Source organism: Camellia sinensis, chromosome 4 (assembly GCF_055761805.1).
Source record: "Camellia sinensis isolate YWXY chromosome 4, ASM5576180v1, whole genome shotgun sequence".
NCBI classification, from domain to species: domain Eukaryota; kingdom Viridiplantae; phylum Streptophyta; class Magnoliopsida; order Ericales; family Theaceae; genus Camellia; species Camellia sinensis.
In genome coordinates, this window is record NC_138964.1 from 179,597,362 (window position 1) to 179,659,874 (window position 62,513).

A 62,513-nucleotide genomic window follows, 5' to 3' on the forward strand; every position below is an offset into this window, starting at 1 on the left:
GCATTGAGCCAAAAATCTATTGGGAATCTATCATGTTTACTCACCGGTCAGAGAGAATTACTATGTGACTTGGAGAAGAATGAGATTGAAATTGTGTTACGTGAATAGGGTGGAATCTCGCTATCACTTCTGCTCAACCGGCAATCATTGAAGAAATTAGGGAGAAACAACTTGAAAATGAATTCCTGAAGAGAGTTGTTGATGAAATTAACTCAAAATCGAGACCGGGATTTGTGATTGAAAATGGTGTGCTGAAATTTCAGAATAGACTTTGTGTACCAGATTGTTTTGATTTGAGGAAATGTGTTATGACTGAAGCTCGCAATTCTAAGTTTGCTATGTATCCGAAGAATACAAAGATGTACCCTGACTTGAAACAAATTTTCTAGTGGATGAGAATAAGGAAAAACATTGCTGATTTTGTGGCAAGATGTTTACATTGCCAACAAGTTAAAGCTGAACATCAACGATCTACTGGATTGCTACAGCCGCTTCCAATATCGGAATGGAAATGAGAGCACATTACTATGGACTTCATTGTGGGATTGCCTCGTTTTTCTCGAGGTATGGATTCTATTTGGGTCATAGTTGATCGTTTGACTAAACCTGCTCGTTTCCTACCTGTGAAAGATTTTTATAATTGTCACGACCCAAACCCGCCCCTATGCGTTTAGCACCGTAACTGGCCAGTAATCCGTGATTACTAAAGGCCTATGTAACAGTAGAGACAGTAATACAGAGTAAGGGGCTGGCGGAAGCCAAAATAGTAAATAAAAGGTGTCCAATGAGCTGTGACATTCTGAATGCAAAAAGACTTTTCTGAACATATTCACATTCAAAACTAAAACAGTATATACATACGTCATATATACAAACATTCAGGTTAGGGACCAAATCCCTACCACAACCGTACAGTGCAAGTCTTAACATTTATTACAGAACAAAGGCAAAAGGGGAAATCTAAAACACCCCAAACCAGCCTTGGCTTGAAATGACTTGGAACCTCGCAGTGAGGCACAACGGTTGGCTTGACAAAACGAGAGCTAACCCGACGCTCCTAGCTCCGGTCTGGTGCCTGGACACCTACATATATATATATATATATATATAAACAGTGAGCTAAAGCCCAGTGAATAACAGTTGTATAAAGAGGTTAAGAATGAATGTCATTTCAGTAATTAAACAGTCATATCAGTCATTTAAAAACCATAGCAGTCATATGTGGTACATCCAATAGCAAAACAGTACAGTAGGTCTTAACAGACCGAACAGTCAGTTGATGGCCATCATAACAGTAACAGTAGTGGTTCCAAACTTGGAAACCGACAGAGATCTCTGTGACAGTAGCAGTAACAGTACAGTAACAGTAAGTTGCTAAGGATGCCACGAATACAGTTTACAAATAGGACAAACATTCGTTCATTAAACAATAGCGTTTTAGTAAACAGAATAGTTGATCATTCAAAAAATATTCATAATTGAACAAATCTTTACAACATTGTTACTCACAGAGCACTAGACTATAAGCAGCTAATGAGCGTCCTTGGATGCCAACCCTACACAGTTACAGAACGAACACACACCAAGTTACACACTTGGGAATCAACAACTTAGTCCCTATCTTGACTCGATGTGGTTCTACATCAATATCCTCGTTAAGATGCCTTAAACATGGCCTAGGAATGCCTAGGATAGAAAGAGGATGCAAAGATGCACTTTAAAACACTTTTCAAAATTTTCAGAAAACAGGGGTCTCGCTCGAGCATGGCTTTCTAGGCTCGAGCGGACATGCAGACAAAGGATCTCCGCTCGAGCGTGACTTCCTTTGCTCGAGCGGACTGTAAACTTCATGAAAAGTACTGGATGCATGCAATTCACGCTCGATGGACGCTCGACCTCCGCTCGAGCATGAGACTCAAGTCCTCGCTCGAGCGTGAACTCTCTCGCTCGAGCGAACTGTAAAACACAAGAACTTCTGGGTACATGCATTTCACGCTCAAGCGTAACTTTCCACGCTCGAGCGGAAGTGCACAACTCAAAGGGTACGCTCGAGCGTGAAGTCCTATGCTCGAGCGTGGGTCCAAAATCTGGAATTTCCAGATTCATCCCCAAGCACAAAACTCAAGCATTTAAGCCTCAAACTCGATCATTTTGGCCTAATTTTCTAGAAAAACACTTTAAACCCATAATATAACATGTTTCAAAGATCAATTTGAGAAATCAAAGCCCAATGATAAGTCAATTGAACACCATTTTCAAATAAACTTCAAGAATAAAGTTCAAACACAACATGCATGTATTCAATTGAATTCAAAGCTTCAAATACATGGTCAAATAAATCAATCCTTCCAAAAACATGATGAATTCTTGAACTATAATCAAAATATGAACATGCATGTAGCAAATTTCATGGAAAAGACCTCAAAACTTAAGAATGTGCACATGCATGCATGAATTACTACTCAATTCAACATATTAAGCTAATTCTTGCCTTAAATCACTAATCTTTCCATGAATCATGCAAGAAACAACTTAAATTCACAATCAAGAAGATGAATCTTTACCTTAGGTCTAGAATTCAAGGTATACAAGCTCAATTATGCAATCTCTTTTCAATTTCTTCTAGTTCCCAAGCTAAATTTAATGAACTCAAGTTTTCTCTTAACTCTCTCTCTCTCTCTCTTGACGGTTTTGGCCTCTAGAGGAAATGAAGATGATGCATCAAAAATGTATAAGGCATAATAAAGGTGGGTTTTTGAGTCAATCCACTCAATGGCAATTAGGTAAATAACTAGGTTCAATCAATTTAACATTATTTAATCTAATTTAACCATTCCAAATTGAATTTAAATTAAATCTACCATAAAATCACATAAATTATAACTAGCATGAAACACTAATCAATTTCCGATTCGGTCGCCGATAAGACCTTCAATTCGCAGTTCGAAGTTAAAAACATGAACAGATCATTCCATGACCAACAGATAGAAATGCAATTAAGGTAATACACTTATGCAATCAATTCAGAATTTCAGTCCGATCAATTACTTATTATGCTTAATCATAGATTAGCACTAAACAGAGGTGAGGGTTGTCACAATAATATGGATAAATTAGCTAACCTATATGTAAATGAGATTATGAGATTACACGGTGTGCTAGTATCTATTGTATCTGACAGAGACCCTAAGTTCACTTCAAGGTTCTGGTAGAGTCTACAACAAGCTTTAGGAACTGAGTTACAACTGAGCAATGCATGTCACCCACAAACAGACGACCAATCAGAAAGAACGATACAAACTTTGGAGGATATGCTCAGAATGTGTACCCTAGATTTCCAAGGCAATTGGGAGATCTACTTACCATTGACCGAATTTGTATATAACAATAGCTATCACTCAAGTATTGGCATGGCTCCTTATGAAGCTTTGTATGAAAGGAAATGTCGTTCTCCAATTTGTTGGGCCGAGGTAGGCGATAGACCTTTGTTGGGACTGGAACTTGTGCAAGAAATGATGGAAAATGTGAAATTAATTCAACAAAGGTTGAAAACTGCACAAAGCTGCCAAAAGAGTTATGCCGATGTCCAAAAAAGAGACAGAGAATATGAAGTCGAGGATCACATGTTTATTAAAGTGACTTCAATGAAAGGGCAAACTCAGTTTGGTGTGAAAAGGAAGCTGGCACTGAGATATGTTGAGCTGTATGAAATTCGTGAAAAGATCAACCCAGTGACATATCGGGTAGCCTTGCTGCTGGTCATGGAACATATGCATAATGCTTTTCATGTTTCGATGCTTCGAGAATATTTACGAGATCCATTCCATGTAATTGAGCCGACTCATGTGCTTCTGAAAGATGACTATACGTATGAAGAAAGGCCAATACAAATTGTTAACCGCCGAATTAAAAGATTAAGAAATAAAGAAATCCCATTGGTGAAGGTTGATTAGCAAAATCATTGAGGGACTTATGAGACTTGGGAGACTGAGGAAGATATGATGAAAAGGTACCCAGATTTGTTCCCTCTAGACTCGACATTTTTCTAAAATGAAGGTAATTCGAGTTTGGAGGACCAAACTCTTTAAAGGGGGAAGACTGTAATAACCGCGACCCATAATTAACGAATAATCCATGATTAAGTATGCCTAATGAGTAACTAAGATGAAATTCTAAATTAATTGCATGTGTATGTTGCATTATTTTTGTTTCTATCTGTTTATCGCAAGAATATATGTTTGTCTTTCTATTTTATTCTACAGATTGAAGGCCTTATTGGCATTCAATCATAAAATTGACTACGGTTATGTGTTATTTGGGATTTTTAGAAGTTTTTGGTAGGTTTGATTGAAATTCAATTCAGAACCAAATAATTAGAATTAAATAATTATGATTGACTAATCTTAAGCTAAGTTTAATTGTACTAAACTAAGTGGTCCTATATAAGGCCAAAATACCCTCTAGAAGCCATTTTGATCATCTCTGTACTCACCTAAACGTGGGAGAGAGAGAGACTTAGGAGGAGTTGAGTTCAAAGCTTGAGTATTGTAAAGACTTGGAGGATTTGACTTAGAAACTCACATAATTAGCCAACTAGAGTTCAATTAAGCATCTAAGGTAAGCATTCAAGCCTCTAGTCTTGCAATTTAATTGGTTAGTGTATGATTTCAAAGAAATTAGGCCGTGAGATGTATGAATTGGACTAAGGAAGTAGTAAAGAAGAGCATCTCATGCATGAATACATAATTCTCATAATTTTGAAAGTTGATTCTCAAGAATTTCCACATTGTAGCTTGACTTTTTGTGCTCCTTTCGGACATGACTAGCCCTCCAATTCGGACTCCCGTGGTTCTGAATCTGATTCCACAAGTGCAATGTGAAATAGATAAACACAAATGAGTCCAAATCCGGCAATTCTTTTGGAAAATCAATTTTGAATCAAAATGTCAAAAATGAACTGTTTTGCCAGATTACAGAGTCGCCACCTAAATATTTTTAGAAAATTTAGGAAACCCGAGACTCATGCCAAAGGCCACTTATCTGTCACCACCAAAGTGTCTCAGCTCGAGAACTTAGGTACGAGAGCGAAAGGTCATGAATTGAGCACCACACTCACTCGATCAAAGATCGGCCTATACTAATCATGTTATGAATCTTATTTACGTTATATGCTTTTGTTCTGATTATTAGGCTAGCATTACTGTGTATTGCACACAAGTATAGACTAATTTGTAAAAATTGGAACACTTTTGATTTCATGTTTGTTTTGAAAAGTGTTTGAATATGTACTACTTGAAAAAGTGATCTCATATGTACATTTATCAAATTATCCCAATGCAAGCAATTAGCCTTCATCTACAGGCATTCAGACAGGTATAGCACCTAAGCACTTAGCATCATCGTAACATGCTTGTCATGGCAACAATCAAACGCATGTAGTATGCTAAAGCAATAAAGTGCTCACCTCGTACTCCAAGGCGAACCAAAAGAAAAATGTTAGAAAAATGCATGCTCTAACTATGTAAATGACTAATACAACACATGCAATATGCAATTAATAGGCTCGGCTACTAACATGGCATGTGAATTGATTTGATAGCATACAGTTTAAGCACCTTTTCAAATAAGGAATAAATACAATGTTTTGTTAAAATAATGCGCCGAGCCTCATGCATGCAAGACAATGAATGCAAATCATGAAAAATGCTAAGTAAACATGATGCTCTATACTATCCAACATAAGTAGGTAAGTAAAAGAAAGAAAGACGTGGGGTTGGAAGACATACACATTATTACAAGTTTTTCCTTACGTAAGAGTGTCCGAATGAATGGACTAGCTAAGCTATTTTAACTAATTATTACAACGCCGCATTTTAACTAACTATTCTAGCTAATTAAATAATTACAACACAAAATTAAATCAATTGGCTACTCTAACTAATTAATACAAATTAACCAACTAAACTAACTAATTAGTTACATTAAGAAACTAATTAATGAAGTAATTAACTACAAGTTGTACAACATACTATTATTAACAAAGGTAACGGGTCCCGAGGAGCAAGGAAATAGCCTATGCATGCACATGAATTTCTCTCCCGACAATGCCTCTACCCTGTTTTTACACCTCGGCCTCTACTCTACTCTGTGAAGAAAGTGGTACTGTCTGGCTGAAAAAGATGGCCGGCAGGCCAGAAGTGGTAGCTGGCAGCCCAATAAAGGTGGCCTACCGGCTACTAATGTTGGGTTTCTCCTACTACAATAGAAAATAAACAAAGCACAAACAGAACATTCTCAAGGGATGCTTGTCCACCTTACCCCTCCTTATCATCGAACAACTTAAAGGAGTGGTAGGCTCAATTCACAAGCCATCAATTGGTGCAAATTCATTGCGTGATGACTTATGAACCAAGGGATACGATTTCAATAAATACACAATAAAAGAATCACGAACCTCCTCTTTATCATGATATTGATCAAGGGAAGCGGTTGACATCGACTCTTGAACCATTTTCATTACTAATAAGTATGAAACGACTCAAGACTCAATGGGTTCAATTAACGTCAGATTGAACCCCAAATCATTTTATTATCTTGTTCCATTTTATTTTAAGTTTTATTGCCTCTTTTAATTACTTTTCCCTTCATTAGTCATTTTAGTCCAAGAATGAGCATTAAGTCCACTAATGGAGAGGAATGTCAAATAAAGGGTTGTTTTGGGCATGAGAGAGATGCCATGCCGTTGGTAATGAACCTCTGAAGAGATTAAACCATTAAGCACAACGAGCTCTATCTCAAGCTTAAACAAACAATCGATTTGAAACAACTCTCAAAGCAAAGGAAAAGCCAAGAAATGAGGGAGGTTGCAAAGATGATTAGAGATTAACACAAGTATGGAAAGCTTGAAATAAATGCTTTCAACTCAAATAGGTTGGTGGCTAAGGCCTAAACCACCAAACCTATGAGGACTATTACACTACAAGCATGCTATACAAAGCATAAATGAAACTAACACATAAAAACAGTCCTAAATTAAGCCAAAGCAGTGCTGGAATTGAGGTAAAAATAGCTAAATGAGTAAGTTAAAATAATGGAGAATTTAAGCTTGTAAACAAGCCAAAGGATGAGTGGCTAACCCTGTCACGACCCATACCCGCCCCTATGGGTTTAGTACCGTAACCGGCCAGTAATCCAAGATTACTGAAGGCCTGCTCAATAGTAATACAGTAATACAGAGCACAGGGGCTGGCGGAAGCCAAAACAGTATTTAAAAGATGTCCAATGAGCTGTGACAGTGTGTATGCAAAAAGACTTTTCATATACATATATATATAATCAGTACCAAAATAGTATGTACAATATATACAATCATTCAGGACTGGGACTTAATCCCTATTAGAACAGTACAGTACAACAACATTCAGTCTATACAGTAATTACAAAACAGATACAAAAAGGGGGAAACTAAAACACCCCAAAAGCCCTGGCTTGAAGGACTTGGAACCTCGCAGTGAGGCACGGTGGTTGGCTTAACAAAACTGGAGTTTACCCTGACGCTTCTAGCAACGGTCCGGTGCCTGTACACCTACATATATATGTGAGTAGTGAGCTAAAACCCAGTGAATAACATAATGCATAAAGAGGTTAAGAATGAATGTCCTTTCAGTATTGAAAACAGTCAATTGATTCAGTGTATCAGTCATTCAGTCATAACAGTCATATGTGGTACATCCATTAGTAGAACAGTACAGTAAACAGTAGGTCTTGAAAGACCAAACAGTCAATGATGGCCATCATAACAATAAACAGAAGTTCCAAAATAGGAACTGATAGAGATCTCTGTAACAGTAGCAGTAACAGTAACAGTAGTTGCTAAGGATGCCACAATACAGTTCAAAATAGAGGGCAAACATTCATTCAGTTAACAGTAAACAGTTCAGTCGATCATTCAAAAAATATTCATTTTCGAACATATCTTTACAACATTGTTACTCATAGAGTTCTGGGCTACAGATAAGCTAATACGCATCTCCGGATGCCAACCCTACATAGTTCCAGAATGAACACACACTAAGCTAGACAGTTGGGAAAATAATAACTTAATCCCTAGTTTGCCTCAGTGTGGTTCTACATCAATATCCTCATTAAGATGCCTTAAACTAGGCCTAGGAATGCCTAGGATGAAATGAGGATGCAAGGATGTACTTTAAAACATTTTTCAGAATTTTCAGAAAACAGGGGTTACGCTCGAGCGTGTCTATATCCGCTCGAGCGGACATGCAGACAAGGGTCTCCGCTCGAGCGTGAATAAATCCGCTCGAGCGGACTGCAAGCTACAGTAAAAGTACTGGATGTGTGAAAATCACGCTCGATTGGGCGCTCGATACCCGCTCGAGCGTGTGACACAAGTCCTCGCTCGAGCGTCCAATACCCGCTCGAGCAGACTGTAAAACAGTGTAAAGTGCTAGATGCATGAATTTCACGCTCGAGCGCCAGTCACTCCGCTCAAGCGTGAGTCCAAAATCTGGAATTTCCAGATTTGAACCTCAAGCTCAAAAACAAGTTTCAATGTACCAAATCCGATCCTTTTGGGCTAATTTTCTGGAAAACACTTTAAAACTCATAGTATAACATGTTTTGAAGATCAATTTGAGAAATCAAAGCCCAAAGGTAGTTCAATTAAACCCAATTTCAAACCAAACTTCAAGAACATACTTTAAATGTAACATGGATGGATTTAAACAACTCCAAGGCTTCAAATACTTGCTCCAAAGAGCCAATTCCTTCAAAACCAAGATGAATTCATGGTCCATTGCAAAAATATGAGCATGCAAGAGGAATTTCATGAACATTAACTTCAAAACTCAAGAATGGCAACATGCATGCATGGATTAAGCTCTTAATTCAACATATTAAGCAAATTTTGACTCCAATTTCCAATATAACAAGAATTAAGCAAGAACTAACTTAAAGACAAGTTTAAGAAGGTGGATTTTCTACCTTAGACCTTGAATATCAAATGTAGGAAGCTCAACTATGAAATCAACCTTCAATTTCTTTAATTCACCAAGCAATTCACAAGATGGAACTCAATTTCTCTCACTCTCCCCCTCTCTTCTCTCTTGGTTGGTTTGTCTCAAGAAAATGGCTGAGGAAAAGTGATGCCAACATATGTAATTGAAGACTAAACAATAGCCTAGCTAAGTCCACTAGATGGCAAATTAGTAAAAAGGCCCAACTTATGTAATTTAGCTTATTTAATCTAATTTAATCATACCAAATCACATTTCAATTAAATATACCATAAAATCATATAAATCTTAATTAGCACAAAACATCAATTAATTTCAGATTCGGCCGCCGATAAGGCCTTCAATTTGCAGTTTAAAGCATAAAACATGAACAGATAATTTAACAGTTGAACAGATAGAGATGCACTTAAATAGATACAGACAATCAATCAGTTCCAGATTTCAATCAGTCAGTCAATTAACATGTTTAGTCTCAGTTTAGCAGTAATCAGTGGTTAATCAGCAAACAGTGGTGAGGGTTGTCACAAACCCCTCCATTTTTGGGACTTCAAAACCACATTTTTAGCCTCTGAAAACCCCTAAAAATTAGTGCTAAAAAGCTCAAAAAAAATTTGAGGAAGAGATGGGAAACACAAGTGTAAAGACTTACGAGACAAGTTTAAAGAATGATGATTAACCCTTCTACTTTTAATGGCCTTAAACCACAAGCTTCATCCTATAAATATAATGTAAAAATAGTTCAAAAACAACAAGAAAATATAGGGTAGAAGTAGTGTAGAGATGCCCAAAATTATACCTCTTGAAGCAAGGTAACCCTTTTGTTAACAAACCCACAAGTTCTCACTCTCAAGGGCTGAGATTTGAGCTCAAGAACCTCAGTAAGAAAAACTAAATTTTTGGTTTCGGAAGTGTAGAGAGAGAGTGTGTGTAGGTTGCAAGATAAAGAGAGAGAGATAGAGTATAGGTTGCAAGATAGAAAGAGAGAGAGAGAGAGAGAGAGAGAGAGAGAGAGAGAGAGAGTGCTATGCAAGTTTTGGAGTTTTTGGAAATTTTTTCTAACCTTCAAAACATGAGGGAAGGTCAAGTATATAAACAAAACTGTAACGCCCTCAAAATAATACATATAAACCCACATTCTTGACATACATAGACATAAGAGAATAAAGCATATTTCTATTTATCAGAGTATTCATTACAGAAGTATTACATGTTGACAACAAAAGTAAATGCCCTATGAGCTTACAACTTTCCAAGTCAACACTTGGGTTCAACAAAAGAAGAGTTCTAACTCTTTATACAAAATAAGCCCTTGGCTTGATTAACATGTAATACAAAAAGACCTTCAAGCCTCTAAGCCTCCCAAGTTACGTCCTTAGAGGTGGCATATCTCCTGAACCTGAAAATGATGTCCCATATGGGGTGAGCCAATGCCTAGTAGAGATATATTAAACCAAGTATGAGAAATAACTAAAACATTAGCATTTGATAGATGGCTAACCAACTTATATCACAATATAGTTCCATGACAATTATGTCCATGTTTCATTCCACTTTCCTTTACTTATCCAAATCAATTCATAAACATGGCTCAGAACCTGGCCAAACAATTAAATGAGACTACATCCCATATTAAAATACTTTCTTTATCCACAATTCAAATGAGTCTACAACTCATATTAAAACACTTCCACACTTCAATTAATACACATATTTGTTGTATTAATACTTCAATTTAACACACATATTTGCTGTATTAATGGAGTCCATCCCCTATCTCCTCCCAAATAGGTTTGAGAGTCCATCCCCTATCTCTCCTCAAACCATGGAGTATATCCCCTATCTCCTCCCAAACAATATACATGTACAATGTATTTAAACAGTTATCATATACAATGATCAATCAATACACATATTTGCTGTATTATTCCAACCGTCATAATGGCATAACACGTTTGATTAGTTTTAGTTTTTCCTAATCAACATACAATGTCTACAACAATCAAGACTATCCTCCACCGATAGCCCAAAGCAGTTATCTCTAAACAGATAATAAATTTATCAACAGATAAAATATCAACATTTTCATAGGTGAGTGATTAAATTATCCAACTACACCATTTACTCCCACAATTTCCCAATTTCATTATCCTCAACTCAATTTCACATTTCCCCAAATTAATTATTCAACGTAATTAGGACATTTTTTCCTTATTCACAAGATTGCCCCCAAGGCTCATATTTCACTCATAATTCATAAACAACTCCCAATTTCAAGTCTTTAACACATGTTTGACTCAAACATGAAGAACCCCTCTTTTATAAATTACAAATCAAAACCCTAACTTTTTCAAAATTACCAAACAACACCAACTAATCAAAATGACTAAACTTTATGTCAAGACTCATAGATTAGAGTAGGTTATCCTTACCTTAATTTTTGGAGCTCAAAGGAGGAGAGAGGTGAAACTCAAAGTGCTCCAAATCCACAACTTTTCAGATTAAAGTGAAGCCCTTGCGACCTTCTATCTTTCTTACAAAGAGATTAGGGTAGAAACACTCTAGAAGTAGATGAAACCCTAGAGAGAAGGTGTGTGTAGAGAGAAAGGAAGCCGTATCTAGGGTTTGAACCAAAAGAGATGGAGAAAAAGTGAAGAAGGAAAAGCTGCTGCGAACTGAAATATACGAGGCTCGCTCGAGTGAAGGAGTGGTCGCTCGAGCGACCAGACACAAAAAAACCTCGCTCGAGGTAAAAAGCCTCGCTCGAGCCAACAATTCGAAGCTTCAGGTCTACAACCCAGAAGAACGCTCAAGCGAAGAAACCCAAAACATACAGCTCGCTCGCTTGAGCAAAGGAAAGCTCGCTCGAGCCAAGAAATGCAACTCTCAAGTCCAGAACTAGACACAGACGCAAATTCGAGCGCAAGACTTCTCGCTCGAGCCACCAGGCACATCACACAACTCTCACTCGAGCGAAGGAACCCTGGCTTGAGTGAAGGAACTAAAACACAAAACTCGCTCGTGCGACAAAAGTCTCGCTCGAGCGAAGACACAAAAATCTAGACAGCAATCATTTGTTCCCAATCACAACCAACCTGTTACAAACCTGCCCAACACATCATAAAACTCAAATATAAGGAATTGAAGGATGGAAACAAGGTACATACAATAACCAACACCACTGAACCTAAGTCCGAAATACAACAACCAAAGGAGAGAAAATCAGGATCGCTATAAAATTGTGTGCCCAAGTCAGAAATATATGTATACATATAGTTGGTGCAGTGCATGCACCTATGGGGGATAGCTCGCAACAAATATCCGTGTTTTACACAAGTGGGCGGCAAGCCACTACTAGTGGGCGGCCAGCCACTACTAGTGGGCGGCCGACCACAAAAATCTGCTTCCAAGTCCAATTTCAAATGGACATATCTCCTTCATCCGGACTCGATTTTTAGTGATTCTTGAGTCTAAATTGAAGCCTCGAAAGTCTACTTTCCAATGGTGGTGGCCTCATATCTAAATTCTAAGTGTGCAAAGGGATATGCCTATTTTAGTGAAGGCTACTCATTTCTATCCTAACGGATTGATGCCCAATTTTTTCCCCAACTAGTTTTCTTCCCTTCCCTCCTCTTTTCTTCAACTCCAAACCTACAAATAAGATGTTTTGAATATTTTCAAAAAGTTCACCTTCCTTTCATTTATTTCCACTTTGTCCTTACTCGGTTTATCGAAAAGTGCAATATTTTAAATGAAATGCGAGTCTCGGAACATCGTAGAAACATTTAGAAAAATATTTTTCAAAAGAGGGTTTTAAGGTCTAAAATAGTCTTGGTCTAAAATAGTTTTGGTTCAAAATGGGGTGTAAGGTTGGGATCTAGAAACTCTTCTTGCTGAAGAAATCGAACGTTTGTACAACATAACTTTCATCATCAAGTGATCAACCTGAGGCGCCCAAGTCTTAAGGGCGATAAAAAATGGGGTGTCTACACACATGCATGTCCAAATCTTGGTTTTGTTCAATGAATTCAACATGTTTTTGACCTAAACATCTTATTTGCTTATGATTTGAAAACTTGGAGCTCAAATCATTGCATACATGTCATGTTCATGTTATGTTTTCACATTTCAAGCTTGAGTTTGTGTAATTGACATGCTTATGGGCCTTGATTTCATGAAATGATCTTTAATTATCTCTGTTTTCCAAGTTTGGACTTGTTTTCTCAAGTTTTGGGTCCAAATGATGTGTTTTGAAAGGTTAAAAATGGGTTTTGAAGCTTGGAGATGAATCTGGAAATTCCAGAATTCGACTTCACTGCTCGAGCGACAGATCTTGTGCTCGAGTGACCACCTTTATTTTCGTACTTCCGCTCGAGCGACCAAAAGTTGGCTCGAGCGTAAAATGCATGCTCCCAGAAGTTTACAATTTTTGCAAACCGCTCGAGCGACAAGAGTTGCACTCAAGCGACACGCTAGAGCGACCGTCGAGCGGAGAAATCACACAACCAGTACTTTTACAGAGTTTACAGACCGCTCGAGCGATGGAAGTTGCCCTCGAGCGACCACTCACATTTTGGAGCATCTACTTGAGCAAAGGAAGTTGCGCTCGAGCGAGTCCCTTATTTTTAGCATTTGTGACCAAGTATTTTCAAGTACATTTTGGCATCCTCGTTGTATCCTAGGCATTCCTAGGCCATGATTAAGACACACTAATGATGATAAAACTTAGAAACACACTAAGAATGAAATGAAATAAGTTAAAGACAATCCAAGCATATGTTTCAATCTGTATATCTGTTATGTTTGTGTAGGTCACGCGCCGTGAGCTGTTGATCCATTGGTTGCTATCAAAGCTATTTGTGAGTAATGACTTAGTAAAGCTATGTTCCATCTTATTTATTTTCTATATGATGAAATAAGAGTTGTTTTATGAAATGTTCTCAATTTTCTGAATGCTATGCTTTGTATGAATGAATGATTGTCCAACTTTCTTTGACATGAAATTGTGGTATCCTTAGAAGAGACCCTCGCCTAGGGGAGGGGACAATGTGCTGTGTCTTATGGTCATGAGACCGTTGTCCGAGGAAAAAATATCATGGCCAGGCCCTTGCCCGGGGGAATAATACCATGGCCCATGCATGAGATACGTCACCCGGTACTAGAGGTTCCATCATGGAACTTGATATGTTTGACCAAAGAGATATGTTAATGTTAATGGATATCCCACGCACATTTGAATATGACTATGACTTCGTTTCTGATACAAAGATGCCTATGTTTTTGTTTTGATAAAAGAATTGAAATCTGAATCTGTTACGGACATCATTCATTAAAATCTTTACTTTGTTATTATTCACTGGGCTCCAGCTCACTCTATTATTTATGTATGTAGGTGACCAGACGCGTGACTAGGCTCAAAGTTGATGACCAAACGTCTCAGTCGTGTCAGCCAACTATCGTGCCTCCTGAGGATGTTCCCTTTTGTGACGCTCTTGTTTGAGATATGTTTTCTATTAGTCTATGAACAAGCTTTCTACTTATGTGTATATTAGGCTAAGTCCTCTTTTGTTACATCTGTATGAGTGTGACGTGAATTACTGTATTTATGATGTCACGCCTAAGTATATAAAGCTTTTTGAAATTTATGTCCCATGTATGTCTACACAACCCAATAGACTATGTATTTTATATATTTGCTTCCGCAGTCTCTTGCATTATATGTTATTCTGTTCAAAGGCCTTCGGTAATCCGAGGATTACTGGCCGGTTACAATGTTAAACCCATAAAGGCAGGTTTGGGTAGTGACACAGTACTTCTTCATTTAGAGCATTTTGACCAGAATGACTATTTATGAGATGGTACCTTTAACAATAAAAATTGACATGCAGTAACCCATCTCTTACTAAATGTTGGAGTCCAAACAAAACACACTTTCTCATTAGTTGAAAGAGTTTTGCTACATCTCCCTATTTCATTACACTCAATCATATCTCTAATAAGGTTGTAAACAATTTTAAAAGGAGGGAGAAGATTTGAAAAAAATTGATTGGTTGGTATAGTTTGTCGTCTTATTAGAGGTGCAACTGGGGGATGGAGCAATCAACTTTCTTGGTTTAAAATAGTGAAATTCATAATTTTGTTTGGAATTAATATACTTTATAAATAAGGGATCTACAATTTGGGACCAATTAGATGTTATAAAATTGGGAACAAATTATCTCTAATCCAAAAGTGTTGTCCACCATAGGTTCAAATCATTCATTTTATATAGTCCTTCGTGTATACCCTTTTTTTTAAAAAAAAAAATCAAGTCAATTTAATAAATATAACATGTTCAATTTATCGTGTTTGTCTTCAAAAAAATAGACAACAAGTGTGTTTTAGAAAAAAAAAGAGCATTCACTTTTTTGATAATAAACATGTTAAATTGAACATATTACAATTATCAAATTAATTTAATTTTTTATAAATGATATAAATAAAATATTCTACAAAAAATAATTAAAATAATTAAAATGGAGTCATAGTAAACTCCACCAAACCACACAACACTCTTTGGATTTGAGAAGCCCAACCCTATATATTGACATTGGCGTGAACTAGTTCATTTTCCTAGAGGTGGACATGATAGTAACCAATAATTTCAGATGGGTTTGGTTAGGAAAACTTGCATAAAACGTGCGTACTTTCATAGAAGAAAAGACAAAAGACTTTTTAGGTAAAAGCCTAAAAGAAAAGAAAAATGTAAAAATAAGCCAGATGCACATGGCACAGAATGGGTCAGAACATGATTGGACTTTCACTCGATCAAAGAAAAGAAAAAGTTTGGACTTTCACGGGATTGTAGGTACAGCCATCTGGTATTAACTCGGGTCATTAACTTTTTAGGTTTTATTTATTCTCATATTAAAATAACTAGACTATTTTTTGAAAGAAATGTTAGGAATTGATCAAAACGTGTTTTGTAAATATATTTTTTTATTAAAATTTTCCCAAAAAATTAATTAAGAAAATATGTTTTGTAAACATGTTTTAAATACAATTTTTTTTAAGAAAAATGCTTGGAAGTGGGCCCCGCTCACTTTCTATGTCTTGTTTTTTTTTTCTTTTTTTTTACCATTCTCAATGCATTAGTGCTATTAGTGGTATATTTTTTAGTGATTTAAATCATTGTTGTTTTTTTAAATAGAAAGTGGGTAGCTTGTTTACAAAATGTGCTTACTACATAATTTTTTTTTTTTCTAGGGTGGTGCTGAAGACCATTAATTTAGTGACTCTAAACCCACCACTAATGAGGTAGCAAAGTAAAAAAAAAAAAAAAAAGACACAACACAAACTGTGATGGTGGGTGGGACCTACTACCACATCACTAGTGGCCATTTTCTTTTTTTATATTGAAAGTTGTTTTGTAAGCACATTTTCAATTTAAATTTTTTTTTTATAACGCTTTCAACATTTTATTACCGTTGCTTTCAATGATATTTCTTTTATTGTTTTTAATAAAAATAGTGCTCAAAGCGTAAACATGCTTTATTAAAAACAAAACAACCTTTTAAAAAAAATTATGTTGAAAGCATATTTTTCAATATATTAAAAAAAAAAAGGTTGAAATTTCTATTTCAAAATAAAAAAAACTTGTGTTGAAAGCGTGTTTAAAAAGATTATGTTAAAAGCTTGTTTCTATTTTTGGGGAAAAAAAAATTGTATTAAAAGAAACGACAATAAAATACTAAAGGTGTTAAAAAAAAAATTAAGCATATAAAAAACTTATGTTGAAAACGTATTTTGTAAACACCCTTTCTATTTTAAAAAAAATGTGTTGAGAGAAATGGTAATGAAAATGCTGAAAGCATTAGAAAAAAAAAATTTTAAGTCACATTTTCAATATATATAAAAAAAATTACGTTGAAAATGTATTTTGTAAAAATATTTTTTTTAAAAAAAAGAATTATTTTGAAAGCTTGGTTCGTAAATACACTTTCTATAAAAAAAGCGTGTTAGTTACTAATTTTTTTGGGGATAAATTTCAGCAGAAAGCTTATTTATAAAATACGTTTTGACCCATTATTGGAATTTCCTTCAAAAGCAGCCGAATTAATTCATTATTTAGGCCAAGTTTGGGAAGACTAAAAAAGTGTACTTTTTGTCTTTTTAGACTAAAAAATTGAGGTTGAAAATATGGATGTTTGGATTAACTTTTTGACTTTTTATTGAAAAATGTGTAATAAAAAATTGTAAAAATTGATTTGTAGGGAAAAATTTGAATTGGGAGTTGTGTAGCCGTAATTGTTGACTTTTGATGAATAGTATTAACTTTTTAATTTTTTGAGTAACTTTTTAACTTTTTGACTTTTTTGGATCTTCCCAAACTTGCCCTTAATTTGAAATTGGTAAAACCCAAAGGGTTAATGATGCTATCAACTCGGCCCAATATGCCTATTATTTTATGGAAAATTTACAATAAAAAAATAAAATCATAATTTTAGCCTTGTAATCTAATAAATTTTTAATTTTTAATTTTATCAATTTAAATTATAATTTTTTTATTTATTTTCAATCTATACTATTTGCCTATTTTTGTTAAGTAAAACTATCAGGAAAAAATATATATTTTAGTCATTAAACTCAATGAAAACATATAATTTGGACATTTTTCGTATACTTACATTAATTTTAAGGGGAATTGACTCATAAATCCTAAAAGGTGGAATTGTAACCTAATCACTCCCATATTTAGTTTGTTACACCCAAAGGTCCCATTAATTAGGGGTGGACTGTTTTGCCCATGTATGTAATGTTTTTTGATTTGTGATATTATGTTGTAATGATGTGGGTGTATGTAACGTTTTAAAAAAGCTTACTACAGAGCTTTATGGTTTAGTATTTTTTTATGACCCACACGTTGGTGCTCCAAAACTTTTTGGAAGCCCACGTTTGGGGGAGCACACGTCATTTACCATACCCACAAAATTGTGGATGTATGTAATGTTTTTGATTTGTGATATTATGTTATAATGATGCGGGTATATATAACGTTTTGGAAAAGCTTACTATAGAGCTTTATGGGTTTAGTATTTTTTTATGACCCACGTGTTGGTGTGACAAAACTTTTTGAAAGCCCACGTTTGGGGAGCAAATATCATTTTCCATACTCACAAAATTGTGGATCACATCAATTTGGTGAATCACTTTTTATGGTCCACATCAATTTGCTAAACCACATTTTGGTGGCCCACATCGTACTGCATGTCCATCCAATGACCCATACGTTGAAGACAACCCATTAATTTGCAGAACGTTGAAGACGACTCATTAATTTGCAGAAAAACCACTTTGGTCACGTTTGTGGCCCACATCGTTGTTTGAAGCCCACATTTGAAGACAACCCATTATTTTGCAGAAAAACCACTTTGGTGAATGTACGGGAAAAAGATATTCGTCGTTGTCCGTACTTTTTTCGTCCAAGCTCCTAATCTATCTGACCAACCTGAGAACACAACGACGGTGAGCTACCCGGCGGTGTATTGCTGGAAAACCCCTCCGATGGTCAAGTTAGCACACACTCAGAGAGAGAGAGAGAGAGAGAAACTCAATGAATGTAAGTCTATCTTACCAAATGATGTTCCATCCTCAGCATGGGGGGCGCAGTCAGGCTTATATACTTTCTGCGCTTATATTTGCTCCCATTAGTCTCTTGACACGTGGAGCTGCTCTTCCATCTATCAGCACAAATTCCGCAATCACCACCTAACCAAACCGCCAGACAAAATTAACAGGATCTCGGCAGATCGGCGGAATCACCTCGGCCTTCCACGTCCGTGCTGCGTAACGTGCCCGAGTGCTCCACTCGCCGAGCTCCATAACAGCCGAGCTCAGTAGCATTCCGGCATAACCGAGTTTAAGATAATCCGAGCCGATGAACAGAAGACTTTATCACTGAGCTAACCATGCTCCCCTAAAACCTGTGTAGCAGATGCTCATCTCGGTCCAGCAAGTCCAAATTTGGGAGAGTTCGGTCAATCATATGGCCGCGGACCTTAGGCCTGGGCCTCGACCGAGCAAGATCACCTCCAGGGAAGCCCCAGTTAGCTCGGCCTCGACCGAGTAAATCCCACTCCAAATCAGGCCCAAATGATCTCGGCCCAAACATGCTCAGCCCTGACCTGTTCGACCTCTTCCACGATCCAAAGCCAAATTATAAGTCTCCCTCTCAATTGCCCATTAATTTCGTCCGCGCAAGCGTGATTGGGATTACATGATCCGTCCGAGGTAGACTCTTCCTAGGTCCTCAGTTTGCAAGACAGTAACCGCACTAATCTCCATGCCCGATTTCTGGGCTTTCTCGATTGACGCCTCGACTTGCCATCTTGTCTTTTCAGTATTGACGCCGCCGCCATTATGAACACACGTTGTGCATTTATTGGCCTCGAGCAGCCAACCCAGACGTCCTTTCAAATTCAAATTTTGGTAGCCTTTTTCTCTTACATATACGTCTCTCCCCCCTTTCATTTTCCTCCTTACTGACTCTCTTCCGTTCCAAACGACCTGAAACTGCAGTGCCCTCCTCAAGCTCCCTTCTTGCCCTCCTCTGCGGTCGTGCTCAAGGAACCAGCTCTTGCCTCTATACTGGTAAGCTTTTCGAATCTCTTTATAGCTTTTCCATTTCGTATTTCACGTTTAAGGCACCAAAACCATAGATTTTAGGGCATAGCTCCCCAAAACCCACCTCTACCCCTGTTCCCTTTACTGCTCTTCAGCCTAAATGATGAACACATGAAGATCTGGAGCAGACCGGGCTCTAGGTCTTCTTTTGATCCCAAAAAAAATCTAAACCGAGCAAATTGCGAGTTTGTAAAAACTCCTGTAGGAAATTGTGAGTTTCTCAAGTCTTTTCTTCAACCCATCAAGAATGGTCTTGTTTGATGCTTCGGCTTGGTCGTTGGACTGCGGGTAAGTTGGGGTGGAGTTGTAGAATTTGATCTTCATTTCTTCACAAAATCCTCTGAATAGGCGTCCGTCAAATTGGGTGCCATTGTCAGAGATCAAAATTTTATGGACACCAAACCGCATTACCACATTCAGCCAGGCAAACCGTTTGACATCTTTCTCCTTGATAGTTGCTAAGGGCTCAGCTTCAACCCATTTGGTGAAGTAGTCCGTAGCCGCAATGAAGAACTTCTGGTTACGTAGTGTCGTTGGGAGTGGTCCCACTATGTCCAGCCCCCACATCGCAAAAGGCCAAGGGCTTGTGAGGGGAAGAAATTCTCTAGCCGGCTGGTGATTTGGTGGGCAAACTTCTAGCACTTCTCACATTTGCAAACATATTTCTGAGCGTCCGCTTGCATGCACGACCACCAATACCCTTGCGAAATAACCCGGTAGGCCAAATGTGACTGTCGCATATGCCTTCATGAATTTCGTACAGGAAAGCTTCCACGCTGTTTGGATGTACACACTTGAGATAGGGCCCAGTGAAAGACTTCTTGTATAAAGCGCCAGATGGAGAGAGCCAAAACCGCTCTGACTTCACCCGGACTTTATGCGCTTCCTTTTTATCGACCGGAAGGGTCCGCCCCTTGAGGAAGAGGATAATAGGGTCCATCTAAGAAGGACCTAGCTCGTTGCAAAGTACTTCTGTCAGCTCGGCTTCCTCGATACTTGGCCTTGGAAGATACTCAATCAGGAGAGGACTGGGAAATGTTCGGTCGATCATGGAAGCCAGACCGGCTAACTCATCCGCACGGCCGTTGTCTTCCCAACCAATTTGTTGGACCCTGATTGCCTGGAATCACTTGATGTGTTCTCTCACTAGAGCTTGGTATTTTGCCATTCTATCATCTTTAGCTTTGTAAACACCAGACACTTGGTTGACAACGAGTTAGGAATTACTATAAACCATCAGCTCGGATGCGTGCACCTGAAGGGCGCTCTTGAGCCAGGCCAACAGCGCCTCGTACTCAGCCTCATTGTTTAATACAGGGAACCCGAGGGTGATGGAGTGTTCAATGGTCAGACCATTTCGTGAAATCAGAACTATGCCCAGCCCGGCACCGTGACGGTTCGAGGCTCCATCTACAAAGAGTTTCCACATTTTGCCGACAAAGAGCTTCCAACACTCTGAGGGGTCCTAGGAGGCTTGAAGGTTGAGGGGATTGCGGTGGCTCGATTGTTCGGCTTCAGTTTCAATGCTGATCAGTTCCAATTCCACCCCTCTCGGAGATGTGACACCGGACCCAATAGGTTGGTTTGTTATACCCAAGTCCGTCGCCACATCGCTGGTCTGCAGTGTCATGCCAGCTGGAGGTTCTACGACGGAGCGCGCAGGTTCCGTGTTGCCAACATCGCCGTGCTGTGTAATTTCGATTGAACCTGCATTCACCTCCTCAACTGCCGTGGCAAGATCCACCAGGCATATTGGATGAATGCCAGGTGAGAATTCAGCAACGAAATCGGCCAAGGTCTGTGCTTTTATGGCAGTTTGTGGTTAGAACTTGACGTTAAATTGTCCCAATTCGACCACCCACTTGAGGATTCCACCGGAGAAATCCGCCCGCTCGAACAAGGCTTTGAGGGGGAACTCGGTCAAAACGATGATTGTATGAGCATGAAAATAGTGCACCAATTTTCTTGAGGCCATCATCAACGCCAAGGCAAGTTTTTCCAGCGGCAAGTATCTCGACTCTGTCGGTAGCATGGTTTTGCTGACGTAAAAAATGGAGAAATGCTAGATGTCTTCTGACCGGACAAGCACCGCGCTAACTGCATGCTGAGAGACGGCTAGATAAAGGTAGAGTTCTTCACCGGGCTTTGGCATCACCAGTAATGGAGCAGAAGACAGATATGCCTTTAGCTAGGCCAAAGCCTTGTCGCATTCCTCGTCCCATGAAAACTTGGATTTTAAGGCTCGAAAGAAAGGGCGGCAGTGATCTGATGACCGACTTATGAATCTGTTAAGCGCGGCTGCCATACCGGCAAGATGCTGCACGCCCTTCGCCGAGTTTGGCTGCTTTAACTCTTATACGGCTCTGATTTGTGTGGGGTCTATCTCATGCCTCGGCTTGTGACTAGAAAGCCCAAAAATTTTCTGAATCTCACACCAAAGGCACACTTGGACGCATTCAGGTGTAGCTTGTGCTGTTTGAGAATGGTGAACATCTCGGCTAGATCAGACAAGTGGTCTGCTTGATGCCGGCTTTTGACCACCATGTCATCGATATAAGCCTCCATCGTCCGACCTAGCAGAGGAGTGAACATTTTGGTCACCATCCTTTGAAAAGTCACCTCGGCGTTCTTCAAACCAAAAGGCATGACTCGGTAGCAGAAGAGTCCCCTTGGAGTAGTGAAGGAGGTGATTTCATGGTCAGGGCCGTGCATGGCAATCTGATGATAACCGTGGTAGGCATCCAAGAAACTGAGCTTGTTATGTCCGGCCGTTAGATCTACCAGCTGGTCTATTCGGGGCAGGGGAAAGCTGTCTTTAGGGCAAGCTTGGTTGAAGGTCTTGTAGTCGACGCAAACTCGCCACTTCCCATTCTTCTTGGGCACTAAGACCGTGTTTGAAATCCACCGAGGGTAGTGCACTTCCTGAATAGCCCGTGCCTCAAACAAGTTCCTTACCTCCTCCGCGACTACCTCAGCGTGGTGCAGCGCCAATCTTCTCGTTCTCTGAATGACCAGTCGTGCACCGGGAAAAACATTAAGGTGATGAAAAATAAAGTTTGGATCGATGTCGGGCATTTTGTAGGGCGACCATGCGAAGACTTTGATATTTGCCATCAAGAACTCTACCATCTCGGTTCTTTCTTAGGCGGTAAGGCTTGATCCAAGCAAAAAGAACTTGTTCGGACTTTCCGTGTCAATCTACACTTCTACCAACTCTTCAACAGCTTTGTCCTCAGCCTTGGCGTCCACATCTTCAAGGGCTCTCTGGTCCTCCGGTCCTTCGATCATTTGGACGAAGCCTTTGGCAACCCAGCTCCCATTCACTACCATGAAGTATTGCTTCAAAATGACTTGATCGCCCCAAATTTCCTCAATTTCCCCCATAGCCGAGGGGAATCTCATAACCTGGTGGTAGGTCGACGCTACAGCGTGCATAGTGTGAAGCCATCCCCTACCGAGGATCAGATTGTACGTAGACAGCACCTGCAATACCCAAAACTCCACTTGCTTGACCACGGTTTCGGCTTTGACTGGTAAAATTATCTTTTCCAAAGGCCATTCCGGTTGTGAGTTGAAACCTACCAGTGGCGAAGTCGTTGAAGCCAAGTTTGTATCACGGAGTTTGAGTTGCTTGAACGCATCATAGTACATAATCTCAACCGAACTTCCCTGGCCAATTAAGATACGCTTGACATCGAACTCTTTGACGCAAAGAGTGACCACTAGGGCGTCGTTGTGTGGCATTTGAATGCGCTCCACGTCCCTAGTAGAGAAACTAATCACGTCTTTTTGCTCGGTTTTCTCCCTTTTGATCACGGGCTAGACTGACAAAACTTCTCTCATGTGTTCAGCCTTTTTGGTCATTCCTCGGAGCTCGCATACACGTGCCGGTTCCACTATGCCATGGATCACATTAACCACTCCTTGAGGGGGAGCCTTCAAGTCATCCAGTCCATGCGGATCAACCGGGGCGAGATGCACGGCCGTAACTCCCCCATTAATGTAAAGATCCAAGTGTCTGGCTGCGACTAACTCCTCCAAGTGTTGCTTCAGAGGCAAACAGTCCTCTATCCGGTGTCCTCGCTCCCGGTGATATGTACAACGATACCGTGGATTGAAGCCCTTTTGCGCGTCGCCTATCTTAACAGGAAACCAGACGTAATCCTCGTCACGGATTTCACTAAGTATGCGATAGATTAGAATTTTGAAGACCGTGGTGATGCCCGTCCGAGCTTTCAATCTTCTGTTCACATCAGCTACATCATCGCGGGGATATTCAGCTCCGTCATTCCGACGGCCCCTTCCCCGATTCCGATGATTTGGCCCACGGTCAGATTTCTCGGCGCGATCATTTGATCGGTTAGACTCCTGTCTAACCGCGTGTACCTTGCCAGCCGACCTCTTGTCTGTTACCACCGGAGTTGTCTTCGCGGTGGATGCCGCCGGATCGTCCTCTACCCAGATGTTCTCATTGATGCGTTGCATTAGTTGGCCCATAGATGTCGGCTGGTTTATGGTAAGCGAGTCCCGCAGCCTATGTCCGACCGGGAGACCGCGCTTATATTGGGTGATGGCCAAGTAATCTAAAATCGCGTTGAAGGTTTCCTAGTATTTGGAGTTGTATGCCTTGAGTGTGTCGCTCGACTCCATTTTGACACTGAGAAGGTGGTCCACCTCCTTCGGTGTTTTGGTGTTGGTCTCGAAATGAGTCACAAATGCTTCCGCCAGCTGTTGCCACCTTTCGATGCTTCCTTTCGGCAGCCTCTCAAACCATTTCAAGCCTAGCTCACCCAAACTTGATGGGAAGATAAGGCACATAAGAGCGTCATTGCGCCTATGTCCGGCCATGACTTGCTGAAAATGACTTACATGCATGTATGGATTGGTCTTTCCGTCGTAGAGCGTAAACTTGGGCTGGTGGAAGCCCATTGGGAGATGAGTGATTTCTATCTCAAGGGAGAAGGGGGTGGTGCTCAACCGTGCCAAATCTGTGTCTAGATGAAGAGGCACGGCTGGGCGGGGTGGTGGCATTATGACCTCTTCACTGGCGCGCCCGCCGAAAGATAGCCACTAGAGCGCCGGCACCCTTTGAGTCTCCCGCCGGCGAGCCCGCTCCTTCAAGACTGCCGCAAGTCCTCCGAGCAAGCGGAATAGGAATACCTCGACGTCGTCGCCGGATGTGAGGGTTGATAGGTACTATCTTGCGCTCTAGACTTCTCTACAGGCGCGTCGGATTCTCCAACCCTATAGCTTCTAGGATAGAAAATGAGGGAGTATGCCGCTGGCTCTGACTGCCTGAACGGCGTGGTTGGGTACGCTCACTGTGGTCTTCCACTCTAGCAACACCCTTCCCTTTGACATGCCGTTTGAGATCTTCCATTTCCGCTGCTATCCCCACAGATGGCGCCAATTGTACGGGAAAAAGATATTCGTCGCTGTCCGTACTCCTTTCGTCCAAGCTCCGAATCTATCTGACCAACCTGAGAACACAACGGCAGTGAGCTACCCGGCGGTGTGTTGCCGGAAAACCCCTCTGACGATCAAGTTAGCACACACTCAGAGAGAGAGAGAGAGAGAGAAATTCAACGAATGTAAGTCTATCTCACCAAATGATGTTCTATCCTCAGCATGGGGTGCGCAGTCAGGCTTATATACTTTCTGCGCTTATATCTGCTCTCATTAGTCTCTTGATACGTAGAGCTGCTCTCCCATCTGTCAGCACAAATCCCGCAATCACCACCTAACCAAACCGCCAGACAACATTAACAGGATCTCGGCAGATCGGCCGAATCACCTCGGCCTTCCACATCCGTGCTGCGTAACGTACCCGAGTGCTCTACTCGCCGAGCTCCATAACAGCTGAGCTCGGTAGCATTCTGGCATAACCGAGTTTAAGATAAACCGAGCCGATGAATAGAAGACTTTACTACCGAGCTAACCATGATCCCCCAAAACCTGTGTAGCAGATGCTCATCTCGGCCCAGCAAATCCAAATCTAGGGGAGTTCGGTCAATCACATGGCCGCGGATCTCAGGCCGGGGCCTCGACCGAGCAAGATCACCTCCAGGGAAGCCCCAGTTAGCTCAGGCTAGACAGGGGCTGGGCCTCGACCGAGCAAATCCCTCTCCAAATCAGGCCCAAGTGATCTCGGCCCAAACATGCTCGGCCCTGACCTGTTCAACCTCTTCCACAGTCCAAAGCCAGATTATAAATCTCCCTCTCAGTGAACCACATTTGGATGGCCCACATCATAAAAGCAAGGCCACACTTGATCTTCCCATAGTGGACACCAAAATCAGTGTAATCAAAATAATTCAAAAACCCTCCCAAAAACCGTTTCAACCACGAAAAAAAAGGTACATTAGTCAGAAAAATCATTCCATAATTGCATAATGAGATCCTTCATATCACATTACCAAAAAAATAGGACTTGGACGTCTATTAATTTTAAAATGGGACTTGGTAAACTACAACTCTCCAAAATAGGAGTTTCCAATAATTTTTCCTAATTTTAATGATTAAAATATTATTTTCACTCAATTTTACTTAACAAAAACAAACAGATGATTTATATTAAAAATAAGTCAAAATATTAAGATTTAAATTATTGAAATTAAGAACTCAATATTTATTTTATTATAAAACTCAAACTTTGATACTTTTTTCCTTGTTATTTCTCCTTTTTTATTTGTAAGTATCTTCAGCAGTTGTTCTGTAATTGATTTGGCTCGTTTTTAAATTGAACTAGGAATTAAAATTTGAAATAAAAATAATAAATAATAAAAAATAAAAAATTTGGAGTATAATGCGATAAAATTGTTGCGTAAGTAAAATTACCACTAAAATAAAGGGTGCTCAGCCCAAAAATTCAAAATTAGATTTTTTCTGTCAAATAATCTAGACGCTCATTTTCTTTGTTCATAAGAATAGACTTAGATAAAATGATTAAACTACCCTTCCTTACATATCTATATGGTAAATTTTTTTGTCTTAAAATAAAAAAATATTAATTTAAACTTAAGACCTTGAGTTTCATTAAAAATACTTTTACTATTTAGACAACATACATATTATAATATTAATTTCTTTATTATTTATTTTTATACTTACTTACCTAAATTATAAGCGCATTGCGTGTGTCATCCACTAGTATATATATATATATATATATATATTTATATTATATTATTATATATGTGAGCACATCTATTTATATCTATACTATTATATATGTGAGCACATGACTTGGTGTCTAATAGTGTAGTGGCTTCTCTGTATCTATACTATTATATATGTGAGCACATGACTTGTGTTTAATAGTGTGGTGACTTCTCTTTCTGTCACGTGGCACATTTTTTTATCACAAAATAAAAAAATATTATTCAAAGACGTGAGCAAGATTTGAACTCAAAACCTTAGGTTTCATTAAGAACATTCTTACTATTTAGACAACATACATACTATGATATTAATTACTTTATTATTTATTTTTATACTTACTTATCTGAATTACACACGCAATACATATGCCACCCACTAGTATACATATATTTATACTATTATGGCTTAGTTTGAAAAATGAGTTGACTTGACTTTTTTTACTATTTTAACCTGGAATTAAAAAGCTTGATTTGGGAAGGATTTTTGACTTTTTTATAAGAAAAAAAATATAATGATTATAAATTAAATATAATATTTTATTTTATTAAGACTACAAAACTTATTTTATTTTTTATGATTATTTTAACCCTAAATCCACCCAAACTCGCTTATACTTACGAAGTGAAACTTGAATGTCACTTGAATCTCATGCCAGGTGAAATTTAGGTAACTTCAAAATACGTAAATTAAAAAAAAAAAAAAAACCCACGTTTCCTCATATTCCCAACCAACTACTTAATACTCAACTTGAAGAAGAATTTAAAGGACAAAAAAAAAAAAAAAAAAAGCCCACGTTTCCTCGCCGCATTCCTACACGTTTTTACCCACCCAAGCAACAATCAGCCAATCATCTCTCAAATCTCTCCGTTGGTTTCATAGCTTTCTTTTTCTTTTTAACTTTTTGGTTTCTTCCTCTCTACTTTTTGGTTTCTTCTCTCTTTTTATAATAATTTTCTCTTTCAAAAAAAGTACAAAACAAAATTATTATATACAATTATCACAAAAGAAATACAAATAAGATTATTATTTTTTTTAAGGTAAATGATCTAAAACTCATTAATTTTTGTTTAGTTATTTTTTTTTCCCATATAAATTTTGTAAGTGTTTAGAAATCTTAGTGACAATTGATATCAACTTTTGAATATACTATTTAATTTTGTGTTCTTTTTGAGATTTTAGTTTCATTTTATATGCATGAACTTTTTGATATGTTATTTAGGTGTTTGTTCTTATGACTGAAATTGATATTTTAGTTTCATATGCAGCAAAGTTAGATTTTAGTTTTGGTTGCTTGAAGTCATAGATATTTTTTATTTTTGTAGTTTAATTTTGTTCATTATTATTATAATTCTTTTTTCCAGATTACTTTATCACATTGTACTATTGAGAACAAATGATCTTTTAAGTGGTTGTCGATCAACACCAATCGCCTTTGACGGTAAGTATTCTATAAGTTTTTGGTTTGTTTTTATTTATTGTTTACATTCAGTTTGTTTATATTTAATACACCGTTTGAAGCTTTTGGTAATTAAATCCTATAATTTTTGAAAAAATGAAAAATTCAAATTCTCAATTTGCCGATTACGTTGACTGAAAAACAATAAATAAAAAAATCGTATAACACGTATATATTATGATGTGAATTTTATGCTCATATATTTTATAAAAATTTGTCTCATTTTTTTTGCCATTTAAAAGTTCAATCTAAACTATAAATTTTGTTTTAAAAAAAACAACTGGAATTAATAGTTTTGTTTATGTTTTAAATATTCTCAATGATTGTTTATTATTTATTTTTATTGGGTATAAATTTTTTTTTGGGGGAATAAATTTTGTAATTTTTTAAGAATTTTGAATTTGTTTATTTTTTTTATTTTCTTTGGTATAAAATCTTTGGCTTTTTAATAGTCTTGAATTTATTATATTCTCCGTCATAGAAGCTTTTGTTTATTTATTTATTTATTTATTTATTTTAACTATAAATTCTATAATTCTTAAGTAATATCACTCTCATTGAACAATCTTTCCAAAATTTAAACTTGAGAGCACATCTTAATGATTGTTTATTTATTTATTTTTATAGTTTAATTTTGTCCATTATTATTTTAAACTATAAATTTGGTTTTAAAAAAATAACTAGAATTAATAGGTTTGTTTATGTTTTAAATATTCTCAATGATTGTTTCTTATTTTTTATTTTATTTTTTGGGTATAAATTCTGTTTTTTTTAAAAAAAAAATAAATTCTATAATTGCTTAAGAGTTTTGAATTTGTTTATTTTCTTTGGTATTATAAATTCTTTAGTTGTTTAAGAGTCTTGAATCTATTATATTCTCAATCATTTAAACTTTTGTTTATTTAGTTATTTTTTTGCTATAAATTCTGTTAAGTAATAACATTCTTCTTGGATAATTTTTCCAAAATTTAAACTTGAGAGCACATCTTAATAATTGTTTATTTATTTATACAAAACCACATGTGATTGTTTAAAAATATTAACAATTAATAATAAAGTCTAGTCTCCTAAAACTTTTACCACCTGTAAATTAGATAATAAAAAAAATATTAAATAAATACAACCACATCTCTCACACACCCACATTCCCTCACACATCTCACCCGGCACAACTCTAAACTTTCACTCCCACATTTTCATCCCAATTTGATTCTTCTTCTCTGACTGTTGCCTTTTCACTCCACAAACACTTTTTCTTCCCACGTGTCCTTCTTCATATTTGTATTTGTATTCATGGAATTCTCTTTTTCTTCTCCCAGGTAAAACTCAATCACATTTTTTGAATAACAAACGAAAATAATACTAATTTTTTAATATATTTTATATATTATTTGCAAGATTTGTAATTTTCAGTCTCATGTCAATGTCAAATTGAGATGTTTTATGAATTCATAATGTATAGTTTTTTATTTTATTTTATTTTTTGAAAATTAGGAAATATTATATTTTTTTATTATAAAAAAATGTATATATATTATATTGTACATATTTTATTTATGAAATATATTAAAAGCAAATGTTATATTGAACATAGTTAGAAATATTTAACTTACATTACATTGCACTCATAATACATGTGTATTATTATAAAAAATATATAAATTACATAATATATTTATTTTTTTTTTTAATTTGCACACGCATTGCATGTGTCTTGGCCGCTAGTGTATATATATATATATATATATATATTATATACATAGTCTAAATCCTAACAACACTCACACTTATACTTCCTCACTCTTTTTTTTCTCTCTCTCTCTTCTTTATCACCACCGTTGCCGTTGCCACCTCCACCTCCACCTCCACCTTCGTCACCATATGGTGGAATTATTTAATGTGTTTGGTTTCAATTTTTTGAATTCAGTTTTCTAGAAATTGAATTTTTTATTTTTTATATTTTTTTTGTTTTTAATGAATATTTTTACAATTTCACGCAATTTTTTTAATTTGTTAGATGCACCTTACTTGGATGTATCTAAATAGTAAAATATTTGTGAAAAAATATTTTAAAATTTTAATAAATACCCAAAAAATATGAAAAATGTAATGAATTTTCTTATTTTTTTAACTTTTGGTATTTAGTAAATTTTTTAAATATTTTTTTCATAAATATTATACTTTTTAAGCGTATTTACGTTAGGTGTATCTAAAAATTAAAAAAAAAATGCTTAAAATATTATAAAAATTCAATGAAAACAAAAAAATATGAAAAATAAAAAAATAGAAATTCATGAAAAGTGAATTCTGAAAACTGAAATGAAACGGAGTGAATGATTTAGAATCATTCTTTTTAAAATTCACACAATTTAAATTGAATCCAAAAAACCTAATAAAGCAACAAATTTTTTACAAACTCTAATTTAATTATAAAGCATAATTTATTTATTGTTGAACTTTACAAAGCATAATTCAAACCATTCATAGTTTCTTCGTTTTTTTTTTAAAAAAAAAAAAAAAAAAAATAGTGATGAAAGATGAAGACAATGTTTTAAAGTCTTTGTATACACACTCAAATATGTAATTTTGACATCTAAGCATCCATCATTAGCCAAATTTGCAAGAATCTTCTTCATGGATTTGATTTTTTCTTTCCCCTCCATTTTGTGTGAAATGTTTGTTTCTTGTCTATTTATTTATTTACAATAGTACTACACATCGAGAAAATTTATCCTAAAAACAAAACATAAACGTAAGAAAAATTCTATTCATACATAAAATTTATATAAAAATACAACAAAAATAATGTAATAGTGTCATTCTTGTAAATATAAGTAATTTTTATGTGTGTTTTATATATCATTATTCTAAAAATAAGCGTTTCGACCATATTTATTCTAAATTTGACTCACATTTTATTAATTTTAAATCAGTACTATACACCTTACTTTCGTATGCTAATTGTCTAATTCTAAAATTTTTGGAACTAAAATGGACAATTATAATTTAAAAGACTATTTTACCATCACCTATCTGTCTATCGATCCATTTGTTCACTTATCTATTCACGTGTTATCTATTTGTTAAGTGTCACTCCACTATTTGTTTATATGTCATTCACTTATATGTCTACCTGATTTACTAATCGGGCACGACATTAGCGTAGCCAGCAACATCCAATAATGAGGGTACAATTGAAAAAAATAAAAAATTCTTTTAAAAAAGTAATTCGTCTTTCTCGTTGAACAATTTCATTAAACATGATATTGTCACCAAAAAAAAAATAAAAAATCAAATATTAGATTAAATACCATATGGCCCATCCGTCTGATTTTTTATTACCAATTATCCCGAATTGCATAGTGACTAACATTTTTTTTTTTCAAAGGTAATGCAAAATGGAGATTAACAAGAAATAAAATTGTGGGAGACAAAACAATAAGCATCCATAATCCAGTGGATGATCATGAAGTGGTTTAACACAAGGCCATCCGGTCAACTAGAATACCTTCCACCCAAAGGCTACCCACGTGTCAACAACCCACTACTCCAACCCCCTACAATGGTGACCGGGAAACCTGGGATTGCCAGTCGCACCCCAAACCACATAAATTTACAACGGTCCTCCTTTCCTACTAGAAGTGCTTTTGTTTCAGCCCCCTCTTCACTTTCTTGATCATCTCTCTTCTCTTCTCTTCTCCCCCCCCCCCCCCCCCCCCCCCAACAGACTCTCATTTTTCTTTCAGCTTCTCATTCTTCTTCTAACACTTTCAGGTTCTATACTTCTCTCTGCTTCATACCCAAATCTCTCAATTCTTGTTCTTTTTGGAATTTGTGATCTTTTTAGAGCTTGAAAATTCTGTTGGGTTTTTGTAAATTTGATCTACTATTTGGCCAAATTCAACCGTTTGGGCATGTGGGTCTGTTTGTTTCTTGGGAAAATCGCAAGGACAAGGAGATATAATGTGTCGGCAATGGATTCTTGTGTTGGGTTTTGAATTGGGATCGAGGAAATTAGGTGGACAGCTGTATGTGTGCATTAAAAACAAAATCAAATGGGTGAGCTGTTGCTGATCTGTGGGTAGAGAGACTTATCACATCAAGATCTGTGGATAAGAAGTTGGACAGTTGATTTTGATCAACTAATTAAACGGTTAAAGGGTTGGTTTAGAAGTAGTTGTAGTGCTTGATGGATTGAATTTTGATCGGTTTTGGGGGTTGAAAAATGGCTCCAGCCACCGATACGCCGCCGCATTGTACTGAATTAGATGGTGGGTTTTGCAAGGAAAATAATGTGTCTGCCATGGAAGATGAGGATCCAGAAACATCGGATAACTCGAGCCAAGCTAAGGCCGGGAAGCCTCCAGCACCGAGAAACCTCTCGGTTATGCGGCATAGCATGAGCCAAGCAATTCTGGCCGGTACAGCTGATGTGGTGAGTCAATTCGATTGTTACCCAATTACTGATGTTTGTGATTTGTGGTTGGATTTGGATGATTGCATTGTGTTGTACAGTTTGTGTTAGAATCCAATGTTGAAGTCATTATTAGAGAAACAGCTGTTTGGGAGGCAGAAAAAGTTGCCAGAAAATGAATTGTGTGAACACTTCATTTTCTGACTACTTTTCAAGCATTGTTGAATTTATGGAGGGCCAGAAAAGGGACTTTTAAAAGGTCTTTAATCAATAAATGCTAGACTTTACGTTCATATATGTTAAAAGAACATGAGGTGATTCCTTTGAAAGATCCCTCAAAGTATGAGATTTTTCATATTGAAATCCCAGATCTTAGTTGGATTGGAGCCTTGTGCACCGCCTTATCGAAACCTAGCTGTTTGGACAAAACTACAAATATTGCAAAAGGGACTTGAAACATCAGTGGCCAAACATGTCCTGTGTTTAGTATGTATGTACTAAACTGCATAAAAACAGCAGGAAGAGGGAATGCATCCCATATAGGTTTTTTTTTTTTTGGGTAATGGTGGTCAGTAGAACTCAATGTTCCTTGATTTGATGCTACTTGAATTTCAAAAACAATTTTCATGCCATGCCACTATTTACAAAGCAATACCTGTGTGCATCTACCAAATAGCCTTTTTCATTTTGCTCTGTGTGCACTTGACCATGTTTGCTAAGAGCCTCTGTGTTTCTTCTTTAGTTGGTAAAAGCATTAGTTATGTTGATTTGAGTTTGTGGTTTTGTGATTCTGTATTTCAAAGCTAAACTTTGACTAATTATTCCCACTTGCGATCTATGTATAGAAATCAAAGTCACCGTCAGGTGAGAATTCCGGGTTTTTACCTATCTTTCGTTCAGGAAGCTGTTCTGAGATGGGACCAAAAACATTCATGGAGGATGAGTTCATCTGTGTGGATAATCTTCGGGAACATCTTGGTGCAGCTTTAGATTTCCCTTCTCCTGGAGCATTTTATGGGGTGTGTTACTTATTTCTGTTTATTCTGTTGCTAATAAGCAACCTATTGATGAGAAAAATCAGATGATATAGTCCAACTCTGTGTCTTTAGCCATCTTGTCATTAACATTGGGGTACGGTTTACATAAAAACTTTCAACGCATCATATGAGGAGGTGGTTTAAAACCTGCCACAAACATATCAAACTTTTCATTTCAGTAAACATTACAACGGTAGTGGTATCACCATCCAATAACAAAACACCATGTAAGCACAGTAAACCTCACTATGCAGCTGCGGTAGCTATTGAATTGCCTTGAATCAACCAGTTAATCTGAATAGCGGCGTTTACCATCTGATTTGTTGTTTAGTTATTGGTTGGTGATATGATACCACTTGTCAGTGATGACATGGCATCACCGTTTTATTGAATTGTTTCTCACATTTTCAAAGAAGAAACTGCCCTATCAAGGATCATGTCTAGAGTTCCCTTATTAATTTGTCCTTTGAATCATTCAGCATGCTCAAGTTACTTGATAAATTTTGTTATCTATTTCGCAGGTATTTGATGGACACGGTGGTGTAGATGCTGCATCATTCACTAGAAAGAACATCCTTGATTTTATTGTTGAGGACTCCCATTTCCCAACTGGGGTAAAAAGGGCCATTAGGAATGCTTTTGTTAAAGCTGATCATGCATTAGCAGATGCTAAATCTCTTGATAGTTCCTCTGGCACCACCGCTCTGACTTGCCTTATATTGGGACGGTGAGGAACTGAATTTCTTTTGATTGGCACACACTTGTAATATTTGTACTCTGTTGGTCACTTTGGCACGCAGTGAGGGATTGGACTCTCTGGGTATCAAACCTACACTAGAACATTCTTTGATTGGATGAATTCACTCCTATTCCTTTTCTTTGCTTACATGTTGTCCTTCATTAAAATTCCAAATGGAAAAAAAAAAAAATCGTATGGTTTTGATAGTCTGTCTCATTAGAGTCTTTCTGTTTCTTTGTTTTTCCTTTCTGTGGATTGGGTGGGTGTATGACTGACTTTTAATTTGGCTAGATTTGAAACATAAGGTACTAAAACAACCAGATGACTTGCATGTTCATATAGGCACATTATACAATTTTTTGAAGTTCCATGTCAGGGAATGAAATTTAGGTTGGATTCAATATCGAGTTGAGATTTGATGCCACTTGACCAATCTTAACGGAGTTGCTTCTTTCTCAGTAGTTGTCAAAATTTCTATTCATCTGCCTTGGGCATTTTCATTATTTCAATCAAGCATTTGTCTAAAACCATACCTTTTCACAGGACTATGCTAATTGCTAATGCTGGGGATTCTCGAGCTGTTCTAGGCAAACGAGGAAGAGCAATTGAACTGTCCAAAGACCACAAACCCAACTGCACATCTGAAAGACTCAGAATTGAGAAACTAGGTGGTGTTATTTACGATGGCTATCTCAACGGACAGCTATCCGTGGCACGTGCACTCGGAGACTGGCACTTGAAGGGCCCCAAAGGTTCACTCTACCCCTTGAGCTCCGAGCCAGAGTTGGAAGAGATTGTCTTGACAGAGGAAGATGAGTTTCTGATAATGGGCTGTGATGGCCTCTGGGACGTAATGAGCAGCCAATATGCGGTAACAATAGTGAGGAGAGAGCTCATGCTGCACAATGATCCCGAGAAGTGCACGAGAGAGCTTGTCAGAGAAGCACTCAAGCGTAACACATGTGATAACCTAACTGTGCTTGTGGTTTGTTTCTCTCCGGACCCTCCGCCTCGGATCGAAGTACCAAAATCTCAGAGAAGGAGAAGCATATCAGCTGAAGGGTTGGATCTTCTGAAGGGCGTTTTGAGCAATGTCTGAAAAAAAGAATTGTTTTCAACAGATTGTACAGACTGGGTTGGTTGGTTGGTTGCGCATTGTTTGGGGGGATTTTTTCAAGTTTCCGATGATGCCCGGAACTGAGGCTGGGCATTGCTGATTCTTGAAGTGAAAGCCCCCCCCGTGTATCTGACCTTTTTTGTATCATTTTTAAGGTTTTCAAGTATTCGTTGTCCTTGTTTTCAAGGGTACAAGATTGCATAATTATAGTTGTCACCAATGTCTGAGTCTAGGACTTGAGTAGGATTAGAATGTCCAGAAATTAGAGCTAGGTATTTTACCACCAAACTTTGGAGTAAACCCAAGAATAAGGGCGTTACTGGGTGAGCCAAAAAAAAAAAATGAAAAAAGAAAAAAAGAGCCATATGGTGAACTTCGAATTTTGAATTTCTCCATTTGAATTTGTGGAGAAATTTATAGAGAGAATAGAAAAGCAAATGCAGAGTGGAATAAAGTAGAAGCTAGTCATTGTTTGACTGTTTAAAGAACTTCTGTTTGTTTTAATTGTAAGAGTAAAAGTGTAACATCTGTCATTCAAAATCAGCAATTTATGTGACCTTTTTCTGTTATTTTACACACACAAAGTGTATAGCATCATTTCTAGTTATTATAATTATATAAAAGAACAACATTTTGACAATTTTTTTGTCATTATTAAATTTTTTTCAAAAATTATGTCAATGATTGTCTATGCGGAAATCATCTTACAAATTTCCCATAATTATTTGGCATTTATCAATTCAAAGGGGCAAACATAAAAATAAAATAAAAAAATAAAAAAATGCACCACCTTTCAGTTTTGAAATTGAAAAAATGTTAGAAACTCATGTTTGACGTGCAGGCTTGGTTTTAGGTAATTTAATTTTAAACTAATCAATAACTAACCCAAGATAAACTTATGGGTTATGTTTTAGGGATTTCAAAGTTTTCGTTATTTTTTAATTTTTAAATTAAAATAACTTTCCGATTAGAAAGCATAACACTTTGATACACCCCCTAATATTTATGTATCTTTTATTTATATTATTATTATTTTTTTAAAAATGATCCTGCTCTATAAATGGGACCAAAAACGTTGGATACAACCCTTTTGCTCTCAAGCAGAATAATTGGGCTTAAATTTTTTTGAACAAATTATTATGTTATTTTAATTTTTATAATTTCAATTTTAATTCTAAATTTATGATTTTTTTTTCTCAATTTAATCAAATTAATTACAATTGTTAGTATTTTTTTTATAAAAAATATGCAAATAAGTTTTAAAAGCAAAATTATAAACTTGTTTAATTCAACAAATTAACTTTAACCAATTCAGTGGTCATTTGCTACGAAAAAGATTAACGACGTTATTAATTGAATTGACACAAAATTTAAAATTATTAGAATTAAAATAACATAAGAGATAAAATATAGAAGTAACAGATATAATATGTCTACTATTTGTTTTTAAGGATTGAACTTTTAATTAGACCACAGTTGAGATTTTTTACTAATAAAAATATATGAAAACAAGGCTTAATTAAATTATTTCATAAATCTTTATGGATAAGAATTTTTCATTTTAATGACAAAAATCTCTATTTAATAATTTTTACCGATAAAAAACCCCATCGGTATGCCCAATTCCTTTTATTTTTAAAATTCTCTCCAAGTTAGGGCCCAAGTTAAGCCCATACCTCACTCCTATTATGCACACACACTCTCTCCCTCTCAAAAGCTATGGCGTCGCTGAAAGAGATCCTAACCCGGCGACCAGTGGCGGCGACGATCCGCCTGACCGTCCCAGCCGGCGGAGCTCGGCCAGCTCCGCCAGTCGGTCCAGCCCTAGGTCAGTATAGACTGAACCTTATGGCGTTTTGCAAAGACTTCAATGCTCGGACTCAGAAGTACAAGCCAGACACTCCCATGTCGGTGACCATAACCGCCTTCAAAGACAACACCTTCGATTTCACCGTCAAGTCGCCGTCGGTCACTTGGTACCTCAAAAAATCCGCCGGCATTGATTCCGGCAGCAGCCGACCCGGCCACGTCGTCGCCTCAACCCTAACTGTGAAGCACATCTATGAAATCGCTAAGGTAAAGCAATCTGATCCTTATTGTCAGTACATGTCTCTGGAATCTATTTGCAAATCGATTATGGGTACTGCTAATTCTATGGGGATTAAGGTTGTCAAAGAATTAGATTGATTGATTGTATTCCTAGGGTTTTTGGGTTTCAGTTGAATGTTATGTTTATGTTTATGTTTATGTATTGTGCTTGAACTGAAATGGTTTTGTAGTGGATAGAAAATAATGTTTTTTTGTTAGTCTGTCTGTCTGAACTGGTTTGTGTCTATTAGCAAAGACTGAAGAGTTATGCATGATTTGTTTTTAAATTGGCTTTCTTTGATGAAGATTATTGCATGGAATGTATACTATCTCTGGAGAAAGAATTAATCCGTGTGGATAAGGTTGGGAGTTTTTTTTTTTTTTTTTACCAAATGCATGTAATTTTAAATCATATTTCCTGAATCCAATGTCATAATCTCAGTGAAGCAACTGTGTTTTCAACAAAAAAATAAATAAAAAAATAGAGCAAGTTATTTGAAGTTGTGTTTTGAACACAATTTTAAAGCTGGACTCCAAGAGAAGGACCTGCATTTGGTAAAAATGTTTGAAAACAAGCATGCGAGGTAAACAAGTGTAAAGGCAGCCTGTATTGTGTGAAAAAACTCATAAAATTAGCTTTTTTTTCATCTTCATCATCATCATCTTTTTTGGACACCAAACACAGAAAATGAAGTAAACTATTGTGATCAATAACTGTGTAGATCACTTTCTGTGTCAAAGTCCACTGGGAAGTTTTACAGTGATTATGTGTTTTTATGCCAAAGGAAATCTTTCAGGCAGAAAGTTGCATGGGATCCTTCTGTCATGAAATTTCCTATCCCTTTGTTTCTTCCAAAGCATTGCTATTCACACTATCATGTTTCTAGATTCCTGTTTTTTGAGAATCCTGCTACATTGTGCGGTTGAGTGCATTATTGAGATAGAGGGACAGAGAATTTTTGGGACGGGTTCCCTCACCATTGTTGGGGAATTGTGTTAATAGACCAAAACAGGTGTTAAGATAGGGTACATCACATTTGTAGATTTTGGTTACACCAGGTTACTGTGGTTGGTGGTGATAAGAACAGAGCTGATACAAGTTTGACTTTATATCAAACAACTATGTCCAGTACATGCTATTGGTTCGAGTTGGTTTTAGCTTCTTTGCAGATCATTTAATCACTAGTCTCTTTTACTCATTGAATGCATAAAGAGTTCTGGACTTGAAATAGCACAGATGGAGCAGGTGCTACTGCCATAGCTATGCTTTATGTATGCAATTCTTAAAGTGGACATTGTCATTGTAGACTGCTTCAATGACTATGATTTTGCATTTCCATGCTTTCAAAGCTATTTCAGTCTTATAAAACTCCTTGTTAGTTTGAGACTAGGAAGGTGGATGAAGGTAGATCCTGCTGTACATAGCTGTTTAACTAGCTGTGAGCCTTTGAATTAGTTTTTGATCAAAACAGAGAATAAAAAAGCTCTTAGAGCAATGAATTGGGAGGATACAGCCTACAATGATGGATTGATACTTTGTGCTTGAGTAAAGTGGAATGAGATCAAATTGAGATCCATAATTTTATCATCATATAGCATTTGAAATGATAATTCTAGTTGGGCCAAATGGTTCAATTGGGAAAAAATAAGTAGAAATTGAATGCATTCTTAGTGAAACTCCAGTGGGATGCTATTACAGCAGCCAAAGTCAAATTATAACAAAGACCTCTCTAAAACTCCACTTCAATGGTCTGGCAAAGCTCATGCCAAATTATAACATTGCCAAACTTAGCTATTGAATTGAAGAATATGATGGGGTGTGGTGTTCATGGTGGTTATTACAGTTTTGGGATCTTGATGATGGGACGTTGCTTGACAAATAGAATTGAAATTCTTTGCAATGAAGGCCATGTTTCCAAGCCATTTCAGTGTTACACAATGGGTCTTTTGGGCTTCATCATGTGATGGACAAATGATTTAAGACAAAAGAACTAGGGAATCCATACTTAAGATTCCCTTACGAAGCATACTGTTAAGAGCATGTTTGGCTGAGAGCATGTTTGGCTGCAGCATACGCGGTGTTGGTGAATAGTACAAAGAAAGAAAAACCAGAAATAAAGATAATAAAAATTACAATAAATATGATATTTTGGAGGCAAACAGGTTAGGCTGAACAGAATTCTCACTATCTTTAAGGGGATTTGAGCCCTGTACGTACAATTGGCAAAGTCCACAAATTGTTGCAGCAAAAATATCTTCTAGTTTGTTCCCTCCAAGATTCAACAGTTCGACTGATGGCATGATGGATGAAGAAAGTGATGCTGATTATCTTGAAAAAGTGGACAAATACACCACAAATGTGTATAAATGTTGATATTATCTTTTGAGCCGTCTTTTGGATCAATTTTATCCTTATTATGATACCACATACTATACTAGCAAAATTTGGAAAGCTTTGCAGAGGAAATATGATACTAAAGAGGTAGGTACAAAGAAGTACAGAGCTAGCTGTTTTTTCTACTATCAAATGGTATATAGTAAATCAGTGATGGAGAGCAAGTTCAAGATTTCTAGATAATCGTTGTAGAGGTTAGATCAGAAGACATTAATAAGATTGGGGACAACTTTGTTCTAACAGGCATCATTGACAAATTACTACCATCTTGTATAGAGTTCCAAAAGTCAATGCGTCACAAGTAAAAATAAACATCCTTAGCGACTTATCACACACATCCGTGTAGAAGAGGAGGCTAAAAGACAAGATGCATTAATGACACAAGATTGTAACAAACATTTCACCACTAATACAAACTAGATAAATATTAAATTACCTAATAGCCATTTTCCTAAGAATGCTCACTTGAAGCCATTCAAGAAAAAAATGAAAAAATAATGGTAGACCTACAATAAAGGCTTCTCGGCACAAAAGAGGTAGAACCAATAACCTTTTTTACAAAATCAACAAAATACTGTTTGTTATGTTTGTGGTTAGAGTGTGTATATTGCTCAATTTTGCAAGTTTTGGAAAGAACAGTTTATTCCACAAGCTAATGCTACCGAAGAGCCATTTGTAACTATCATTACAGACATTTTCATGGTTCAACGTTTGGAAAAATGGTGACAAACTCTGGTACCAATAGCCATATCTATTATGAGAAAAATTGGTTCGAAGATTATACTCCCTTTAAAACATGCGGCTCTATTACAACAAACCTGAGTTGTTTGGTTTCATTTTTAGAATGAAAAAATTTTACAAACAAAGTTTAGTAAAAGGAAAATTAAAGAAATAAAGACTTTTATTGACACTTAGAAAAAATATATATAAATAAATCTATAATTTTGATATAATTATATAAATCTCTTTTTATAAATAAAGTACAAAATTAAAACTAATACAAATAGTGTGAAATTATAAAAATAAAAAATATATTTCAATGTAAAATAAATAAAAATATTATTTTTTAATTCACATGACTAGAGACATACAAGTTAAGTTTTATGTAAATTAAAAGTTGGAAAATTTTCAAATTTATAAATAAGTGATAAACTTTATACACAATAATTAAAATTAATTTTTTTTTCATGAATCTGTAATAATTTTTTTATTGTATCACTGATCCGTTATTTTCCCTTGAAAGTTTAACAAAGGTAGTGCAATTATACCAAACTTGTGAGATTCACAATATTTATTTAGAACCTTAGGAGAGGTTGGTGTAATTAGCTCAAAAATGAAACATATTATTTTCCTATGATTCTATTTTATGAGCAGCAATAATAAAGTTTAAAAGTCAAAAAAACAAATCTTTTTATTATTATTTTTGTCAAACTAGTTTCTTCTTCTTCTTATCCTTTTTTTTTTTTTAATTTTTAAATTTACTTTTAAATCATAAAAACAAATTTTACTAACTCAACCAAACACAGCCAAATTAGGAGGTTTTTCCCATATTAAGCCTATTTTGTATCTTAATTCCCAAACTAGGCCTAGTTTGGACGGAATTCCCAAACTAGGCTAAAGCGTTATTACAAATTGCGCTTTCACTGTTTGGAGCCCAAAATGTGATGAATAGTAAAAGCGCTATTGCAAACCACACTTTTAATTAAGAAAGCGTGGTTGCAAATCACGCTTTTAACATAAAAAAATTTTCTGAATAAAACGCTATTTGAAATCGCACTTTCACAGAAAACGCTATTTGAAATAGTGCTTTCACTATGCATTAGTTTTTTCTTCAGAAAACATTATTTGGGATCACGCTTTCACTGTTGATAAATGAAAGCGTGGATTGAAACCACGCTTTTAAAAGTTATATAAAACACCCAAGCCCCCTCATTTGCAATCACGTTTTTTACACTTACGTTTTTTCGTCTCTTGCTCTCTGCTCTCAGACTCTCTACCTCTCGCTCTCGATCTCCCTCTGCTCAGACTCTCTCGCTCTCGATCTCGCTCCGCTCTCAAACTCTCACTGTCGCTCTCGCTCTCCCTCTGCTCTCACTCTCTGTCTCTACTCTCTCTCTCTCTCTCCGTGGTATGGCATCTAGCTTTGTCTGTATCATTTGAATTTTATGTATTTATTTATTGTGTTTGTGAAAATGTGAATGTGTGGTTGAAAATGTGAATGTGTGTTTGTGAAAATGTGAATGTTAGGATTCTAAATGTCAATTATTAAATGTATTAGGGTTGTAATGTGTTAGGGTTTTATCAGTGTGGTTATGAAATCATGAAATCATAAAATGTTAGGGTTTTGAATTGTGAAATCAGAAATTATGCTTGTGGTTTCAGAAATTAGGGTTTGGAATTTTTTTAAATAAGAAATTAGGGTTTGGAATTTTTTAAAATCAGAAATCAGGGTTTGGAATTAGGGTTTGGAATTTTGCTTCTGAATCAGAAATAAGAAATTATGCTTGTGAATAAACTAACCTATATTTGTTGAATTGGAATTATGAAATGTCTATATTTTGAAATTTGAAATCAGAAATTAGAATTTTGAAATTATGCTTGTGAATCAAAATGTCTATATTTTTTGAAATTAGGGTTTGGAATTTGAATTGTGAATAAATCAACCTATATTTGTTGAATTGGAAATTTTATTTTTTGCTTGTTAAGAGGAATTAAAAGGAAATTAGGGTTTGAAAAGTAATTTTTTTTAATTAAGAATAAAATTAAAAAAATTGAAATTCATATAATTGATAATTGTTAATGTCATATTATGAAATTCATATAATTGAGAATTGAGAATTGAAATTCATATTATGAAATACATGAATTGAGATATTTATGAGTAACATAACTAAGAGTTTGTTTGAATTGGAATTTGAAATTTTTCATGAACCAAATAACATATGGCCCCATGAGTGTGGACTTTTCACCAATTATCCCTATTTTAAATTGATAATGTTATATATATTAATAAATTTTTATTATAAAAAAAAATTAACTACTAGTGTAACGCCTATTACATCATTAAAATAATTCATGCTTTAATTTTAAAAATTTTATTAGTACATGATATATCAATTATTAAGAATAATTTATAAAATTTATTAATTTGTATAATGTTTTTCATTTTGTATATGTTATATATGAAGTTGATGTGTTAAAGTCAATTTGCTTTAATCATATATACAGTTAGAGTATTCTTTATTTGTTACACATAATTGCTAATATACATAGCATGAATTGTTGGCTTTATGGTTGTATATTCAATTTTTTATTCAGTTTCTACATCAATTGGTTGGCATAATCTAGAACTAAGTAAATAAATTTCATTTTCGATTTGCCACTCACCCAAATAATACTGACCTACGAAAATTTGTAAGTCCAATCACTTGTATAGATATTATGGTACACTGTAAGGAATATTACCTTATTTTGTATTCACCCAAAAAACATTACCTTATTTTGTGAAAATAGCTTTTTAAAAAATAAAAATTGATAAAAAAAATTATGTTTATCACCCGTTAAAAAAAAAAAAATTAAAAAGCAACCCAATTTCATATTAACTTTTTTAACTTATAAAAAAGTCAAAAAAATCATTAAAAAAATAATATCAAACAAGTTTTTAGTCATATTATTTATAAATTAAGAGGTCAGTAAATCAATTTTTACTTAAAGGCAATGGATGATTAGTGAAAAACATAAACGCATGACTTTCCAAGAGTACCTAATAATTTTTCCTCATTAAAAAAATATCAAACAAACTCTTAGTTATGTTACTCATAAACCGATAATTCATATTATGTTACTCATGAATTAGAATTTTTCCTCATTGAAATTCATATTATGTTCTCTCAAATATTTAATTTTGACTCTATTTTATTCAAAAAAAAAATATTTTTATTGACTTCAAAATAATAAATGAAAAGATCATGTTCTCTCAAAATATTTAATTTTGACTCTATTTTATTCAAATAAAAATATTTTGGTTTAGTTTCGTTTGGTTTATTTCACTATATTTGCGGTCAGGCACCCAGAATATGATTAAAAATTCTTAGTATTTATTTTCATTTGGGTTTAGCTAAAGGTTTCCACTTAGTTATTAACTATCTAAATCCATATTTTAGGACATAGCTTATTGCAGGTGTCTGCATATAAGCACATAATCACTTGTAAATTGTATGTAAGATCGGATTGCACTCTGCCCCTCCAAGCTAACCAACCAAAAAAATTTAATTTTGGGAGGTGCCACATTCTTCCACAACCATTTGAAAAATCAAACCAAACAATTTATTTTTGTCAAATTTATTTATATTTTTTCAAAAAAATCAAAAAATAATTTAAAAAATCAAACCAAACCGCTATATCATGTATTATTTTTAATATACATTCAATAAAATTAATAATTTTTATAAAAAATATTAACTTTGATATTAGAATAATTTGAAGACATTTCATCATAAAATACTAACATTTAATTTTATAATCTTGTCATAGAAATTTTAAAAAATTTAATGAGCTGAATTTGTAATACATATAATAGCATTATAGTAGAAATTAAAATTTCCTCACAAAACTTAAGAAAATTTGAAAAAGTTTTTGAAATGGGTATTGAGCGAAGTGACTTATCGTCACTTCCGCTTTGTGACTGTCCACCACCATTGAAAAGGAAAATCTGAACATTATGTTTTAATAATTTTTATTTTAATTTATATAATTAGAAGTCATTATTACACTAGTTATAATATATGCATGAAAAGAGTCTTAAAATATTCTAATTAATAGTCCATAGCAATTTCATAAGTAAGGACAAAAAAAAAAAAAAAATGGCACTTTGATGGGTAAGCCTGTGTTTCATAATATCAAATAATTGGTACGGATGCCCCGATAGATTCACATGGATAACTTTGTCATTAAGATCCCTAATGGCACAAGTTTGAGCAAATCAAATTAACTTATCTGTAATTGTCCATAAATCTGGATAATTGGATCACCAGTTTTAAAAAATTAATAACAATGTTTGAAACCTCTATTTTATATTGTCCAAATCAATCGAGTTCTTTCAACTCAATGGAACAAATATTTAATTATCTACAAAACTTACACTATGATTTAAGATGTTTGTATGATTTGTCCAATTTTGTCCAGTCTCACTGAATAAGAAAAATACTTGATAGAATGAAGTATTTTTTAAATGTGTGATATATCTGTCTACCTTATCAAAATAATAAAAAAATAGATCAAGATTTATGAAAAGAAAACAAAATAAGTGTTTTTAAAATTGGTCCTACTTACATGCGTACGATTAAATCATTGCCTAAATTAACGGTTATGTAGAGTCATTATTATTATTTATTTATTTATTTATTTTCAGTGAATGCCTTTTAAAAATTGATCATATTGAGGGAGGGAGGCCCTTGCCGCAATGGTAAGGTTGTTTTATTATGCTGATAATAATATAAAATAAAATAAATATATTATAATTCGAGTGTTATGCATTCAAATCATAGAAATAATGGGCTTCTTTGGTTTGTTTTTCATATAAAATGTTGGGAAAATTTCTCTACAAACAAATTTTCAAGAGTAATCAAACCAAACAAATTTTTTCAAATAAAATCTCAAAATTTTGTTTGGTTACCTACTTTCCAAAATAACTTTCTCTGTCATACACATCAAATTAATCACCTTTTGTAAAAATCTATCCCCAAAACAAATTTCCACAACCATTTCTGAAAGAAAGCAAACCAAATAAGACCGCATACTTTTTATCTCAAAAACACTCTAGAAGCACAAACCAAACACACCTCCTTAAATACTTAATAATACGCATGCATATATCTGATCTTCCTCTAAACTCTGCCGTGACTGTAATCTTTGGAATTGTCCCTTTATAGATCTTGTAAATCAAAATGGGTCACTAGCTAAAAATCTTGTAGTTTTGTTATAAACAAACAAAATTGATCATGAAATTGAATAAAAATACATATATACGCATAAAATTTTATAGAGTTTGTTACTATTTTAAAAAAAATTTATCCATCTATATGCATTTTCTGTACAGTTCTATAACCATTTTTGTATTCTTAGACTTATTCAAAATCTGAAGTTATTGCTGCCATGTGATTCAAAATTTATTTTTCGCCACTAATTCAATAAACATTTTTGTATAGGACATGTATACATGTGTATGAATTCCAAAAAGGATCATATGAACAAAGCATATCCAACATTAAAAAGAATGAGAAAAAAAATAAACCAATGACAACAAAGAATTAAAACAAGAAGTATAGTTGTTCTGATGTTTTTTTTTAATTAAGACAAGAGAGCAATGACAACAAAGAACCTTCACATAGAAAAGATAAGAGTCTTCACATAGGAAGTAAACAAAAACTCCACATAGAGATAAAATCTCAGCTGTTGTTTTATACGAATAAAAATAAGTGAGAAAAAATGAGAAAATAAACACTAATAAACAAATTGAGACACAAATATACAGCTGACAAAATATAAATTGAAGTAATGTTTCACCTCTACAATTCCTTCAACCCTGGAAAATGTAAATTGACAAAAAATGGGAGGGTTGATTTTTATAGGAAAATGTCACTTATGATATAAATGTGACTTATAGGAAAATTTAAATTGTCTCTTCACTCCAACAACTTCCTTTCACCAACTGTCCGCCTAAACAAATTCAAATAACGAACATCAAAATAAAAGTAAGTTAATTTACAAAAATCAAATCAATACTGAAATGTTATCAAAACAAAGAAGAAGAAACATGAAAAAAGAAAAATTTACATTTACCGTGTGCAATAGCATGATGTTAATCGTAATAAATAATGGAAAAAGCAAAACACAGGAGTTCCATAGACAAGTAATTCGAATAAAATGATTTAAAGTTCATATAATTATTTTAGAAGTAGAATTCAATATATGTATATTGTTGATATTTTAATGTTTATTGTTTCATTGAAGCAAGTATATGGCAACTGTTCCAATTATCTTCTACTGGGGGGAAACATAATTCGGGATCCCGATGAAGGTGTGTCATATGATGTTGAGCTGAAAGGGATATATGGAGTGCAACTTGGCACCACACTTAGCAATTTGGAGGAGATGTTTATGTCGAAGGTGGCAAGTTACGGGGAAACAGTCCGATTGATCTTCAAATGTAGATATCCTTATCGCCAGTGGCAAGCAACCAGCAAATACAAAATATTACCGATCAATGACAATGAGGCGTTGAACACCGTATTAAGTATCGGTGGAAGTTTCCAACCACCAAATTGTTTGGAAGTGTACATTGAGAAAGAGGTTGTACACAATCTTCCGAATATGACACAAATGGATTCTCATCCGTTCACTACATTGCTGACACATGGGATTGACACGACAGCGTTTCAGTCTCCTATGTATGAATCAAATGAATGTTATGCAGCGGGCTACACACAACAGACATTTCATGGCCATGGTGGAGAATCAAGTTCACGTGGTGGATATGAGACTGAATTTCACAATAACACCGAAGATGTGCCCACCTACAGCCATCATACCACTCCAGTTGAAGTTGCTGGTAATATGGCTGAAATGGTGAATTATGTGCAGTTTGCTGACAGTGACACATACGGTCTTGATGTTGCCCTAGACAATGATGAGAATGAAATGTGTGATGAAGAAAATTTATTGGGCGGATCAGATGATGATGATGATGAAGAAGATGCTGCCGACGCTCCCGTTGATATTCAGAATGCCCCCATTCCACCTAGACCTGAAATCCCTTTTTATGAAAACATTCACATAGGTGGTGATTTTGACATTAGTAACCGCAATGTCGTTTCCCGTAACCGAATCTGGAATGCTGAAAATCCAGAGGTGGACAAAGAGATGGTTTTCGTTAATAAGAAGTAACTCGTACATGCTTTGAAATTGTACCATGCAACAAATAATCGAGAGTACAAAGTCGTAACCTCCAAGCGAGACGTTTGGGTTTGTGCTTGCAAGCACGATTGTAGATAGTGGTTGCGTGCATCTCTTACTAGGATACATGGTCTTTTTGAAATAAAGCAGTATAGAGGTCCTCACCATTGTTTATACCCACGAATGAACAGGGACCACACTAATATTAGCTCCAATTACATTGCTTTTCATTTTTTGGGACAAGTTGCGGTGAGTATACAAAATAAATGTTTACATTTATATACATATTTGTTTGTTTAAAGTGTTCACACCAAAATAATCCGACTCATAGGTATTATCGTATGCAGAATGAACCTAATATGCCCATTAAGAATGTCATCGAAGATATCAAAAAAACAATGAACTATAGTATATCATACAAGAAGGCGTGGCATGCAAGGGCAAAAGCAATTAGAATGGTATTCGGGGATTGGGATGAATCATATAGGATGTTGCCTAAATTCATGCATGCATTACAAACATCTAATCCTGGCACCATCGTGCAATGGAAGCATAGATATACCGGAAGTACAATCATTATGGCCATTTTTCACTTTGTTTTCTGGTCTTTCAAACCTGTCATCGATGGATTCAGACATTGTAGGCCTGTTATAACCATAAATGGTACATTCTTATACGAAAAATACACTGGTGTGTTGCTTGTAGCAACGATTGTCACTGCCAATGGCAAAGTATTACCGCTTGCATTCGCTGTTGTCGACAGGGAGAGTTTGGAGTCTTGGTCGTTCTTCATTTCAAATATCAAGGAACATATTGTCATGGACCGACATGGAGTAACTTTGATATCTGATCGAGCTGAGAGTATTTTAGCTACTGTGAGGCGGCATTGGCTGAATTCCTCGCTCCAATTTGTTGGATATCATCGGCACTGCCTTCGATATGTTTGTAGTAACTTTAACACTAAGTTCAAAAATAAGGAGCTAAAACAACTTCTCTATGGAAAGCAGGGAGTGCTCATCAACGACGAAAGTGTAATGGTTACTTACAACAAATACAGGCTATTGACCAAGAAGCCATCAATTGGGTTTACAAGATGAATCCTGTGGAGTGGGCCCTTTCGTATGACGGTGGATATCGGTGGGGGGTATTGACCAGCAATGATGCAGAGTGCTTCAATAGAGTCTTGAAAGGTGCAAGGAACTTATCTATCTCAGCTATGGTTGAATTTACATTTCGGTGGCTCGTAAAATATTTTGACGAGATGGGAGCCCAAGCTAAAATAGATGTACGAAATGAGTTCCAATACCCTAGAGAGATGCAAAAAACTATTGAGGATGGCATCGCAAGGACAAATACTTTCAAGTTGATATCTTATGACAGGTTAGTTTGTAATATAAACTAAATTGTTGTTATTATGTTGTGAAGTTAAATACACCTAAAAACATGAACTTGATTAGTTTCTATTACAATTTTCTGATAGGCCACGCCGCGTATTTGAGGTGCAAACATCTTTTTTCCATGGACGAGGTCGCAATACACAAATTGTGCGGATGAATCAACCCACATGCAGTTGTGGGAAATATGAGATACGACACTATCCATGTTCCCATATGCTCGCTGTAATGTCTGAATGCGGTGACAATTCATTCGAGTACGTTGATCTAGTATATAGGCTTCCTGTATACATGAGGGTTTGGGAAACTAAATTCAATCCAATACCGCATCAAGATTATTGGGATGATCCGTAGTGGACCTTAATGCCTAATGTACTTCGTCTGCGAGAAGTAAAACGGGGTTGTGCATCTATGTCTCGTATTCCGAATGAGATGGATATATCAGATAGGCGTTTGACCGCTCGTTGCAGTGAGTGCCAGCAGACAGGTCATGACAGGCGAACATGTCCGACGCGACTTGGTCGATGAAGACTATGTAATACTTATGTAACAACCCTTATACTGTTTACCGACTTATGACTGATTGATTAGCGATAACCATCGATTACCGTTAAACTGAATTGATTATGACTGATAATTGAACTGATTAAAGTACTGAACTGACTGACTGAAATTGGAAACCGAATTGATTGAGTATATGTTAGTTAAATTGCATTTTATCTGTTTGACTGTATGATTATCTGTTCATGCTTATATGTTTAAACTGCTAATTGAAGGCCATATCGGCGGCCGAATTAGAAACCGATTGATGTTCCTTGACCCTCGTAATTAATGTGATTTTATGGTGTATTTACCTGAAAACTGATTAGGTATGATTAAATTAGATTAAAATAAACTAATTAAAGAGTTTGACGTAATTACACTTTTGCCATCTAGTGGGGCCTTTGTTTACTCATATTTGAAGCCTTGTGTATGCTTTATCAAAACATTTCATCAGCCATTTCTTCTTGTTCTAGCCGAATTTAGAGAGAGAGGAAGTGAGAGTCTTGAGTTCACTTGTAGAATTGTTTGGAAATTGAAGAAATTGTTAAGGAGATTGCATATTTGAGCTCCCTTCTTGAACTACAAGACTAAAGGTAGCTCCATTGTCTTCTTGTTCATGTTTTGAGTTGATTGTTGCATGGTCCATGTTAGATTGTAGAGCTAAGTCATGATTTGGGTCATTAATGGTGAATTGAAGCTCATTTCATGCATGCATGTTTGAATTAATGAGTTTTGAGTTGAATTCATGGTATAATGGTGCATGCATGTTCATAATTTTGTGGTACCCCATGAGTTCATCTTGTTTTTGAAGGTTTAAACTCTTTTGAAACAGCATTAAAGCTTTGAAAATGATTTAAGATCATGCATGTCATGTTTGAGGATTGTTCTTGGAAATGGTTTGAAAATGGGTTTGAATATGGTTTTAATTGACTCACCTTTGGGGCTTGAATTCATAAATTGAGCTTTGAAACTTGTTATACATTGAATTTAGTTATGCTTTCCAGAATTTGGGCCCAAGAGGTCGAGTTTGGAGTGGTAGAATGCTTGGTTTGAGCTTGGGAGGCAAATCTGGAAATTCCAGATTTGGCTTCCTCGCTCGAGCGAAGGACTCCCCGCTCGAGCGAGAACCTTTGTCCAGGGCTCCGCTCGAGCGACCATCGCGCGCAAAATCACAGCATCCAGTATTTTTTTTACTGTTTCGACAGACCGCTCGAGCGAAGGATTCCTCGCTCGAGCGAAGCCTTTGATTTTGGACTTCCGCTCGAGCTAAGAAAGTCTCGCTCGAGCGAGGCTCCTATTTTCAGCAAAGTTTGCAAAATGTTTTCTAAGTGTATTTTTGCATCCTCATCCCATCCTAGGCATTCTTAGGCCTAGTTTAAGACATCTTGATGAGGATATCGTTGTAGAACACACCAAAGCAAATTAGGGATTAAGTTATGATATTTCCCAACTGTGTAGCTTAGTGTGTTCAACCTGTGAACTGTGTAGGGTTGGCGACTGGGGAGACACGCTCTAGCATACCGTAGCCCAAACTCTGTGAGTAACAATTGTGTAAAGATATGTTCAACTGATTATCTTTTGAATACTGAACTGAACTGTTTACTGAACTGGTATTATTTACTGAATGAATGTATGTCCTTTATTTCTGAACTGTACTATGGCATCCTTAGTACCTACTGTTTACTGTTACTGTTACTGCGACAGAATTCTCTGTCGGTTCCCTCGTGGAGCCACTACTGTTTACTGACTGATGGCCATCATTACTGTTCGGTCTTTTAAGACCTACTGTTACTGTTATGCTAATGGATGTACCACATATGACTGTTTACTGTACTGAACAACTGAAATACTGATTGAATTGAACTGTTTTCATTACCGTAAGGACATTCATTCTAAACCTCTTTACGCATTATGTTATTCACTGGGCTTTAGCTCACTGTTTATATATATATGTAGGTGCTCAGCCACCAGATCGGAGCTAGGAGCGTGGGTTAGACTCCAGTTTTGTCAAGCCAGCCTTTGTGCCTCACTGCGAGGTTCCGAGTTGCCATGCTATGGCTTTGGGGTGTTTTGTTTGTTTTCCCCCGTCTGTCTCCATACTGTTTGGATTACTGTATAGACTGGCAGTTACTAACTGTACTGTTATCAAGGGATTAGGTCCCTGTACTGTGTGACTGTAAATTTTGTATAGACTGTACTGTTTGTGTATGTATGAATGCATGAAAAATCTTTTTGGCATACAGACTGTCACAGCTCATTGGACATTGTTTAATTACTGTATTGGCTTCCGCCAGGCCCTGTACTCTGTTTTACTGTATTACTGTTAAGCAGGCCTTCGGTAATCTCGGATTACTGGCCGGTTACGGTGCTAAACCCATAGGGCCGGGTTTGGGTCGTGACAACTTACATATTGTAATAGACCATTTTTTAATTATTTATTTGTAATAGATCATTTTATTCTTTATTTTGTAATTCATTATTTGTAAATGGAGTCGTACATTTAAATAGATCATTTTTTATTTGTAATAGATCATTTCTATTTTTTAATTCTTTATATATTGTAATTGTTTGATTTCCTTGACAAAATTTACAACTAACATACTAAACAAATAAATTAAACTAAATGACAATGCAAAAACATTTAACTATACCACATAGGCCTATGTTTTTATTCTCTACTTGATTGAAAATGTCTATTACAAAATTTTAGTAAAAATCACATAGTTCTTCAACCATTTTAAGATTTTAATGTTTCGACTGCTGCAAGCATTTTTTACATTTACAATTTATGAATCAGATCTACGTAATCTACAAATTTTATACTTTATTGGAACTTTTATCATTACAAAATCAATAATGAAGTTTTGTCAAATATGCCATAAATGTAATTAGCAACCTCTTATTGGAAAAAAAAATTCTCATTCCATTTTTTTGCAAATATTTATGTACAAAAACTATCCACATGTTATTGGTCATTATTAAGCTTATGTAACTGAGACCCTAAAATGATTTTGTAAAAGATTTCTATATTAGTTATAGCATAGATAACGATAGGTTTTGTTGAATTGCTTATATTTAATGGCACATAAATTGATAAATTTAGATTTTAGTGAATTGCTTCCATGTTAATGGCACACAAATTGATGCTTTTAAAATAATCGACCACATTTGTTTTTCAAGTCGTCATGTACGGAATAATTTGAATTTAATTGTCATAGTTAAATTACATGCTCACCAATACAGTTTTTTAAAATGTATTTGTTTTTCAACTGTACAGGCTTCATGGCACATCTACTTGATGAAGTCCCACTTTTGAGTCATCCACATCGGGCTGACAGTGTATGGGAGGACCCGGTATGCAATAACGTTTGTTAGACTTTACGCTTACAATGAAAATACCCTACATTTTGTTTTATATTACATGATAATGCTATAATTTAAACTACTCTTTCTGTTATGCAGGACCAGGCACGCACCGTGGTGACATGCCGGCGGGGAGATTCCAGCCTGTGGGAGCGTCCATTGGACCATAGAGTCTTGTAGTGTCTACTACGCACGGGATTCTATGGTGTTTATCGTATAGGCCATATCAGACTGGACCACCCACTCATTACCGCTCTCGTCGAGAGATGGCGCACGGAGACTCATACATTTCATTTCCCGACCGGTGAGGCCACCGTCACATTGCAGGACGTATCTGTCCTATACGGTCTACGGATTGATGGGCAAGCAGTTACTAGACCTGACCCACCATTGACGAGGGACTAGTGGATAGCCCTATGTGCTGAGCTATTAGGAGTAGCACCTATACCTGCAGACTTACATGCAGGTAGAGTGAGGATGAGGTGGCTGTCCGAACAATTTCAGGGCCATCTTCCAAATCATGCTCCAGATGAGTTAGTACAGCAGCATGCCCGAGCATATATTCTGTGGCTTATTGGGGGGGTACTTCTCCCTGATAAGTCATAGAACCTGCTCAAGCTGATGTACTTGCCATTGTTGAAAGACATTGACGTGATCGGCCAGTACAGCTGGGGCGCCGCGGCTTTGGCATGCTTGTATAGGATGCTATGTCGAGCAGCTCAGGTGGGTGCGAATCAGATCGGAGGACCCCTTGTCTTGCTACAGGTTAGTAAGAATTTTATTACATGTCAATTCATATTGTATAGCATATATCAGTATTGTAATTGCGTTCAAACTATTGCAGATTTGGGCGTGGGAGAGATTGATTCGCATTGCCCCGTCTAGGCGGCAACTGGTTTCTCCTGGTGAGGTTCCCATCGACCAGGGAGACATACAGTTGCCGGCCGAACCTCAAGGTAGCCGGTGGAGGGTTGACATGGGCCACGAGGTCGTATCGACCCACGTAGTCGTCGTGTATAGAGACCAGCTTGACCGGATGATAGAGGGCGAGGTATAAAATTTAAATACCTAAATTTTAATTGTCATATGGAGTGTATATGTTCATGAGCGATTTTTAATAGACTTGTCGTTATTGTAGTTTATCTGGCAGCCTTATGCTGGGGTCTTCGGTACGCTCCCAGACTATTGCCGACTAGGTGAGGAGATATGGATGGCGAGAGTGCCACTCATTTGTTTTGACGTGGTTGAGTGGCATCTCCCTGATCGTGTCCTCCGACAGTTTGGTCGGGTCCAGTCCGTGCTGGATCGGTGTGACACCGAGTGGCGGTTGCACGTGACTGATAGACGTGGCCGAGCCGGCACTGACTAGAGTGTGCATCATATGCAATACATACAGCTGTGGGATGCCCATCGTGACAGTATTGTATAGGTTGACTGGAGCGATGGGGTCCTCCCCTCTCCCAACCCTTACATGTTGTGGTATCGGCGACATACACACCTACTTGTCGGTAATCCGAGCCACCTGTCTGAGGCTGGATATCAGGGAGTTGGGCCTTCTCTCGAGGCATTGGTGAGTATCATAGTATGTGTCAAATAATTATTAATATCATAATTGATTTCCTTTCAGTCAACTATAGCCTAATATATCTGATTTTTTGTTCTGGTGGTTCGAGTTGGGAGGTCATATCACTTGGCTGAGGACGCCCTTTTCAGACGTGATGGATAGCTTAGTCTGTAGGCCCTTGTAGAGATCCGAGAGTTATTGTACGAGGGGATCCAGCATGCCCATCGGGTAGATCGTCTGCATTTTGGGGACTATGGTGTACACAGTGCAGCAACTGCTCTAGACACATCAGTCCCGTCCACGTCAGTGCCTCCCACTTCAACGCCAGCCACAGCAGGTCGTTGGACTTCAGTCACCCCACCGCATGATACCCCATACATTTCTCCAAATTCCCCACACGTACATCCTACCCAGCATGCTGACCCTGATTGAACACCGCCCCGGTTCATGCATGATATTGTTACCCCACCCACCCAGTTACCACCTGCTTTTCTGGGGACTACTTCGGCCGCGCCCATAAGTACACATGATGCAGTTCTCACTGACATCTCCCACGTTGACAATGAGGCCCATATTGAGCCCCCCCAAAGCGCGAGGGAGAGGCCGAGGTTATGGTCGTAGGGGACGTCGCGATCGAGGTCGGGGTGCTGGCAGAGGCAGAGGTCAAGGTCCAGCTGCAGATCGTGATACAGTTGCACCAGATGAGGGAGTTTCACAGCTCACAGCAGTATCCGATCTTCAGGCAGAGACAAGATCAGGGGCAGCAGATGCAGGAGAGGGGGGGTCACACTCACAGGCTCCACAGGCAGTCAGTGGAGGGCCATATGTAGGGGAGGAAGTGCCAGATATTCAGAGAGTCTACCGCAGGAGACCGAGGAGGGAGGTCCATGGTCGAGGTTGTGGGACTGGGGGCAGGTTAGGGCATTAGCGGTTGTGATATGGACTGTATAGTTTTTTTTTTTTTGTAGTAGTAGTAGTAGTAGTAATTGTTATAGTTTTTGTAAATCAAACTTGTACAGTTGATGTAAATGTGTCATACTTATTTATTCGCAATTATAATTTCACAATTTTTTATTCTTACTTATTTTGATGAATCACACAAATCCTTTCACATCTCTACCTCTCTCTCATTCTCCGTAGTCTCTGCATTATTTATAGTAATTTACGTTTTTTCCTCAATTTTACAAATTGAGACATCAATTTATAAAATTTAAGTTCAAATAAATTTTAAGAATTAAATTATAAATCCTAAACCCTAAAATAAAAATAAATAAGGTAGTGTTTGGTAACGTTTACGTTTTTGGTTTATGTTTACAAAAAAATTATTTTATGATTTTTGTTTATTTTTAGAAAAACATAAATTACAAACGCGTTTGGTTTGAACAAAATGTTTAAACAACCCATAAAAACATAAAATAAAAAATATGTTTGTTCAGGCCTAAAAACAATTGAAATATCTCCCTTCATTGATAAGTCGTGGATAAGCATTACAAATCCATTACAACATAAATGGTTTGGTCATTCATCCAAACAATTTCATTCATTATCATCATCATTTGACATCTCAATATCAGATTCATACATAACATCCATGCTCCAGGCGAAGTACTGGTGTGCATCATCCATTAACTCATCTTCGGCACGCTCATTTGCGGTCTTCATTAGTGAGGACCTTTGCAAACTTTGGGTCATGCGATTAACTTCGTCGCGGATACGATGCAATGCCCTTTGCAACAACTGTGGAGTGTCAGTTGGCATACGCATGGCTAACCGCCGAGGAAATTTAATATTAACTTCACGACATAACTCAACGAGAACATTTGCTCGAGTTATGCAAAATTCCCACTCAGCTCTCATGGTATTGACGGTGGCAAGTGAGTAACGCAAATTTGGATTTAATGGGTATTGAAATTCATCTCCATCTGCAACCCAATAGCGACCCATTGCTAAATATAGATCAACCACCATATATCTCATGATGATATCGCTCGAAATAGCTGTAAAACGTTTGTTGTGGTATGATGCGATATTTATACCATATATACACATGGTAGCTGTATGTATGAAATTATTGTAAACAACTATGACAACTATGCATCACAGTTATCACGTCAACTTTGATGACCTGAACAACTATGCATCAACTTGATAGGAGTTGTCACTTTGACTTTTATGAATTGCATAATTTATTGTTATTTCAAAACAAAAAGTAAAAAAATTGTGAAAAAATATTTCAAAAAATTAATAAATACATAAAAATACAAAAAAAAAAAAAAATGTACTGAATGCTTATATTTTTTTTAATAGTTTTGGTATTTAGTGAATTTTTAAAAGATTTTGTTTACAATTTTTTTACTTTTTAAGTGTATTTATGTTAGGTGTGTCTAAAAAGTAAAAAAATTGCTTAAAATATTAAAAAAATTCAGTAAAAACAATAAATAAAAAAAACACGAAAATTAAGAAAGTAGAATTTTCTGAAAAATCTTTTCTGAAAAATGAAAACAAGTAAGCTGATCAACCGACTAAATGTCTGAATTAGTCAAATTTCTCTGTCTAAAATTTTTTTAAAAAAATAAATGTGAAATTATAATTTAAAAATCCAAAACAAAGTCCACGCCCGTGAAATTGGGTAAAATGTATTTGACAAATATAACTGAACACAGCCTCAATTTTGACTACAATATTGCATTGAAATATACTTACAATTTCAAGTACTAAAATATTTTAATTGATTATAATATTTTGTCTCAACCAATTTATGAGCATTTCCTGTTCGATCACATGCATGCCACTGACCTTATACAGTGCATTCGGCTGCCAGGACTCCACTTTTGTCAAGTCATGAACGAATCAAAGGCCTGTAGCATCGGCTGTTGTGCCGCAGATGGTGTCAGTCTGGCTACATTATTAAATGTAACTTTACCTTCTTTCAAAGGGAAGTTGAAAATTAAGAGGTTGTTTGGGATGATCTAAATAAGTGTATTTTTTGTCTTTTTACAATATTTTTCTACAATATATTTTTCTACCCATTGTTCAAACCACTTTTTCTACAAAATTTTTTACTTTTATGTATTTATTAATTTGTTGAAATATTTTTTCACAAATTTTTTTACTTTTTAGGTGTATTGAAATATTTATTAATTTATTGTTATTTTGTTCTGACACCCCCTCAAAATTTGTATGAATTGCATAATTCACATAGGCACAGTAGGTAGGTATGTGACTTTGTGCAGCGATGCAGTGATATATCTGACTTTGTGCAGTGATATAGTGATGCATGTGACTTTGTGCAGTGATGCAGTGATGCATGTCACTTTATGCAGTGATGCAGTAATGCATGTGACTTTCTGACTTTGCGATGCTTGTATACGTTGTGACTTTTTTCCTCACATTACGTGATGCATGTGACTTTGTGCAGCACAACTTACATGCTTTGTTTTTTCCTCACATTTCAGAATTCATCTAAGTCACATTAATACGACTGTGAAAAGAAGCAGAAAATGCATAACAATGAAAATGGGATAACTGTAAAGTTCATTAAGTGAAAATAAGATAAAATATAGGCTGCAAAGTTCCAATCGTGTTTACATATCAGGTGACCATTTTATTATTTTGGTAAAAAAAACAACGATAGTTTTGTAGGTCGAAGTGAGTTGGACGGTTGTGTATTTACTTGTACTCTGTTTCATAGTTGTTTATGAACAATATTACTTTAAAACAAAGAAAATTAAAGCCGTTGTTTCATTTTATGATTTCATTTATAATTTTTTTAAAACACCTATGTGTACTGAAATCGTCAATTTCAAGTGACTACTTACTGTATTACAAAAGTAAGCATGAAAAAATAGTTTCATGTGGCGATGTGACAACTCACTGCATTTTGTTTTATTTGACAACTCACTGCTCGAATATGAAGGGATTGCATTGTGATCCTCTGGCCTACAATTATGATTTTATCTGACAACCACATCCGTGACTACATCACAGGTACACAAAGTCACGGGTACTCAAAATTGCATGAACTAAATAACATAAAATAATATCACGTGTATCACTTCTTCCATAATGTCCCAGCATGCATTATTGTCACCAGATCATCTCTAGTTAACCCCCACTATGATGTCTATAAATACCCTAGTATGATGTTTGTTGAAGTCATAACAATAGTAATATATCTACAATTACTATTATTATTAATTTTTTTATTTTATGAACAATGTCTTCAAGAGGTGCAGGAAGTTCACGCCGGCAAAGAAATCCGAAAATGTGGCTGCTACCTCCATTTACCTATGACTACAAGAGCGAAAAGTACTCGAGTCCGAAGGATTATTATTCTGGTATCCGAGCAGAATGGGCGCTCAGGGTAACGGAGCAAGAAGGATTGTTTAATGATCTACGTAACTTTGGGGCACCGGTACCTCATCATCGTTCATTGACCATGGCTAGACGAAATATGAGTGACCATGAAAAAACAATTAGCAGAATTAAGAAGGAAAACAACAGAATGTTGATGCGGAGATGTCGACATTTCATGCTTCAGCTAGCCATCGAAATAGCAAAAGCAAGCAACAAAGATTTGACAGTGACTGAGCGAAATTATGTCTTAATCAATGAAAAATATCTCTCTGACTACTACATGTCAGATGGGGAATGAGAAATCAAACACCGTTATCTTTCATATATGTTTGTATGTATGTTGTGTCGTATCTTTGTTACTGGAGTGTAAGACAATATTATTGTTCATCTAACGTACGGATGTATTTCAAGTATTTGTTTTATGAACCTGAAGTTTATAAAATAACTACATTTATAACTACACATTTATTAGTTCATGACTTTCTTTATTGAATTGCAATGAGTTAATGAATGTTCTGGATTAATGAATGGATTAATGTATGTTGAATTATGTGAATACTTAAAACACATAAAACAGAACAGGTAGCTCGGTGAAAAGCTTCCCTTAACTGGGGCTCGTGAACTAAGGATCAATTTACAAAGAATTTCAATCTCCATCAGAAAAGAAGAAAGAGTCACCTTCCAATTCCTGGAAGTCCAGTAAAAATGATGACTCTGGTAACGATTGAGGGGTTGACAGAAAACTAAACTCGGTGAAACGAACTACCGCCTTCAATAACACATAAAACAGAACAGATAGGTTGGTGAAAAGCTTCCCTTGACTGGGGCTCGTGAAATAGGGATCCTCTACGTAAAGAATTTCAATCTCCATCAGGAAAGAAGAAAGAGTCGCATTTCAATTCCTGGAAGTCCAGTAAAAATGATGACTCTGGTAAGGAATAGGGGGGTTGACAGAAAACTAAATTTCGGGGGCTGGACAAACAAGCTCAAAGCCAAGTAGTAGGTCCAGTTGGGGGACTAATAAAATTCAGACAAACGAACTACCGCCTTTAATAACACATAAAACAGAACAGGTAGGTCGGTGAAAAGCTTACCTTAACTGGGGCTCATGAAATAGGGATCCTCTACGTAAAAAATTTCAATCTCCATCAAGAAAGAAGAAAGAGTCACCTTTCAATTCCTGGAAGTCCAGTAAAAATGATGACTCTGGTAAGGAATGGGGGGTTAACAGAAAACTAAACTTCGGGGGCTGGACAAACAAGCTCAAAGCCAAGTGGTTGGTCCAGTTGGGGGACTAATAAAGTTCAGACAAACGAACTACCGCTTTCAATAACACATAAAACAGAACAGGTAGCTCGGTGAAAAGCTGCCCTTAACTGGGCCTCGTCAAATAGGGATCCTCTACATAAAGAATTTCAATTTCCATCAGGAAAGAAGAAAGAGTCACCTTCCAATTCTTGTAAGTCCAGTACAAATGATGACTCTGGTAAGGAATGGGGGGTTGACAGAAAACTAAACTTCGGGGGCTGGACAAACAAGCTCAAAGCCAAGTGGTTGGTCCAGTTGGGGGACTAAGTTTAAAACCCAATTGGTTTTACTTGATTTGGTTGGGATGAATCACTATTTACAATTAATTATACCCAAACAGATTGTTTTCTGCACCTTTTTAAAGAAATTGACGATTCTCTTAGTATAGAAACTAGAATTGTAACCAGTTCTAATGACGCTGATTTGTTATTTTTCGGATTTATACCCAAAGAGAACAACACTTCCAAAATTACTGTGTAACACCAGTTTTCTAGACAAATTTGAATGCACCAGTTTTCTGGACAGATTTGAATGCACCATGATATTCACAAACATTGGTGGCCAAGTACTCCTACATAACCCACGTTTCACTCACAAGATCAACCATTATTTTAAAGTTGATTTCAAAAGTTGAGATTGTAAATGTTTCCTAAAATATTACAAATTGAATATTCAAAATTTGATTTTAAAATAATTCCAAATGACAACAAAAATTCAAATAGTCATACTTTTCAATGAAATACAAATAGTAGGTCGTAACAACGAATAATGCATAGCTAAGTGAAACACAACATTGCCTACAGAAGTTTCATTTTTTCACATATTGAGTAGTCAAATCGTAGAGAGACTTGTCAGTATATGCAGATGGATTCTGAAGTCATGTGACCTGGTGCACAGGCTTTGATTTTCTCGATATTTTGCTCGATTATTTGATATACAGTGACAACTCATCTTTTATTGATATATGTGGGATTCTCAATTCAGAAAGTCACATGGCAACAGTGAATTCACTGATTTACCTTACAATGAGCATGCCCTTATTTTGTCCGTATATGCAGATGGATTGTCAAGTCATGTGACTTGGTGCACAGGCTTTGGTTTTCTCGATTTTTTGCTCGATTTTTTTATTACAGTGACAACTCATCTCTTATTGATATATGTGGGATTCTCAATTCAGAAAGTCACATGGCAATAGTGAATTCACTGATTTACCTTACAGTGAGCATGCCCTTATTTTGTCCGTATATGCAGATGGATTGTCAAGTCATGTGACTTGGTGCACAGGCTTTGGTTTTCTCAATTTTTTGCTCGATTTTTTTATTCCAGTGACAACTCATCTCTTATTGATATATGTGGGATTTTCAATTCAGAAAGTCACATGGTAACAGTGAATTCACTGATTTACCTTACAGTGACCATGCCCTTATTTTGTCCGTATATGCAGATGAATTGTGAAGTCATGTGACTTGGTGCACAGGCTTTGGTTTTCTCGATTTTTTGCTCGATTTTTTTATTACAGTGACAACTCATCTCTTATTGATATATGTGGGATTCTCAATTCAGAAAGTCACATGGCAACAGTGAATTCACTGATTTACCTTACAGTGACCATGCCCTTATTTTGTCCGTATATGCAGATGGATTGTGAAGTCATGTGACTTGGTGCACAGACTTTAGTTTTCTCGATTTTTTGCTCAATTTTTTTATTACAGTGACAACTCATCTCTTATTGATATATGTGGGATTCTCAATTCAGAAAGCCACATGGCAACAGTGAATTCACTGATTTACCTTACAGTGAGCATGCCCTTATTTTGTCCGTATATGCAGATAGATTGTCAAGTCATGTGACTTGGTGCACAGGCTTTGGTTTTCTCGATTTTTTGCTCAATTTTTTAATTACAGTGACAACTCATCTCTTATTGATATATGTG

At 36.2% G+C, this 62,513-nt stretch overlaps 2 protein-coding genes across 3 annotated transcripts; both read left to right on the forward strand.

Moving 5' to 3' along the window:
- Positions 1–31,682: 31,682 nt before the first annotated feature.
- Positions 31,683–36,191, forward strand: LOC114307849 (Protein phosphatase 2C family protein). 2 transcript variants are annotated; one of them, XM_028253286.2, is made up of 4 exons: positions 31,683–32,743; positions 33,568–33,741; positions 34,281–34,486; positions 35,042–36,191. In XM_028253286.2, exons 1-4 carry the CDS (start codon positions 32,534–32,536, stop codon positions 35,595–35,597), a joined length of 1,146 nt encoding a protein of 381 aa, XP_028109087.1. In that variant the 5' UTR covers positions 31,683–32,533; the 3' UTR covers positions 35,598–36,191. The 2 variants fall into 2 exon arrangements, with proteins under 2 accessions (XP_028109087.1, XP_028109088.1); XM_028253287.2 differs by lacking the exon at positions 33,568–33,741 and having other exon boundaries at positions 31,717–32,743.
- Positions 36,192–37,264: 1,073 nt separating this feature from the next.
- Positions 37,265–37,990, forward strand: MRPL11 (mitochondrial ribosomal protein L11). Its single transcript, XM_028253174.2, has one exon. The coding sequence runs from the start codon at positions 37,335–37,337 to the stop codon at positions 37,800–37,802; it is 468 nt and encodes a 155-aa protein (XP_028108975.1). The 5' UTR covers positions 37,265–37,334; the 3' UTR covers positions 37,803–37,990.
- The last annotated feature ends 24,523 nt before the right edge of the window (positions 37,991–62,513 follow it).

Coding starts and splice junctions, on each gene's coding strand:
- LOC114307849 (XM_028253286.2), top strand. CDS start 32,534: ATGGCTCCAGCCACCGATACGCCGCCGCATTGTACTGAATTAGATGGT. Junction 33,742..34,280: donor CTCCTGGAGCATTTTATGGG/GTGTGTTACTTA, acceptor TCTATTTCGCAG/GTATTTGATGGACACGGTGG. Junction 34,487..35,041: donor ACTTGCCTTATATTGGGACG/GTGAGGAACTGA, acceptor ACCTTTTCACAG/GACTATGCTAATTGCTAATG.
- MRPL11 (XM_028253174.2), top strand. CDS start 37,335: ATGGCGTCGCTGAAAGAGATCCTAACCCGGCGACCAGTGGCGGCGACG.